The sequence below is a fragment of the Trachemys scripta genome, chromosome 4, assembly GCF_013100865.1.
Source record: "Trachemys scripta elegans isolate TJP31775 chromosome 4, CAS_Tse_1.0, whole genome shotgun sequence".
Taxonomy (NCBI): domain Eukaryota; kingdom Metazoa; phylum Chordata; order Testudines; family Emydidae; genus Trachemys; species Trachemys scripta.
Genome location: NC_048301.1, coordinates 64,305,465 through 64,377,553, shown reverse-complemented (window position 1 = coordinate 64,377,553; position 72,089 = coordinate 64,305,465). Strand labels below are relative to the sequence as shown.

The 72,089-nt window shown below is 44.0% G+C and overlaps 2 protein-coding genes across 6 annotated transcripts in view; one reads left to right on the top strand and one right to left on the bottom strand.

Moving 5' to 3' along the window:
* DPF3 (double PHD fingers 3) overlaps positions 1–5,311 on the bottom strand; it is a 197,312-nt gene extending 192,001 nt beyond the window's left edge. The window contains exon 1 of the mRNA XM_034769266.1: positions 5,222–5,311. Coding sequence (XP_034625157.1) covers positions 5,222–5,253 — 32 coding nt within the window. The 5' untranslated portion in view covers positions 5,254–5,311. The remainder of the gene's footprint in view (positions 1–5,221) is intronic.
* Positions 5,312–47,874: 42,563 nt separating this feature from the next.
* DCAF4 (DDB1 and CUL4 associated factor 4) lies at positions 47,875–68,945 on the top strand. Of its 5 annotated transcripts, none has more exons than XM_034769257.1 (14): positions 47,875–48,021; positions 49,407–49,524; positions 51,208–51,299; positions 52,219–52,376; positions 53,944–54,026; positions 54,792–54,894; positions 56,260–56,403; positions 57,136–57,185; positions 58,811–58,890; positions 60,973–61,068; positions 61,179–61,276; positions 62,025–62,201; positions 64,044–64,158; positions 65,672–68,945. In XM_034769257.1, exons 2-14 carry the CDS (start codon positions 49,415–49,417, stop codon positions 65,881–65,883), a joined length of 1,518 nt encoding a protein of 505 aa, XP_034625148.1. In that variant the 5' UTR covers positions 47,875–48,021; positions 49,407–49,414; the 3' UTR covers positions 65,884–68,945. The 5 variants fall into 5 exon arrangements, with proteins under 5 accessions (XP_034625148.1, XP_034625145.1, XP_034625146.1 ...); XM_034769254.1 differs by lacking the exon at positions 47,875–48,021 and adding an exon at positions 48,032–48,103; XM_034769255.1 differs by lacking the exon at positions 47,875–48,021 and adding an exon at positions 48,054–48,103 and having other exon boundaries at positions 49,360–49,524.
* Positions 68,946–72,089: the final 3,144 nt, after the last annotated feature.

The following is a 72,089-nucleotide window of genomic DNA, read 5'->3' as shown; positions in this document are numbered from 1 at the left end:
TTATCATTTAAGCCCATTTAACAGTTGTTGTGAATCTACTCCAGTAAGTGCACTCTGAAAATGAACCCCTAACTCTGACATTCTCTCACACCCAACAAGTCCAGGGCATTAGTTGCTCTTAACCACTCTACCTCCCATATCACCCATTGTTTTCAAATGCACAAACACCACAAGTAACAGGCTTTAAAAACCTTTTTTAGTGACAATTTTATGATGCCAGCTCCATCCATCCATACAACCTGACAGACTGTGAAAGACTGGAATGCCAGCAAAACAAATTACAAAGCACTACAACAAGTAATCATGCACAAGTCACTCATGCAACCAAATAAAATGCCATAACTATATCATTTATCAAGTCTCCCACATTAACCCAGCATATCCTTCAGTTTTCATATCATGGCTTTTTTTGTTTATCCTCTAACCCACTTTGTTTTTATTCCCATGATTCCTCATACACATCACAGCTACATTCATCTATCATGTTATGAGAAGGCCATAGCTGTGGTATGGTAGAAAGCATTGAAGTGATAATGGCAGCTGCAGCCTGAAACACGTCACACTTGGGCATGTTTCTGGTTTTAACTGACTTCAAACACTATAGAAGCCACACAAGATGCTTAGAGATTTTGATCAAGTGACGCAACCACCTTGTTAGCCTTCCCCAGCCCCATCCAAATCACCTTCACGTCACTTGTAAAAACTGAAGCATAAACTTTCCATCCAACCATCCAGCCTTTTTTATGGTTAACACCTGCTGAAAGGAGCACTGTGCACTATACTTTCATTTTAATATTTAAAACTAGCAACCAGATGGCTATGCAACAACATGCAAGAAATTGGTCCTCATCCACACCAAATCACAATTTGGGGTCGATTCAAGGAATGATAATGAGATACAGAGCCCTTCAGCTCAGTCACCAGTTGAATTCAATCCAAAGTCACAAGTGACCAAAAGTTATTGTCATCCAAGAGCTGTTCTGTGGCTTGTATGAAAGAGGTTTGTTATTCCAGATCAGTTTCTCACTAACAAGTTTCCAAATCACAAAATCCATTATAACAATATCCTCAGCCGGTGAATGAATTATCCCCAATAACAGAAACTGAACTACCCTATCATCCTAGTGGTGGGCTCTCTGGGTCTTGAGCTGGGCATTGGAAGGGGAGAGTTTGCACTGGCACTGCTCTTCTGAGTCCATGCTATCCAAAGGAAATCATTTCTCTTTGGGAGCTACAGATTGAGAATTACAGTGCGAGCAAGTCTCAAGCAAAAAAGGCAGTAGCTCAGTTAACATATGCACCAGTTAGCATGTTTAATTGATCATCTGAAATAAAAGTCCGCTGTTGGAGTAAAGATAGTGGAGGAAAAAAATCAGCTCTGTTTCTGGATAAGACTTTTTAAATTACAAGATCTTAATTACATTAAATACATTATGGCACCATATGTACATCAGAATGTGGAGAGAACACAAAGGAAAGGAAGTCAAGTTTCCTGAGCTCTAGCTGTAGCACAGACTTGCTGTGAACTTGGGAAGTTTCTTAAGCACTCTTTGCCTCAGTTTACCCTTCTGTATACCGGAGATAACAATACTTCACAGAGGTGTTGTGAGCTTAATTGTTAGTGTTTGTAGAGTGCATTGAGATAGCTGAATGACATTTTCAGTGATTCAAAGTATTATTCTACAGTATTTCTACCTTCCATACATCCATGCATCTCATATCTATTAGAATAAGATGTGTGCATTAAAAGCAGAGAATGAGATAGAAAAAAAACAATATAGATATATACACACAACAGAAGGCTGCTTACAAAAACCTGAATTTAAAACACACCACTATCCACTGATGGTTTCTGAATATGACTGTTTTGTCGAGCCAGGACAATGTGTTTATCCAGACACCTGCTGCCTTCTCTTTATGATCTGATGAACTCAGACCTGTAATATTTCTGCCAGTAGCACCATGTTGGCAAACAACAAGGTGTTAAATGGCAGTAACAATGGGCAGTCATGTCAGGTTGATTGGATCACAGAAGCAAATAGAGGAGAGGAGGACAGAGAAGAGATGGAGATATCCAAAGTGATCAAGCAATGGAAAAAGGAGAGCGAGATAGAGAAAGAGGCAATGGTAATGTAAAGAGTCACTGGTCATTAATAAGGGACCCAGCCGTGAGCTATGCAATGTCATGTATTTACGCCAGATATTCAGGTACACTGGAAAATATTATCCCATGAGAACTAGTATAGTATAAACAGAGCAATATAAGTGTCTATGTACTGGAGCTAAAAGAATATTATACATACATAAATAAATAAATAAAAACACACAGGGCATTTCACAATACCTGAGCTGGTATTTCAATCTATAGTATCTACATTGTCCCCCATCTCAGAGCGAAACCTTTGTATGGCCAGTTTCTGTAGGGGGCGTCTGTGGGGTTTTTTTTTTTTTTTTTTTCAGACACAATCAAAACGCAGACAGAGGAAATGCAAATGTCATTCAGCTCCTTTTCATTGTCAGGAAGGACACATGAGGATAATACACTGTGCAATGCATCCTCCCCCCCCCCCCATTATGTGTCTTAATGCTTTTATCCTAATTTATCCCTTGCATAATTTATTTACATGTGTATTGTTTCCTGATCAGCAACTTGTAAGAATAAATGGAAATTATAGAATGTTTTATTAAACAAGTTGTTACAAAAAAAAAAAAGACAGATGGTGTCAGCCAGCCAGTAACAGTCCTGTTTCCCCTACCCAGCGTTGGTACTTTAAAAGGCTCACAGAGAAAAGCAAACCCTGCACTTGAGGTCTATTGTTTCCTCTCTTCTCACCCCAGAGGGAGGGGGAGGAATAGGGGGCTAATTATAACAGACCTGCTCCTGCTCCCATTGACTTCAATTGAAACAGGACTGGGCTTCAAAAGAATTTAACTATAAGTACAAGCGAGGCAGGATTTAGAACGGAGATATAAATCACAGGTGTGAATGTTACATGTACCACAATTACAAAAAGTGCAAAGCTAACACAATACACAATAACGTCGTTCAGAAAGGGCTAGTCCATGTTCAAATCCCCTCCCTTCTTCTCCCAAGTCCTCGGCACTCCCACACGGGCTTACCACCCCCGTAACTCCATGTGGAGTTACTCCTCATTTGCACCCCTGTAAGCAAGAGTAGAATCAAGCTTCCCTTCGTTCTCCGCACACACACACACCATCCAGCGCCACGCGACACGAGACTGATCGGATGCCGAGGAAGCTCACCTCCAACACCAAACGAATGACTTTCCCGAAAGAAAAGCATCCCCAACCTCCCTTGTTATTAATATTTACATAGTCACATCAATATACACGGCATTTCACACAACACACTAGCAGGACAGAAGTTGGTCCAATAAAAGATATTACTTCCCCCCACCTTGTCTCTCTACACATATAACAAAAGATATTGTATAGTTACCTATATTGTTTTCATGCAGTTAAATTGGCAACACTGAATGATCTAACATATTTATGTTTTAAATTGAAAAATAAAATGATTTAAGCAGCGGAATGCGGGGGGGGAGAGCATGTTAATAAGTTGTTCTCACTGGGACAACTATAAAATATGCAGTCTGATTGGTGGAACATTGTATAATCCATATTTATTCACGGGGAGCGAGGGGGGTCTTATTTTTTTTCAAAAAGACATCTACTCCTTTGATAACACTGTTCTAACGGCACTTCCCCCTTCGCAACAGATTTTTACAATTTGCTAAATGAAAGAATATTTAATGTAAGAAAACGTTTGATGCCAAGATGGAGAAAGAGTGATGCAAATATGCCAGCTGTGTGCCCCCACCCAGCGTAAAGCTTTCCTTCCCTCCAGATTGCTGCACAGCACAGAGACAGCAGCAGGAATCCGTGGGAAAAACCTCCAAATATTTTTCCAACTCCAATCGGAGAGAGTTTAATTGAAAGGACGCAGTTCACAGTCTGAATTACATCTCTAAAAACTCAAACGGACAAAACCACCCACTCAGTGTGACTAGAAAGTCCAAATGAAGTGTCTCCACCAGCTACTCTGCTTTCTTGCATTATGAGCATCTTGCATTATTAGCAAGAGCTGCCCCCTAGCACAGAAGTCATTTTTAAAAGGTTGAGACAGCCCCTTCTCTCCCCACATACGGTGCCAAATCCCACTCTCCCTAATGCCTTGAGGGATTAACGGTGTGTGCTGCAGACCGTAAGGAAATAAGGGACCTGATCCAGAGAAAGATGATTGCCTCCTGAGTGCCCCTCCTAAATCTGCCTTAATTCAAGACCGGAGAACCCAGCACATTTCTGTAGCAGAGGCACCTGCCCCCATACTCTCTTCCTATACCTCCTAGCAAACAGTTGGACAAATTCTGCCCTCATTTACATCCGGGCGGATTTCGGTAATCAGTGTGTCCATCCCAAAATGGAAACACAATCAACTCTCGTTGCCACTTTTAAAAGCGAAAACCTCCCGTACGTAAAGAGCTCTCTAGACTTCCTGCCTAAAAATCAACCATCAGTGACCCCGAGTCATTCATTTCACGCAAGTCCGGCTCTCTCTTCCTCGCACACAAATCGAAGTGTAATTGCAATGCCCCTGCTGCCCGGCTAGGAAACGAGCGGTGCAGCCCCCTTCGCTGCCCAGCCAGCAAACGCTGTGGCTGATTCTTTCCCCCTCTTCAAGTCATCCCAACTCCAAGAAGGTTTGCAAAACAAAACTCCGAACTGCTGTCGGAGCGCGGCAAAACCGATAATTATGCCCCTGATTCTCAGGACCGATCCCTCTCCCTTGGACACTGGGTTGGTGGCGGGGGAAGCCAGCCCGGACGCCAGGCTCAGGACTCTGTCAAGTGCAAGCACCCCCTCAGGGGTCCTGCAGGATCTTGCCGTTTCCAAGATCTACGCAGCCCCAAGAGCTGCAAGAAGCCCCGCTGCCATCCTCCCCTTCAGAACTCAAATCTCTCTTCCTCCCGGCCAGCCAATTAATCACAACACAAATGTAACAATTTCTTCTTGTTAATTTCAGCACAAGACGTCTGTGTGTATTGCACAAAAAAAGAGGAGCTCAGAAAGGAAAGAGGGAGGGAGGAGAGATCAGCTGGGAGGCTGGAAGCACCGGGCTCAGGCAGGCAGCAGCATCGGAAAGGCGCCTTTTTTCATATTTAAACCACGCGGAATATGTACATTTTTGATTCCTACTTACGCTTTCAGGGGGTTGTGAATGACAGTCGCCATTTTGCTACAATGTAACAGAATATTGTGTCTCAGAGTTCTAAAGGTTCGCTTAGGGGAAGCGCCCAGCCAATCAGAGGATGGGATACCGGCCCGCTGCCCAATCCGGTGCTGTGAGCGGAGCCTGGGCTGTGCTAGTTATTAGGGGAGCTGTCAAAGCCCAGAGGTCACTCCCTTTCTGTGGAACTGGAAGCGAGCAGGTCTTAAAGGGGCAGTAACACATCCAAGGGACTGTCACCACACAGAACTAGATTGAGGGGGGCTAGGATGAGGAGCAGAAGACTCTTTGGAGTTATCTGGCTTTTAATGTCAAGAAATCGAGAGAAAGGAATGAGGGAAAATACATTGTCTTTTTGTATTGCTGTCACTGCCTTTCATTTCCCAAATGGCATGCCCCCTTATTCATGTGCAAAGGTTGGATGCATGCCATTTCATCAGGAAAATAAATGACATGCGTACTGATATTTGGTGCTGCAGCAGATTATTATTATTATCCCCAATTTGTTTCCCTTTACCTAAAGCCACTTTCGCCTTCAGGTTTCTTGGAACTGCCAGCGCTTACAGTGACTCCAGGGCAGCACCCTCTCCCCCTCCCCTAGGAATTTCTCAATGTCAGTCATCCAGCTCCTGCAGCCAGTGCACTGGTTACATAATGCACAGTGGCCAAACTGCCTGCCTGCCTGTTTTCTGTTTTTCCCACAAAGCAACTTCTGAAGTGATTGTCTTGTCTAGCATGTTGAGACCTGGGCCTCTGATCTTTGAGCATAGAGAAAGGGAGGGGGAAGGATTTTAACCTACATTTCATATGACGCCTACTTGCATGGTAGCAGAGTAACTTGGAGGCAAGAGTTCTGGAACAGATACAACTGTAGTTAAAAGTCCATTTCTGGGAGAGGCACCAACTCCAGGAAGTCAGAGTTTACATGTGACTAATTAAAAGAGTTTGCAAATGAATTATCCAGCATGAGCTAAGCCACCGGAGACGTGTCTAATTCTGATCTCACACCACTGTAAATCAGAAGTAACTCCACTGAAATCAGTGAAGTTACACCAGCGTTGATCTAGTACAGGGGTCGGCAACCTATGGCACGCGTGCCAAAGACGGCATGCAGGCCAACTTTTAATGGCACGCTGGAGCCTGCCGGGACTCCAGCGTGCCATTAAAAATCCTGCCCAGTCCGGCCCGCTCTCCTCTGCCCTCCGCTCCCCCGGCGGGGGCAGGGAGCAGAAGCATAGCCGTGCGCACGGGGTGGACAAATGACCCCACTCTCCCAGCACGGCAAGCCGTGGGGTCCACGCTCCTGGGCCGAAGCACAGCAAGCTGCCGGCCTCTCCCCCGCCTTCTCCCCTCTCATGGAGCTCTGCTGCCGCCGCGTGCACAGCGCTCTGGAGGTTGGGGCTGTGCGCTCCCACGGGGCAGTGTTTGGCTCCGCGGGAAGGGAAAGACGCTCCCTGCTCACCCGGAGCCCTGCCGCCACGCATGCAGAGCTCTGGGGGCCGAGGCTGCGCGCTCCCGCGGGGCAGCTTATCAGGCTATGCGTGGAGCCTCATGGTAAGGGGTCCGGTGCTGGGGGGGGTGGATAAGGGGTAGGCATGGGGGCAGTCAGGGGACAGAGTGGGTTGGATGGGGGGGGTCTCTGGAGGGGGCAATCAGGGAGCAGGGGGAGTTGGATGGGGCATGGGAGTCCCGGGGTCTGTCAGGGAGCAGGGGGTGGATAGGGGTCAGGGAGCAAGGAGGGTCCTGGGGGGGCAGTTAGGGTGGGGGGTCTCTGGAGGGGGTGGTCGGGGGACAAGGAGCTGGGGGGTTGGGAGTTCTTAGGGGGGCAGTCACTCAGCCCTCTCCCCTGAGCCCTGACCCCCCCACACGCACCCTGCCCTCTGCCCTGAGCTCCGCACACACCCCAGACTCCTGCCCTGAGCCCTGTACCTCCCTCATACACACCCAGCCCTCTGCTTGACTCCTTCATCCCACCCCCACAACCCTAGCCCTGACTCTGGCACCCCCACACATCCCCAGCCCCCCCACACCCCATGCACCCGCCACATCCCCACCCCCACCCAGAGCACCAAACAGGAGCTCCTTCACCCCCCCCACATTCCCATCTGCACCCCTCACATCAAATGGGAGCTGCCCAGGTAAGTGCCCCACACCCGAACCTCCTGCCCCAACCCTGAGCTCCCTCCCTCATTTTAGCTCCTGGCCCGACCCTTCACCCCCAGCCCTGTGCTCAGTGCACTGCCACCCTCAGCTCAGTGCAGAGAGAGGAAGAGAATGGCCAGAACCAGGGAGAAGGTAGGTACCCACTGTATGTGGGAAGGGCCAGGACCCCAGACTGGCAGCGGGCTGAGTGGATCCGGCAGCCAGGATCCCGGCTGGCAGGAGCCGGCGGATGGAACTCCTGAGCGGCAGTGAGCTGAGCCGCTCAGTCCACTGCTGGTCTGGGGTCCTGGCCACCGGCCCCACACAGCCCGCTGCTGGTCTGGGGTTCTGGCTGCCGGACCCTTGCCAGCTGGGGTCCTGGCCGCAGGCCTCGCTCAGCCCGCTGCTGGCCTAGGTGAACAGAACCCCACACCAGCAGCGGGCTGAGCGGGCCGGTGGTGTAAGATCAACATTTTAATTTCATTTTAAATGAAGCTTCTTAAACATTTTGAAAACCTTGTTTATTTTACAATACAACACTAGTTTAGTTATATAATATATAGACTTATAGAGAGAGACCTTCTAAAAAACATTAAAATGTATTACCGGCACGCGAAACCTTAAATTAGAGTGAATAAATGAAGACTCGGCACACCACTTCTGAAAGGTTGCCGACCCCTGATCTAGTATAAGCAAGATCAGACTCAGACCTAAGACGTTTCTTCCTGTCTGATATTAGTGCAGACTTTGCCTTACAACATTTCTCTCTCTCTCAAAAGTCTCCTTTCCATTCAGGCATCCTCTAACCCTAAATAAGGAAACAAAGGCGTGATTCTCCTCTCTTCACACCAATAAATATCTGGAGAAACTCAAGTGACGTCAATTCAATTATACTGGTGTAAAGCCAGTATAAGGGAGAGGAGAATAAGGATCATGGCCCTTTGATTTCAATCATTCAGAACCCAGACAGGTGGAAGTGTCAATGTTTTGTGATCTGTTTGAGGTTTGAGACAGCAGCACTGCTGGAACAGAGGGCTGAATTAAGAAAGGGGCCAAAGAGGCCAACACTTCTTATAATAGTATTTAATATAATAATGGCCCAGATCGCACTGGATGTGACTTAGGATCCTCATGTTTGACACTTCCCAGTTGGCCATAGAAAAAGTCAGCTGTAAACTGCAAAATTTTTGTAAACGCATGGGTGACATACTCCATGAGAGAAAGAGAAAAATGAACAGGATAACAAGTTCAGGTACCAATGACCTATGCTAGAGGGCATCAGAACTGCTTAGCTGTGTGTCATAGGCTTTATCTTGCTGACATTCTCCTTTAGCTTAAATGATAGGAGAATATTGGTTCCATCTCCACTGTCATAGAAAAATTCTTACTGGCCATGAACTGCCACACAGAAAGGTCACAATTATCACTAGGTGGGCATAGATTTATTTATATAACATTTATTTTTATAGACCGATGCATACCACTAAGTTCCCTCTGAGCCACACAGCCGCGCAGCAGCCTATTAAGTGCCGTGCAGGGCTGCGGTGGGAAGAGATGCCTCTCCCCCAGCCCTGGACCTGCTGTGGCCAGGGGATAGGTGCCCCTCCCCTGGCCCCAACCCAGCCCCAGCCCGGCCTGGACCTACCGCGGCCATGGGAGAGGTGCCTATCCCACAGCCCCAGCCCCGGAGCTGCCGCAGCGGGGAGAGGCGCCTCTCCCCCCCACAGCCCAGGTCCTGCTGCTGCAGGAAGAGAGAGCTGGTGGGAGTCCTCTCTCCTTGCTGTAGCCTTGGGGCAGCCTGCACCCAAAGACCCCACCCCAGAGCCTGCACCCCACAGTCACACATCACCTTCATATTGGTGCACATAACAAAATTCATTCTCATTAGAATCATAGAATATCAAGATTGGAAGGGACCTCAGGAGGTCATCTAGTCCAACCCCCTGCTCAAAGCAGGACCAATCCCCAGACAGATTTTTGCCCCAGATCCCTGAGTGGCCCCCTCAAGGATTGAACTCACAACCCTGGGTTTAGCAGGCCAATGCTCAAACCACTGAGCTGTGGGAAAAATTAAAGGGAACAGTGAGTACCACATGCATGAAGGTGATATCCATGTGGTAAACTGCAGCACCATGATACATTTTATAACCATGGGATAAATTGCAAAGCTATGTGCGTAAAGAACTTATTGTGTCTCTTTCACTGCCTGAGTTGTATTGTGCTCCCTAATCCATCTCCACAGAATTTATTGTAACATTCCCAGTCCCTGAGCAACTTCAGACAGCTGTTATTTTAGTTAAAATGTCTTTCAACCTTTCCAGATTACTGTACCCCTTTCAGGATTCTGATTTGCCTTGCGTACCCCCAAGTTATATCTCTTTTTAAAACTGCTTATAAAATCAGACATAAAAATACAAAAAAGTGTCACAGCACACTATGACTGAAAATTTGCTTACTTTCTCATTTTTACCATATAATTATAAAATGAATCTATTGGAATATAAATATTGTACTTACATTTCAGTGTATAGTATACTGAGCAGCATAAACAAGTCACTGTATGAAATTTTAGTTTGTACCAACTTCGCTAGTGCTTTTTATGTAGCCTGTTGTAAAACTGTGCAAATACCTAGATGAGTTAATGTACCCCGGAAGACCTGTTTTGTCTTTCTCTTCCCAAAACGGAGAATTTCCTCCCACAAAGTTATAACTTTGCTTCCAGACCTACATCCCACCCATTCTACAGATATGAGGAATGTATTGATCTATTTTGATTCTTCTATCCACCATAAAGAAAGTTTTAACCTAATTTTAATATATTTAATGTATTGGCCTGAGGCCCAGGATGGGAAACAGACAATTTTTCTCTATATAAAAGAAAATAAGCCCAATCTGTGCCCTACTGTGGTAGAAGTTGGAGATTTATGCCACTGGGAAGGGGAGACACCAACACTCTCTCTAAGCAATGGTAAGTCCTATGATAGTGTACTGTAAATGATGACATTTTTAAAGTATACAAAAGCTGGTTTAAGTATCTTTAGAAGTTTAATGAGTCTCTTTGGGCCCTGTACAGTTGGACTCATGGGCGCATTCCTGGGCTGTAGGCAATAAGCTCTCGGGAGGAAGTTGCAACATTTTAAACTATCTTGGTGCTCCCCTGATCCTTAGGCCATTCATATGCTAGGCCAGTCCCAGCTTCTAATTTATACTAGCTGTCATCAGTCCCAACCATCTGGGCTGTTACAGCAGCCCACCATCATCTGGGCATAAGAAAAACCCTTGATGCACCCTCTTTTCCCCTAACATTCCCCATATGCGAAGGGTATCCAAGCCGCAGCTCTTTTACAATTAATGTGCGGCTTGAGGAGCCCCCCATTCTCCACCTACCAGACTGGGGGGCGGGTGGCGCTCAGGGCTTCTTCCCTGCGGCAGGGTGGTGGGGTTCAGGGCTTCTGCCCCATGGGGCACACCTGCTGGTGCTCAGGGCTTCCCAGGAATGGGGCTGAAGCCCCAACAGGTGCACCCTGCGGGGATGAAGCCCCAAGATCTCCCTTCCTGCTGAGCTAGAGCCCCAAACCCCAGCAGGCGCAACCCACGGGGCTGAAGCCCCGAGACCCCCCCCTTCCCACTGGGGTGGAGCCCTGAGACCTGGCAGGCACCTCCTGCGGGGCTGAAGTCCCGAGCCTCAGCAGGCACAACACATGGGGTTGAAACCCTGAGATCCCCTCCCCACAGGGCAGAATCCCCTAGCCTCACCAACCTGCTGCAGGCTGAAGTCCCAAGTCCCGGCAGGTGTGCCCCGGCTCACGAACTTCTGAAGATTGTTGTATGCAGCTCAGAAGGGCAGTAAGTTTGGCCATCGCTGCCATATGCCAGTGGTCAGAAGAAGGGCGTGGCATGAGAGTAACTACAGTAGTGTTATGCCACTCAAGGATCTTTGTCTGCAGCTTGAGGGCAACTTTGCAATACCAGAGAAATGGAGAATCTGGCTCATAGTAACTAAGGCATGAAGCTTTCTTTACTGGCAGGATATGAAAATAGTACCAATAATTTTTTAACTCTAAATCATTTCTAAAATAGATTGTCCAGTAACATGTAATGTCAGAAAAATACATGATGGTATGGTGTGGGAGATTTTATAGACCCGTGTTTGAAATGACCTAAACAACTTACTGTTGGCTTCACCTCTTGTGAATAATGTGACCATCACAAACTCATGCTCATAAAACCTTTACATCACACTCTCATGGATTCCAATTTTATACCCAATAGCACACACACAATCTTCATCGTTAACTGATTACACATGAATGAAATTTTTGGGACCCATTCTCCTCTCAAGAACATTGTTTTTATACCAGTGTGACTCCACTGATCAGTTGCTACTGCTGATTTGCAGTGTCAGTGGAGAATAAAGACCAAAATATACACATTTTCTCATTTATTAACCAACCAAGTCCTGCATTCAGGGTTTTATGATCCCCACTTAAGAGTTGATGACATCATTCAAAGCCACCTAAATCACAGCAGGGAGATTGCTAGAAGATGGAAATGCTTTTAAAATATTTAGGGTTATAAAGTAGATTGGTATATGCTTCCCAGCAGTACTGGGAACATACAAATAAAAACCTAAACAAACTGCATTCAAACTTAAAAATGAGAGAAAAAAAATAATGAATCTATTCTTGTAGGGTAAAACTCATGCACGCTGCACAAGACCCTCAGCAAAACTTGGTGGTGATGCGGGGGTGGGAGGAGCACATTTGTTTTTTTAATAAAATCTAGTTCTACCCACGACAAAGCCTGAGCATTCATTCAAGTCCTATGTGGATGGAATGTGAAGGGCTTGCAGAGGTGAAACCCACCCCTTCAAATCAGGGCTGATGAGCAACATGTCCCCATCCCTGCAGCAGAAGAGCAGCTGTAGTTCCTCCATACCAGTTGTATAGGTGATGGGGACGTTGCAGCCACTGGACTATTGACTCCTGTGACTACTCCTCTGACCTACCCCATTTCAGACTTCTCTGCACTGGTCTCAATGGGGCCAGTGCAGTTCTCCTTTCTGTGTAGTGTAGGGGACGCATGGGCTCATGGTCACCCTGCACAGCCTGTATGCAGGACCTATGTTTTTCTGGGGGTGCCGGGCATCATGGGTGAGTTTCACCCTTTTGAAATAGATTCATTATTTTTCTCTCTTTTTTAAGTGTTAATGCAGTTTGCTGAGGTTTTTACTTATACACTCCCCAGCAAAGTTGGAAACATAAAGACAAACTGCTTGAGAACTGGAAAGTGAAGTCAACTAGAAACGGAAGTGAAACTGACCTGCCTGTTTAATTTTCCAGGCTGAAGAAAATGCAAAAGGAAAACTAATAGATAAAAATGGTAAAAAAGCTACTAGAGCTAGGGTTACCATATTTATCAAATAAAAAAAAGAGGACCCTCCAAGGGGCCTTGGCCCCGCCCATTTCCCACCCCAGCCCCGCCCCTTCCCCGCCCAAACCCCGTCCCTCCCACTCCCAGCCACGCGAAAAGGGCTACCTGAGCGCTACCGGCTTCACGGTTTGCCGGGCAGCCCCTAGACCTTGCGCCCCCGGCCGGCGCTTCCCCAGTGCAGCTGGAGCCCGGGAGGGGAAGCGCCCAGCCGGGGGCGCAGGGTCTGGAGGCTGCCCGGCAAACCGTGAAGCCGGTAGCGCTTGGGCTTCGAGCAGCCCCTATGCCTCCGGACCCTGCGCCCCCGGCCGGGCACTTCCCCTCCCGGGCTCCAGCTGCTCTCGTACGGAAGCCCGGATCTTAAACAGAGCCAAAGAGTCAGGGGAGGAGCAGAGCCGCCGTGGCCGGAGGCTCTGCTCCTCCCCTGACTCTTCGGCTCTTTTTAAGAGCCGAGCTGCCCGAGCGCTACCGGCTTCGGGCAGCCCCCATGCCTCCGGACCCTGCGCCGCCGGAGCCCAGGAGGGGAAGTGCCCGGCCGGCGGCTGGGGTCCGGAGGCAAGGGGGCTGCCTGAAGCCCATAGCGCTCGGGCAGCTCAACTCTTAAACAGAGCCGAAGAGTCAGGGGAAGAGCAGAACAGCCGCAGGAGGGGAAGTGCCCGGCCGGCATTTTCCCGGACATGTTCGGCTTTTTGGCAATTCCCCCCAGACGGGGGTTTGATTGCCGAAAAGCCGGACATGTCCGGGAAAAAACGGACGTATGGTAACCCTACTAGAGCTAAAACATTATTTCAGCTGTAACAATCTAAGGTGTGATCAGTAGCACACACCTATATTTGTAATATGTGGATTTGATATGGACAGTGTTTTGTAAGGACCTAAGCCTGTAAGTGTGCTCCATGCATGGAAGTTCTCAACTTTAGGTGCAGCTCTGTGTTTGCAAAACAGGGCCCCATGTCTACAGATATTCTGTAACTGATTTAGGATCTTAACCCCTTTTTATTTATTTAAAGCTCTGCAGACATCTTGCATGCACTGTTCCTTGTCAGTCCTCCTCCCCATTTTCTTTGATCTCCACCAGTAGTTCAGTAATTCAAAGTAAAGAGAGAAAGATATCAGAGTGTCAAAGTTCCAGACTCAACACCCTCTACAAACACATCACCCAAATCTTATATAGTCAGCAGAACAAGGGTAACTGCAGAGCTGCATGGATGAAGTATAATCAGCCCCAATGATTCATTCTTTACAACTTCAGGAGTCACATTCTCAAAAGGTGACCTGCAAATCTTTTCTTTAAAAAGCAAAATTCCCTCCACTGTAGCAACATGTGCTGAATGCCTGTAGGGTAGCAAGATTTATTCAACACACATGAGGCCTGATTCTAATCTCACATAGTTTTATGCCAATCTCACTCCACTTGTTCTCCAACTGAGTAACTCCTGATTTACATCCACCCCAGGAGGATCAGACTTAGGTCCCTTTCGTTTAAAAATGGGTTGTTCAAATAAAGCTGAGAAAGTGCTGCAAAGTTCACATCTGAATTCAGATCTCAGGCTGAAGTTTCCCAAAGCCTGGGGAGAGGAGGGATGTCTCAGATCTCCGGTTCTGGTTCAAGTCTATCTCCACTTTAATAATGCCCCTCTTAGCCTGGCCACTGGTGTATTCAGCATGCTCTGCTATAGTTGAGGTATTTTTATAAATGATTGGTAGGAACACCTTTACGAATAAGATATGCAAAGAGTCACATTGGGGAAAAATAAATTATTCCAAACTGCCTTATAAGAACACAGAAGCCTTGCAGTAGTAAATGGAATGGTGTAGTACTACCAGGTTATAATACCTTGTGCTTTCCATCTTCAGCATTAACTAATAAATCTTCATATCACCCCTCTGACATAGGTAAACAAGACCCTGTCTACGGCACAGCAATAACCAAATCAGGGGTCCACATTTGTTCTCTGACTGAGATATAAACATGATCAAATTTGTAGTATAGAGGGGGATTAACTGTGTTCTCATCTCCAGGCAAAAGATTTACACTGTCCAGGATCACAGTTAGGTTCTGACTTCCCTATAATTTTTAATTAGATTTTAATAAGGTCACGGGATAAACATGAGGCAACCAGGTCTCCTGCCACCATTGTAGCTGGAAAGATTGTATTTTTATCAGTAAATGTTGGTAAACATTCACTTCACTGAAAAAAATATTTCCATCAATAGTAATCAAAATATACAGATAGGGAAAGTAAGAAAAATGCTGTTTGAGAACTTATTAATGTTCAATTTAAGGATATGTACTTTAAATATTTTGACATGGGATGTTGACAATTTCTGTGTTAACAGTTATAAAGCTTTAACTTTTTGAATCTCAACACCTACTGTCATTAAATAATTATCATCTAACTCCCCTATTGTCTGACACCCCCTCCCATTATTTCCCATAATTGTGAAAATGTAAACCAATAAAAATAAAAATGCTTAGAAATAAACATCGATATTATCCACTGATATGATAAAAGATACACATTAAATTCTGACAAGTCTAATTATCATGGTGATGTAGTTGGAGCCTGAGACACTGCCTATATGCAGTTGTAACTCTTTTTAAACATGATAGTGGCCCAAGAGTATTATAACATGACTTCTGTTTGCCTGTGTGAATAGAAAAGTACATTTCATAACTATGTTAGGTAACCATGCTTTAACCCTGTTAGAGAGACAAGGTGGGTGAGGTGATATATTTTATTGAACCAGCTTCTGTTGGTGAGAGAGACAAGTTTTCGAGCCACACAGAACTCTTCTTCAGATCTGGGAAAGGTACTTTCAGAGTCACAGCAACATGGAAGGTAGAACAGATTTTTTAGCGTAAGTAGAGAGTACATATTGCAAGGGACCTTTCAAGGTAGAGTGACCCCCTTAACATCTCTGCAGTCATAGGATCCTGCTAAATTTACTGACCATCTCTGTGAAGCACTTTGAGATCTACTGCTGAAAAGCTCTATTTAAAACTGGGTATTATTATTATTTAATTTTTAAATAAGTTATTTAGTCCTTGTGTTTGTGAAGATAAACTCTGAGACCTGGCCTACACTTAAAACTTAGGTCAACATAGCTATGGCTCTCAAAGGTGTGAAAAACCCACACCCCTGAGTGCCACAGCTATGTCAACCTAACCCCCAGTGTAGATGCAGCTAGGTAAATATAAGAATGCTTCCATAAACCTAACCATTACTGCTCAAGGAGGTGAATTTCCTACCGCATTGGGAAAGAACCCTTCTGTTGCTCCAGTCTGCATCTATGCCACAGGGTTATGCTGGCATAGCTACGGCACTATAGCTATACAGCTATAGTCCCTGTAGCATAGACATGGTCTGAATGTGCAAGCAGGTTTAAACAATAGGTCTCAGAAGTATAAATTGGCCCTTTCATCTCAATGGGGTGTTAACTCTGAAATAAGCATCAACATCACTGCTGATCAAAGCATATAAGAAAGAAGAGTTATGATGAAGATGTTATGAAGACATGGTCAATTTGCTGAGACTGATATTTTATTTGTCACCATGAGTGGGTGGAAGTGATAGCAGTTGAAGCCTTGGATCGTGGGTAGAGCTTAAGAAAGCACCACCACATTTTTTTCCAGTCTGCCACTTGTTTATAATTTTTTTCCGTTAACACAAGCAAGGAAAAAAGACATGTTATAACGTGGTCCAAAATGTTTATTTTTGTAGTATATATAGGACTGAAATATTACTAAAAGCCTCACTTTCTGCTACAGCTAGTCTAAATTTCCCCCCAAAACTGTCCAATCAAAAAATATTTTTTTGTCAAAAACAAATGAAAAAGTGGGGGGTGAAGGACACCTGGACATTATTCATTTTTTTGCATTGCTTTTTATTGTCAGAGAGAGGAGGAAGAAGGATTAAAACTTTTTTTTATTTCCCCAAAAAGATATTCTGGAACATTTTTGAAAAAAAATGCTTTGTCTCAAATCCTGCTAAATTGAATCAACTTCCAACAATTTTCACAAAATTCTTTTTCTATTTTTTAACCAGCTGTAGCAGTTTAAATGTAGACACAGTCTAAGTTTGAGCCTTTCTAGCATTAAGGAAATTTGCAATGATGTTGTTAGACCAGTGCAAACCACTAATATAGACATGCTGGACTGGTGCAACACAGGACTTATCCTGGTAATTTACCAGGATACGGCCACATCTACATAACATGGATGATAGCAGCATACCTCCATAGCTATGTCAGCATAACCCCATAACATAGATATAGCCTACACCAACTGAAGGGCTTTTTCCATTGCTGTAGGAACTCCACCTCCCTGAGCGATGATAGCTAGGTTGACGGAAATATTCTTCTGTCAACCTAGCTGCGTCTACACCAGGGGTTAGGTTGGCATAGCGATGGTGCTCAGAGGTGCAAATTTTTCACACCCTGAGCAACATAGCTATGTCAACCTACGTTTTAAGTATAGACCAGGTGTAAATTATATTAGTTTAAGTCATAGTTGTGCAAGCCCTGATTTATACCTGTGGAGTGTGTCTACGATAGGGACTTGCACCTATGTGGCTACCTTGAATAAATTTCCCTAATGAAGACAAGACCCTTAGTGTCAAAACAGTATAAGAACTTTGATATTCTCAGCTACCAGTCATTTCCTCAGTTCATTATACCACACCGCCTCAGTAGAAGAGAGCTGAAAAATACCTGTCAAAGATTATTATGAAATTCTGAGTGAAGAAGGTGGCTGATGGGACACTGCTTGCTGCAGGGCACAGTACTATTTTTGCTACTAACCATGCTGCTTGTGAGGCTATGTGTATGACTCTCTTGTAGCATCCATGTAAGGCTGCCGGACAAGGGGCATACTAGGCATACATATAGGGCCTGATTCGCCTCTCACGCTGGTTTTACATCAGCAAAATGCCATTGATTTCAGTGGAGATACTAGTGCTCCTGATTTACACCAGTATCAATGAGAGGAGAATCAGATGTGTACAGTCCCAATACCACAGATAGTACCTTGGATCTATGAGGCTAGGCAGGCTCCAGCGGCTCCAGCCAAGATATTTGCTGGTATGACCAAGAATCACATATTCTTTCCTCTAGAACACCATAAGTGTCACTAGTATCAATACCAGGTGTGTAACCCAAGTCCCAAAGGGCTCACTCAAGCAAGACAGAAAGGAATTGTTATCACCCAGTATTTCAGGATGAAGTGATAGTCCAAGCACACCATCTTCACATAAGGCTCACAATCTCCATCACCCCAACATGCTGCACACAAAAAGTACACGCTCTCCATCTTCTTATTCCTTTCATAGGAACATAAGAATGGTTATACTGGGTCAGACCAAATGTCCATCCAGCCCAGCATCCTGTCTGCTGACAGCGGTCAATGCCAGGTGCCCCTGAGGGAGTGAACCTAACAGGTAATGATCAAGTGATCTCTCTCCTGTCATCCATCTCCACCCTCTGACAAACAGAGGCGAGGGACACCATTCCTTACTCATTCTGGCTAATAGCCATTAAGAGACTTTAACCTCCATGAATTTATCTAGTTCTCTTTTAAACTCTGTTATAGTTCTAGCCTTCATAACCTCCTCAGGCAAGGAATTCCACAGGTTGACTGTGTGCTGTGTGAAGAAGAACTTCCTTTTATTTGTTTTAAACCTGCTGCCCATTGATTTCATTTGGTGGCCCCTAGTTCTTATATTATGGGACAAGTAAATAATGGCTGCTTTCATCCTTTCCCATTTTGCTGAAGGACAGAGCCAGTCTGGGGGCATTTCAACCACTGTATTTGAAAGGGTGCACCAGCCATCTTCAAAACCAGAAAAGATGCCAACAAACTATTTTTGATTATACCTCAGAACACCTAAGATCTTTCGGGGCCTAAGCTCAGGGGTGTCAAAAGTTTAGGGGATTTTTAGTGGGCAAAAACATGCCATTTGGAGGGGTGAGACCAGGGATTGGTCAAGTGTTAACCCCTCACTTTTGTAATCATCATAGGTGGTGTAATAGGGTCAGAGAAGGGCAAAGGTATGTCCCCCACTCATGCACACCCTTTCCTCCCTCCTGGTGGATGACAATAGCACTTAGGCACTAGGACTCAAAGACGTTAGAACAATTTAGATGTAAATAAAAATATATATGAAGACAATACTGTGACTGCTTTTGTGCAAGCTGGAGCACTACAAAATAGTATGTTTTATCACACAGTTTTCCTGAGGGAGATTCTCCCCTCCTTAAAGGCTTTATCATCCTCTCTGCAAAATACCAACATTTGGATCCCAATGCTGCAGCTGCGACATGTGCCAGGCTTCTGGGAGTTCTATACACACAATGGATACAGGATCAAACCCTACAGTTGCATCTTGCCCACTCTTCGAACGTTTAGAAATGACAGCAAGAAATGAAACTGAGCTGTATGCTTTGCTGCCCTCACTGGGCCTACAGTAGCTTCCCACTATCTCCTAACCTTCAGGTCATTCTTCTTGAATACTTTTTATTAATAGCCTTTTCTCTCTCTATGTAATATTAATCCCTTCAGGCAACCATGATGACCCCTGGTTGCTCTCCCAGACAGATGCATTGGTCAAGTCCATTTTGAGAAGCGGGGGAAGGATAAAATCAAAAATACAGCCTGGGATTTACTGTACTTACATTTGCTGCAGGTGAAAGGCACTTGCTAATTAAGTCTGCACTGGGGTCAGACAAGCAGCCGACTCTCTCACTCTATTTATACACTTGGAATAATTCAACAGCTAGCGCTTTTCCGGGGTAAATAAATGTCCACCTCCTGAAATGGATTCCAACTTCTGGAGCACTGAGGTTACACACCAAGGGTCAGTATGCAAATTGCCATGCCAGAGCCATGCAGCTGTTTCCCTCAGTCACTCGTTCCCTACTTTTATAGGACATGAGAATTCCACTTGTATTCCAAATTCAGATGTAACCATGTTATATTCCAATGGATGCTGTCAGTATTCCGAACTGTGGTACTGGAGACACCTGGCTTTTCTCAGCAACGACAGTATTCAGAATGCTAGTGGAATAGGTGGTTATTGTATGGAATCCTAAAATTAACTTTTCTATTGAGCATGTAAATGAACTCTGACCTGCACGTCTGCACAAGCAGCAAAATGTTGTTTTCATGCTCTGCAAGGTGGTGAAAAGCAGGAGGGTGACAGATTAATGGCCCAATGAGGAAACCACCTGTAGTGAGTCCCCCCTTATTGGAAACACTTCTAAAGGCCCCTCCCTCAGCCTAGTGGGAGGGACCACTGGACCCAGGAACCAACTAAACTCTTGGGACAACTAATGAAAAAACAGGGAGTGGGGTGATGGTCAAAGGTTCAAAATCAGGGTGCCGGATAGGGACACCGAGCAGAGAACCCTGGACAGCGCCCACTGCTCCTCAAAGGTGTCAAGGGAGCCAGCGGACGCTGCCCAGTGGAACTCTGCCCGGAGACGTGAGACCAGGGAGGTACGGAAATAGGCCCCACAGTCGCAGAGCACCCCCTCGTCCAACATCCTCTCCCTGGTATTGTAGATGGTAAGTTTGGCTAAAGCAAGGAGGAAGTTGACGAGGAGGTCTCGCGACTTGGTGGAGCCACGGATAGGGTGTGTGTAAATGAACAGGTGTGGGGAAAAGTGCAGCCAGAACCTCAACAAGAGGTTCTGGAGAAGCCGGAACAGGGGCTGCAACCTGGCGCATTCGAGGTAGGCGTGCGCCAGGGTCTCCCTCACGCCGCAGAATGGGCAGGCCTCGGGAATGGGGTGAACCGCATCAGGTACACGCCCGTGCTCACGGCTCCGTGAAGGAGCCGCCAACCAATGTCCCCGGCGGGCCTTGGGCCTAAGGTAGAATAAAGGCTGGCCCACCGGGGCTCCTCACCCTCCACAGGCATTAAGCAGTCCCGCCATTTGGTGTCAGGGCGGGATGCGAGGGTGAGGAGATGCAACATGTGAAGCACAAGCGTGTACAGGTGGTCTCTGGGCGCGGTTCGGAACCGGACCGGCTGCAGGGCGTGCAGCCGGCTCGGAGTATGGGAGCGGGGAAGCCGGGGGGGGGTCTCGCAGAACAGGGGCCCGATAAAAAGATCCGGAGGCCAGAGTGGGCAGAGCTAGGGAGCTCTGGGCTCGCCCCTCAGGGGGTCAGGCGGCGACCCAGAAGTACAAAGGCTAGCCCTCAGAACCCAGTCAGGCCCCAGCTGCCGGAGAGACCAGACATCTCTAGCCTAGCTCAGGGCTGGGAAACCTCCGCAGCCCAGGGTGGCCGCCAGGAACCGCCGGGCCTGCCTTGGGCCCACTACCCAGAGGAGCTGCCGGGCCTGCCCTGGGCCCGCTACCCGGAGAAGCCGCCGGGCCTGCCGAATGATCTCTGGCCTGACGAATCCAGGATCTCCCCGAGGCCAACACCAGCCCCCAGGTAGGCCCAGAGGGGGAGTGTGGAAGTAGCCCTGGGGCAGCTGACCCCAGTCTGGCTGCAGCACTGCCAGCGCCTATGTCAGGCACCCCTTCTGCCGCTGCTAGGGCCCCGGGCTGGGACGCAGTGGAGTGGGAGGGCCTGCGTCCCCCCTGCCACCCAACCCATGGGTGGCAGTCTCCCCTTCTCCCAGGCCTGTTTAGGCGGAGGCCTACTATTATTGCTCAGCTTGACTCAGCGTTTGTTGCCCCGCCCTGACCTAGGGCTTGGGCCTAAATACTTTGCTTACTGTTGCTCAGCCCTGACTGAGGGTCTGGGCCCTGACATAACGTTGGTGCCCGCCCTGAGCCAGGGTCGGGCTGACTGTATCTTTTCAGGATTGCAAGGGCTGCCGGGGGAGACTCTGCAGCCAGACAGAGTACCCTAGCCCTAGTGGGTAGTGAGTCAGTGTGGCTCCCCGCCACCCCGGAGAGGGTCGAGCCCCGGCAAACACCTGTACACCACCATATATTTAAACAACTTTCCTAAGGTCTTTATTTTATTTATAGGCATTTCTAAGGCATATGGGAGAAACATAGGAACTATATTGTTTTCAAAAATAGGGGTTACGGGTATAAGGCCCCAATTGAGAAGAGATATTTACATACATGCCTATGGGTAGTCAGCAGGACTACTCACTTGCTTAAAGTTAGGTTTGTGCTCAAATACATTGCTGGACTAGCACCTAAGTGAGAAGAGGGGTGTTAGCCTTGGGTACCAGGCAGAGATGAGGTGAGACAGGACAGGAGAACAATTCAGGAAGTAGTGGTGTGTCACGACTGTGGAACAGCTGGGAGATAGGGTACTGGAGCAGGTTTAGTTCTACCAGTCCATTCCTGAAACTGGGTCATGATTTTAATCAAAAATTCAACTGATGCAGTAGAATAAGGCAGGACCCCTTGAGATCAAGGGCCCATGACTGTAGGAGACCTTGAAAAAAGCAGGCATGAGTTGATGTATTGTTTGATTGCTGCAAGATGGCCATTTACCACAGACACCAGATCCAAGGAGGACAAAGGGCATCCTTCTGGGTCCACAATGCCGCCCATAACTTCTCAAGTTATGCCACAATACATTCCAAAGGAAGAGGGTCAAGCAAATATGTGATTCTGATGACCACCATTCATGGCAGAAACTGAGGAGGAATATTTTTGCAGGGGGAGGGAGCAAAGTTTTGGTGGATCCAGGGTCCATGTAGCCTCAATCCCCTGTACAAGACTTCTAATCCAAAACAGAACTATTTCATCCCATGCAGACAGATTTGTTTCATCTTTAAATTCTTATTTTAACAAGTATTTGTTAACTCTTGGTCTAAATATATTACTGGGTACAGTCTTAAAACACACAAGGAAAAATATTTAAACTGGAGATGGGTCCAATTCACAAAGTTTGGATCTACATAAAGATCCAAAGTTTGGGAGTGTTTAGATCACGATTTTGGTTCAGTCCATTATAGAGATAGGAATCCGCATCAAAGATCACATTTGGATCCTAATTTTTGTCTTAAAGATTTGGGGTGTTGAGATCTAATTTACCTTTAAATAGATAGTTGATTAATAACAGTAAAGAATTACATATTACCAGAACAGTTTGTACACGACAGTGATAATTTTGCAATAACACAGAGTATCATCTTTATCTGTATGAGAGTTTACAAAGATTGGGAATATCAATGCTGAAGATAAACCAATATTTTCACATTTAGAAGCCTAAAGTTTGGCTCTAATATTTACTTAAGCAGCTAAATAAGAGGTCTGATTTTCAAAAGACACTGAGCACCCACAGCATCGTTTGAGCTCAGTGGGACTGTGGGTGTTCAGCACATTTGAAAAATCAGACCTCTTATTTCTTGACTGCCTAAATATAGATTTAGATAGCTAGCTTTAGGCTCCTAAACTTGAAATTTAAGCTATAAAAAGTGAAAGAACAAAAGCTTTGCGGGCCAGATTGTGATACCAAGTAAATCTAGAGAAAGGGCTCAGTCTTGAAGGTGCTGAGTTTCTGGATTCAGTGGAAGGTCAGAGTGCTCAGCACCTCCCAGGATCAAACCCTAACTTGCACTGAAACCAACAGAGCTATCTGCATTTACAGTGGTATACATGTAGATGGGTTTTAAAAACCCCACACATTAAATTAGTTGAGTTTTCAATTTCAATGCAGATTTCCATGTTTATATAAAATTCATCCCCAGAGAGAGAGGGGCATAGTGTACAGCCAGCACTGAGAGCTAGGAAATCCTGACTTCAGAAGAATTACTGCAAATTTACGTCAGTGTACCTGAGAGCAGAATTTGGCCCATATATGGTGTTTCTTCTTGAAAAAGTGACCTTAATAAAAACATACTGAAAAAGCAAACTGACTACACAAAGGCAGGACTTGCATGCATGAAGTTTTTTTGTGTCACTTTGTATATGAATTGGTTAATTTATCTGCTAGCTTCTCTGGATATACACATCATATATTGGTGTGGTGGAGTTAGAAGTTAACATGGATTATACACAGCAAATATCTATGTCCACAGAATCTCTAATGCCATAGACACCCCTTTTTAATTTCATCTTTCCTCTTTACTGTTCCACATTACCAAATATTATCTCAGATCAATTATAACTTTTGTTATAACTTCCTTGCCCTGAAGTTAGGAAAGTGAGGAGGCAATAACAACATGTCAAACAACCTTGGAATCAGCACTCAGCAGATTAATCACAGCCTAACCTGATGCTTCATCTCCCCCTAGTGGTTCTTGAAAGGCATTTTGAGCAATGCAAAACTAGGAAATGGAAAGAGTTTACCGCACCTCATGAGCCGGTACACCAGTTCTCACAAGCCTCCTGTGTTATGCAGGAGATACAAGTTAAGATAAGTGTCTGTCAGTCCACCTGACTGGATTCACTTCTCAGTGAAGAGCTGTTATGGATAGTACTTCTCCCCATAGAGTAAGCAGTTAGTGTTAAGGGGGCACTGTGCCACTTTTCATATGAGGCTTCATACAAAAGTGTTGACTGCCTAAAATTCCCCCTGCAATTTCAATTAGATACAGTATTCCTCATTTCCTCTAACTCATTGTGTAAACTGAAGCTGCCAAACTCCAGCTCAGGAAAGATAACAGTGGATGAAGGGATTCCTGTGTTCGTATGTATTTTTATATATGTAAGATATAAACACACACAGGGATTATAGGTGGCACAGGTGCTCCCTGACACCTATAAAACCCTATTTTTCTTTGCTTAGAGCGTTGCCAAACTTCAGTTGTTCAGGCTACAGTTCATTTCCCATGCAAGGTGTCTGCCTGAGGTTGAATTTTTTTTTTTTTAAGTTTCAGCAAAAATAGTTGTCATTTCCAAAAATGAGATAGGGAAAAAATAGGTTGGCTTCCCCTCATTAAAATAAATTTTACAACCGTTTTGTTGAGAAGCTCCAACTTCTTCATGCTTTGGAGCAAGGGCTTGAAATTTAGCAAACGCGTTGCCCTGGGGTCAGAGACAATGCACCTTTTGATCTTCCTGTTCAAAAGCACCACATTTGGCTAAGTTATAAGCCTTTGAAAAAAATCTCAGTTTGCACATGCCGAGTAGAGACTTGGTAGTGTCTGGCAACTAACACATCCAAAGAGTCCATCTGTAATGGGCATGGTCCTAGGGCCTATGGGGATGAGCAGGACTTTCTGTCCCTTCTCTGTTCCCAACAGCAAAGGATCACTGTGGTGCCAGATACCAGAACTGAGAGCAGGGCGACTGTCACTCCTGTGCTCTCAGTGTTCATCCTGCTAGTGTCCAGGCAATGTGAAAGAGGGGAAAAAGAATACCTTGCTTATATAGCACTTTTCATAACACGTGATCATGTAATCAAAGACCATCATAAAGCATATTCACAAGGGTGCTGAATTAAGATTGCACAGGCAATCTTAACTCTGGCATTTCCTAACTTCTGAGTACTTGACTTTGCAACCTAAATGTTTTAACATTTTTCTTTTTTATGTAATATATATTGTACATACACACAGAGTGTCATTTAATCTTTGAAGTCAGGTTGGTAACCTTGGGACTACCTTATCACTGCATCCAGAAGCATCAGTGGTTCTACTGCTAGGATTAAAAAAAAACAAAAAACATTAAAAGACAGTTGATACCTACCAGGAAAGTCTTGAAAAACATTTAGAACTATTTCTACATCAACATCACTATTAATTTTTTCTTCCCACTCTGGTTTACTTCAATAGAGACATTTGCTTGAACAAGTCTTTCACTTTTAATTGTTCATCTGCTCTTGATGTTTTCTCCCCAGCTGAAGTCATAATTCTGTTTGTGACATTTTAGTCATTTGTACTGCAGCAATTTGGATTTGAGAGAAGATTAAGATGACACTTCACGTGAGAAATAAGAAACAGGATCAGAGGAACACTTAAGCATAAAGTATTGTTTTCATGCCCAAGTTCTTAATCATGAAAAACACAGGGAGGAGGAAGAGGAGGAGGAGGACAAAAAACATTATATAAAAATAGTAGTTACAATTTTCCATGAAGCATCAGATGATCTTTAAGGATAGGTCAATTGTAGATGCCTTGGTTCATGTGAGATTTATTATGTAGGATTTATTAAACATACATTATAACTGATGCAGAATATGGGGGCATTTATTTGTCTGATGGGGGTTTCTTAAATTTCAAACAAGCCATTTTGCAGTATTTAAAACACTCTTCATAAGTGTGCAGCAAGTTTATACATCCCACTTCCCAAAAAACTAGTCAAAGGGATCAGTACTAGTCATGAAAAATTAAAACAAGTCTGGAGTTTCTAGATCAAACCATTTTCCAGTTATGACATTCCATTTGTCAGGGAGTTTGGTTTTGGTTTGGCAAAGTTAGAGGATGGGTCAAAATCAAGTTTATAATGGAAGGCATATTTCAGCTTTAACTATGGTAAAGACTTAACTTATGGTAAAACTATCTATCCATAATATCAAGTGGAGCTAATATTTTTTTTCAGACATCAAAACACGCTCATGCTCCCTTACTTCCCATCTCAAAAGGCAGAGGTTAAAAAATATACAATCAAAGCAATCATCCCCAAAGTTGCACAGAAATCCTTTAACAGCTCAAATGTCTACAGACAAATATTCTTTACAATTAGCTGGTTTCTGCTTAAGCATTCATAGTTCCAGGAATGGTCCTTGTATTAGGGTATAGAAACTGAACCAAGCTCTCAGTCATTGGTGTCAGGCATTAACGTAGCTGCTATTACTCACTTGGGAGTTTTGGAAATCTGGTAGGACATTACTGTTGTCACAGCCAATACAGAGCAAATTCCCACTTTTTCTCCCCCCCTCCCACCCATACACATTGCCTCTAGTAACAGATGGATAGGGGGGCAGAGTGGAATAGCTTGACAAAAAGCCAGCTGCAATATCTGATCCAGATCACTGTCAACGAGCAAAGAGATGTGAATAAAATGTGTAAAGAATAGTCTTCTATAGGCAAGCAGGTGGTATGGTGGCTTGGAATGAAATGTGAGGCAAAGGCCAGAAAAGTGAAACCCTATAATTTGCCCGGCAACATCATGGAGAATGGGGACATTAAAAGGACACTATCAAGTTGTTATAGCCAAAAATAACAGAGGGCCTAATTCTGCCCTCAGTTACACTTATATAGCTCCATTTCAAATTTGGCCCAGAATACTTTAAAAGTTGCATAGTCTATTATATTTTCTTATTTCATTTTTTTTTGTGTTTCTTTTTAAATTCAGTGGGCTTGATTTATCCCTGCAGGAGTAGGAAAGTGCAATTTGCATCCCCACTCTTGGAGCATTATCATTGCTTCAGTCAAAGGAGACCTGTTTTGAGACTCAGAGCTTGATGCAAATCTTACTGAAGTCAACAGGAGTTGTCTTTTCAGTTCTTTCAGGCCCTTCATTAGTGTATCTCCCTGATGCCCTTGCCTCCCCCATCTCCGGCCAGCCTTGTCCCTTTGTATGTGTTCTGCGCAGGCTGGCAAAACGGGGAGGGGAACCTTGTACTGCTGTGACCCCCTTCCATTCACCAACCAGACTTTCTGACACTGGGGGCTGGGTTCTGCCAGCTGAGCAAAGTGGACCGAATTATTCTAAAAAACTGAAACAGGCAAATGATATTTATAGTAGATCGTACGCAAACAAAGCTGCACACCAGCAAAATTTGATGTTTCTATTGAACCATGTGCGCCCTACTTTGTTAATTGGTTTGAAGTACGTGGATCTATGCTACAGCATTTAATTTCCAAGAGAAACGCTTGAACGAATGAGTTTGACAATCTCATTCCAGTTCCCAGTAGACAAGTTTTCAGCAAAACAGAAACCACTATTCCCTTTGTTCTAATTTACATTCTTGGTGGCTGTTTCAAGAGAGGCCCCGAGGTCTAAATAGGCACTGGTGATTGAACTGTCATCTCATCCTTAAAAGTGGCCTCTCTCATTCAGAGTTGAGACACATGGGAAGAAAGAATGTTTGAAGGAACTTGCGTAGCTTTATGCACTCTACAGTGATGAGATTTTATGTGATAAGGGCAATAAGAACCTGAACAGAATAGAAATCTGGGCCAAAATCTGTTCACTCATTTACTTCAATGGGATTTCTTGGGTGAGTGAAGAGGATAAAAGTTGTCTTCAAGTGGGTACAGAAAGGGCTTCCGTCTGTGGCCTCTTCAAGTATATCTACACTACAGCTGGGAGCAGGATGGATAAAACTGGGGAGGAGAATTGAATAGTATTTAAATTGTACAACTGAATTGTATTTAAATTAGATTTTTTATTATTTAAATTATAAGAAGTTTTTCTTTTAAAAATAAACTCAGATTTCATTTTAAACAAGTTTAATACAAAATATGGTAAGGCCTAAACTTTTATTATAATCTCTTAAAACATTTAAATAAAATAAATATGCTGAATCCATAAGCCTCTATCAAAAACCGAGTTAAAGGCTGCTTTTCTATATAAAAAATCAGAGGAAAAAACATCTCATTTGTGAGGTCAAGCTTTACAAATATAGCACAATAGATCATGTACTGCATTAAGGACTTGTTTTGTTTAATAAATAAATTTAATATGCTGTTCTGTGTGTTTAATTAAATTCCAGTTACCATCCTAATGCATCTTGACATAAATCATGAGCAAAAATTATCTACTAAATAAGCAAAATAACACTAAAAATGTACAATTAATAAGAATCTGACCATATTAAGGTATATAATTGCTTAAATAAATGTATATGTTTATAGCAGGGGTTGGCAATGTTTGGCACGCGGCTCGCCAGGGTAAGCACCCTGGCGGGCCGGGCCAGTTTATTTACCTGCTGATGTGGCAGGTTCGGGCGATCGCGGCCTCCACTGGCTGCGATTCGCCGTCCCAGGCCAATGGGGGAAGCGGCGCGGGATGTGCTGGCCTCGGCTTCCCGCCACCCCCATTGGCCCGGGACGGCGAACCGCGGCCAGTGGGGGCCGCAATCGCCCGAACCTGCCGCATCAGCAGGTAAATAAACTGGCCCAGCCCGCCAGGGTGCTTACCCTGGCGAGCCATGTGCCAAATGTTACCGACCCCTGGTTTATAGCATACCCTCTAGGTAGCAAAAAGATGTACCAAATTTTGTGTAAAGGCTCTCTTTAGTTGTAAGTCAACAAGTTTTAATGGTTACAATCAATCAATGAGAATGCACCTCTCTTTAGAAAATAAAAGAACAAATGGAAAAGTTGATTAAAATCAATGATATAAATCGAGGCTTTCCACTTGATTTAAATCATGATCCAGCCAGGGTAGACAGACTTGCACTGTGTGGCCAGCATGGGATTTGTATATGCCATCACAAGCCAATCCCCTGAAACAAATCTACCTCGAAGAAGAAAAATTAATAAAATCTAAAAAACGAAAAACACAAACCCTACTTCTAGCAGAGTTTTTACCCCAAAAAGGGAGAAATACCAGAGACTCTATGGAGTCCACTCTTGCTCTTGATTTTATGCAAAAGGTGCTCAGATACTGCCTCCTCGGAGGCCAGGAGCCTAGCTTGACATTGTAATTTAACGCAGGATACATCTACACTGCCAAAAAACACCCAAAAACCTGAAAGTGAGTCTCATAGCCTGGACTCTGGCCCAAGCAGGAACACCTACACTTATTTTCAGCCACATTATGGAAGTCAAGGTCAATTGACCAGCGTTCTGAGACTCACTCGCAGATTTTGGAGATGGGGGTGGGAGGGTTTGTGCACTGTAGATGTACCCAGTGTTAAATTACACCAAGCTCTGCTACTGGTATCAGAGGAGGCAGTATTAGCAGTTGTATGTGTAACAAATAGCCTAAGGATGTGTGATCATGTCTCCTAGTGGCTGGCCCCAAAGAGAATAAGAGCTTGCTACTTACAGTTGAAGGAGTTTAGCTCAAGAGGTAAAGGCCTGTGTTTTTCATGCTGAGTGTGGGTTCTAGCTCTGCTGCTGATCTGTAGTGAATTATTAAATATGCACAGCATGGTACAACAGAAATGCAGCTCTTTGCTAATGCTTGCTGAATGAATATGACTACAACTCTAAGCACTACCCAGGGACACTTGAGAGTTAAAAGGATGCTATCAGCTTTGCTAGCCCCCAACTGTCGCCTTCTTTAAAAGTCCTAGGCTACAGTGGCCCAAGAACAGGGCTTAATGAGCTGCTGTGAGCAAAATCAGCCCCACTCTGCTACACCTGCAATAGGTGTCAGGCTTGGAGGGAGGGGTTACCAGGGGGAGAGCCCGGCACGGATGGATGCTGGCTGGGTGGGAGCACAGACCTCAAGCTCTCACGTCACAAGAGAAGCCTGGCTGGGGTCAAGAATGACTGGAGAGACTGCTACCTGCCAGAGCCACCCTCAGGGAAGAGAGGCTTCATGCCAGACAATTGTATCAATTTGCCTTCTTGTTGCTGGTACAGACTGCTGCAGGTGATAGCCAAATAAAAACCTTTGTCTTATACACCCACCCAAGCACGGACCCAGCAGTGACCACAAGCCCAGCAGTGATTCTATTGCAAAGGGATTTTTTTGGTTGGGGTTTGTCCCCTATAAATTATTAGGAATAATTTGTACTCTTGGTGCTCCTGTTTCAGGCTGTCTACAGACATCTCTTCTCTGTTTAAGTCTGGCTCATGTTGAAGCTTTCCTTCACAATCCAAAGGGCTAAAACCTTAACTTTAACACACACACACACACACACTTTAAATTTTTGAACATAAATTACCAGCCTCCAAAAAAAAACTACCAAGCCACCATGCACTGGCCCAATTCAATCCCTGCTCTTGGGAAGAGCCACAGATTCAGGAGAGTTGTTTTTTTTAACTGGTGGAGTCCCTGATAGCCCCAACTGGTCTTAGAATGGGTAAAGATTTCAAAAACCCTCAATGGTATTCTTCAATGCATGTCTTTAATTGTTTCTCTTATTGAAGAGCACACCATAGAATCATAGAATCCTAGGGTTAGAAGGAACTGCAAGGGTCATCTAGCCTAACCCCCTGCCAAGATGCGTTGTCTCTTAAACCAGCCCGGCATCCAGATTAGCAGTACTTACATGTACTGGTACAGACATGCTCCATAAAAGCCATTTTTAATATAGAGAAAGGTATCCTCTCTACATGTAAAGCTGAACTACAGTAGCAAGTCAATAGTTATGATTGTAATGGATATTTTATTTTAAAGTCCTCTTTTCAGTCACAGATTACTTTGGCTGAACTTTTTTATACTTGGTGCCAAGCCAAAATGGCAGTTGTGCATGCAAAACTCTTAACACTAAGTCAGAAGCTTGGAGGTAACACAAGATGCTGTCCTGAGGACATCCCCACTATGGTCCAGACCAGGACTCTGGAACAGCTTAGAAACTGCCCAGCGCTTCCAGATTTTAAACTAAACCCAGTCCTAATCAGTGATGCATGACTACTAATATAGTGCAAACATGATCAATAAAGTCTAAAGTCTCAGTTCTTTAAGTTAAGGAGATACCATGAATGCAAAAAAAAAAAAAAAAAAAAAAAAAAACTTATTTTTTACTCAAAAATATGTTCTGTGGGTGGGTTTTGGATTTAAAAAACACCTTTGGGCAACTCATTTGTTGTGAAGCTTCAGATTTAGAATGGACAATATCTGATCTTAAGTGAAGAAATTTGGTTATGAAATTAAGTTAATTTGCTTTCAAAGAGAAAATTAGCAGCAAACTTAACAATGGAGTGGCTAGCTACTGCTGCATGATATATGACCTTTAGGTACAGGGCATACATTTCCCTTTTACTTGGAAAACAGTTATCTGATTAGTCTCATCTGCATGGGATTCCACATGACTTTACAGAAGAAAGAGCTAGCGTTCTCTTTTAGAACTACAGATCATCCTAGCTAGCTTACAAGTGCCCCCTGCACCCACTGAAAAGAGTTTGTCTTTTAACTCTAGGTGAGTAGTGACACTGTTCAAAACAATAACCCTCTAACCTACTTGTCACCTGACCATTGGGCTAAACATTTTTAAATTAATGGTATACCAAACGACAAGAGTGATATTTCAGATGTATTCTTCCCGCAATTCACTTACACATAATGGATGTCACAGAAAGTCTCAATTAAAGTGCCAATAGCTGGGTCCCTGAAGGCACAGCTGCATAGAGGTTTCTGGAGGCCTGGGGCAAAATCTGAAACTGAGGCTGTGACCCTGGCAGACCAGGGGACAGCTCATGCCAAGACTCCTGAACATTGACAAATACATAGCTAGAGCCAGTCTGGCTCACCTGTGTGTTAGTACTGTTAAAATAGGCATCAGTTATAAATAGTTATAAAAATGTGTTTAGACTTTAAGGCATGCAGCAATTTACAAGCATTTAATCATCTCACTTATACCTGTATCCCATGTTATAGGGTAATATTTAAGTGTTTGCTCTGTAATTGTAAATCAGACATGAGAGAAGCAGTAACAAGTGTGAAATGCTAGTTTCCAACAGGAAGTATTCTCTGCCCAACAAAAGAAGGCCCATCAACACCAGACGAACCATTGTGGAACATCAGAAGACAGAAGGTCTTGTGGATTGTGTCCCCGCCTCACGTCACCCCCCATGAAGAAGAGGTGTGCAACTGAATTCCTCCCAACAGCTGAACTTGCAACTAGAAGCAGAAGGGGGCAGGACAGAGAGAAATAAAAAGCCCTAACAAGGAGGAAATGTGATGGTTTTTTTTTTTCTACGTGGGCTATAAGGGGCAAGGATTACTAAGCATAAGCAAAAGATCCCCAGTGCTTGTCCTGCCTTAGTCCTAAAGGACATATAGAGCTTGCTTATCAGAGAAGCTTCTATTAGATTGGAACTCATTTGTTCATATATATGTTTACCTGCTTTAACCTTATACATAACTTATTTCCTTTTCCTAGTTAATAAAATCTTTAGATAGTTTATTATAGGATTGTCTACAGCCATTGCCTTTGGTGTGAAATCTATGGTGTAACTGACCTACTGTAAGTGACTGGTCCTTTGGTACTGGGAGTAACCTGAACAGTGTTGTGATTTTTGGTATAAGGGACCATCTGTCACAAAGACAAACCTGCCTGGGTGGCAAGATGGTCCCCTTGGGTACTCTGGTCTATCTGTGACTCCACATTAAGACTGTTGTAGTTCTTGAGGAGTTTACACTTGATAATTGGTTAGTGAAATCTAAGTCTAGACCTCACAGCTAATTTGGGGTCTTTGCCCTGCCTTTTAACACTCTGCCCGGAGGTTGGTACTCAGGCTCGTGAGCCACTGTAGGACAGCTTAACAGAGGCTCTCTCTGCCCCTTTTCCAGAAAAGTCACCCTGGAGATGAAAGAATATAAAAAGAATGCTATTGAAAACTTTAAAGCTGATTTAGTAGCACAAAAGAAATCACATCACGTTATCTTTACAAAAACAAAGAGAACGTCAGATGAGTTATAATTTTGGCTCCTTGCAAGATCATACTCTACTGACAGCATCATAAGGCCAATACATGCTATTTACCCATAATAGATTGGAGGCTTTGGGGGAAAAGAAAAAAAGCAGCAACAGGGCTAATTTGCTAAAGGATCACTCCTCTTTGGAAACCAAAAGCAGCATAGAGACAAAAATCCTTAGAGCAATGCAGATTGGTGGGAAAATATTCTGCAGTCCTTTTTAGCAAGTCTTGTTTAACACTTAATTAAAATCACTTTTCAAATAGTCACTCTCTCAGCTTGTTTAAAACGGGGAGCTTCTTCAACAGAATCATCTTCCATCAAATCTATCGGGTAGCATTTTGATAGTTGAAACGTTTGAGATACTGTACTTGGCATCATTTGTTGTCAGGTTCCTAATAAGTGAAGTTATGCTGTTGATTTTTTCAGCTGTTTCAGATCTCCTTGTAATTTTGCATATAAGCACATCTAGAGCAATGTAAAAAACATCAGCCCAAAAGTAAATTATGAATGACGTCAGACCAAGTCACTTCATGATTTGTGCGCACTTCTGGAAATGTTGTTGCCATGCCTCATGAAAATTCAGTTCCTGGTGTCCTCAGTCTCCTCTATGAGCCTTGCTGCCCAGATGGACTATGTCTCTCCTGATGCGCAGCCTACAGAGGAGAATGGGAGCATGAACTATCCAGACTGCAACTCCCATGAGGCATCACAGCAGCATTTCACATTTTGGCTAAAAAAAAATTTGTTTGTTTGTTTTCAGATTTCCACCAAAATAAAAAAAAAAATTTTCAACAAACCTTTTTTAAGCCAGGTCTACTCAGCATTTTATAGGATTGCCTTGATCCTGCATGGACAGATCCTTATGCCCATGCCAAGTGCCAATGAATACAGTGAGACTCCAGCCAGGCATAAGGGTTTGCCCACATGGATCCAATTGCAGAATGAGGGTCTTAAATGGTCAGCTCTTCAGGTCAGGAACAAAGCAGTCATTTGTTTGACTCAGAGCATCTAGAGTGCTGTAGTACATAAACAATAACATCCATTTGTCATCTCAGTTTTGCTGAACTTCCTTGCTCTTGCATGATGGGAACTATTTTATATACCTCTGTCATATTCTAATATGATCTTTTATCCCCAAATTAAATACTGTTTTCTTAGTTTCTCCTCATATGGAAGTTCTTCTTGCCCCAAATCACACACATGTACAGTATACTGCATTGAATCACTTGTTTATTTTCTCTCTCATGTCATTTTGACCACAGGTAACAAAACCTTAATTCAGTATTCAAGGTGAGGATGTTCCACCAGTTGACACAATTGCATTATACCTTCCCCCTCTCCTTTATCTTGTTCTGTGTCCTTTATAAAATCAGCTGTGTTTTATAGAGAAAGTGAGTACATGGCTATTAGTCAATTTACACTCAGTTGTTACCTAGGAAGAAAAATCAATTACATCTTGTCAGGTAATTAATCCAGTTTATACCCCATGGTCTGGTAGCCTCTGGAATCTCTTAGCCATTTCATACAGCGTACGCCATCTGTCATCCTTCCTGATCCCCCACAAGGTCATAGCACAGAGTATGCCATTTAGATCCTACAGCCAGTTACCTTAGCAGTTCTTTCCTGGGGACTTGGATAGATTTCCAGTTCCTAATTAGAAAGTACTTTCTTGTGAGGAATGATAACCCAACCAACTCTAAGTCATTTTTAATAGTTCTTACTTACTCCTTTAATTTCCATCCAATCAAGTCCAAAGCCAAAGTTTTTTGGAACCTATATACCAGGAAGTTATGTAGCTACCAGTATTTTAAATATGAAAGACTGGAACTGTCTCTCCGCTCCACAACATAGGTATCCAGTTTCAGTATCTTTTCTACTCCTGAAGACCTTCTCACCAGACTCTACTAGGAATAGGGGCAATATATTCATTCTTTGTAGAGGTTTATTAGTTTAAAAGTTTGATTAATCTACTAGTTCCTTCCAAACCAGTTTACTGCTCCCAAACAGGTCTGTGGCTTGGTCTACACTATATACTTACTTCGGTATCACTATACAAACCTTAACCCCCTGTGTAGACAGCGTTATGTTGGTGGGAGAGCTTCTCCCGCCAACATAGCTACCACCTCTTGCGGAGGTGGACTTATCAAGCCAATGGGAGAGCTCTCTCCAGTCAGCTTAAAGCATCTTCACCACACGTGCTACAGAGGCACAGCTGTGCTAATGTAAATTTGTAGTGTAGACCCAGAGGCGGATTTACAGTAAAACACTGGTTGCCCTGGCACTGGGCCCCCCAATGACAGGGCAGCTGCAGGGGCAGAAGCTTGGTCCTGCCAGCTCCTGGGGCTCCTGCTGCAGGCTCTGCGCCCACGGGCAGCCAACCTCCCCGCTCCCCACACCCTTCCCCACCTCCTCCCCCAAGGGTCCCGTGTTCCCACTCCTCCCTCTCCGAGTGCTGCCCCCGTCGCCAAACAGCTGTCTGCTGGTGCTCAGGTCACTCCGGGAGGGAGGGGGAGGAGCGGGGCCACAGCGCACTCGGGGAGGAGGCAGAGAAGAGGCAGAGGCGGGGCCTTGGAGAATCGGGGCAGGGCGGAGCAAAGGCAGGGCCCCCCTACTCCCCCTACACATACCCCCCCCAGCCTCCTGCCCTGAGCTGCTCAGGGCAGGGGGCTGGGAGCACCCCCAGGACCCCAGCCCACACCCCCAGCCCTGACTCCTGCACCCCCCCACACATTCCCACCTGCACCCCTTGCACCAAATGGGAGTTGCCCCAGGTAAGCGCTCCCCACCCCAACCTCCTGCCCCAACCCTGAGCCCCCTCCTGCATCCTAACTCCTGGCCAGACCCTGCACCCCAACCCCCAGCCTGCTCGCGCACCCTAACTCCCTCCTAGACCCTGCACCCCCAGCCCTGAATCCTGCAACCCCCTCACACACTCAGAGCCATGACTCCTGCATCCCCTTACGCACCCCCAGCTACCTGCCCTCATTGACTCCTGCACCCCCGCACACACTTCCAGCTCTGACTCCTGCATCCCTCCCAAGGCCCCTGCCCATCCTGACTCCTGCATCCCACCCCCCACATCCTCACCTGCACCCCTTGCACCAAACGGGAGCTGCCCCAGGTAAGCGCTCCACACCCCAACCCCTGCTCCAGCCCTGAGCCCCCTCCCACACCCCAACTCCAAGCCTGCTCCTGCACCTTAACTTCCTCCCAGACCCTGCACCCCCAGCCCTGAGCACCCTCCTGCACCCTAAGCCCTGGCCAGACCCCACACCCCAATGGTTTTTTTTATTTTTTTTTAATAAAGCGCTCTTATCCAAAGCACTTTACAATAGTTAGCTAATGGTACAAACAATACACCTCTACCCCGATATAACGCAACCCGATATAATACTAATTCAGCTATAACACGGTAAAGCAGTGCTTCAGGGGGGCGGGGCTGCGCACTCCAGCGAATCAAAGCAAGTTCGATATAACGAGGTTTCACCTATAACACGGTAAGATGTTTTGGCTCCCGAGGACAGCGTTATATTGGGGTAGAAGTGTATTTGGAAAAATCATTAAGTGGTCCACCGAGACCCTCAGCAATTTTCAAGTGGTCTGTGGAAAAATAAGTTAGACTACAAAAACAATCAAGGTATCTCACTTTATTTTCATTTACTTCCTATTACTTATAGGAGGAGGATGAAGAAAAAAAATGAAAAACAGAGGTGATGGGAGATAAGAGAGAATGTTCTTTTTCTTGGCTGGGTCCCAAGGAGGGGCCCCAAAAATGAAGCTGAGCACAGGGCCCCACTAACTCTAAATCCGCCACTGTGTAGACCTGCCCTGAGTCTTTCTCCCCCACACCCTGATTATTTCACAGCTTTTGATGGGCAAGGAACATCCCATGTACAATTTTTAAGTAAGTTTTACAGTTTCATAGACGCAGGACCCAACCTTGCAATCTCATCCTCATGGGCAGACTCTGGCCCCTGGAGCCTGACATTGTTTGTTTAATTCCCTCTCACATTCTCCCACATCCCAACAAATAAGCCAAACCACCCACATGTAGCCTCTTCATATGCTGATACAGTCTATAAAGAACCACCTACTTTCCCACGTTAACCCTCCCGGCTCTGACCCCTTTTCCTTCAGCATGTACTCCTGAAAGGTCTCAAACAAAAAACACTCTCGGTATTTTAAGTGACTGGAAAGCTCCGACAACTAGTCTTTTTTGTCTTAGCAGGAGAAAATTTGAGAATTGTGTTGTATTAATGTAGATGGACTAAACGAGCTAAAGGTGTTAACATAACCCAGTCACTGTCCAACATCAAACTGTTGGAAACAAAGACTGGGGATTGGTATACAGAGACCTCAGCCTCCTTAACACCATGGCAAATACACCATTAAACATCATTTAACCTTTTCTGAAAGATACAGAGAAGAATGAAAAACAGCCTAAGCATTCGAAATTTAAAGTGTTAAATAGGGCTTTGATTTTAAACAGCAGCCCTTGTTCCCTTTTTCTTTAGCTGCAGACAGTTTTTAGAAGGAAAAACTCCCTGTTTGACAGTCTCCTAGATTGCATTAAAGATGGTAATAACGGTCCTTTTGAGGAAAAGAGAAGTTAGTTGAAATGGGCTGGAGTCATTGCTGCTGCTAAGTCCCCCTTATTTGACTGTCTTTTAGTATCAAAGATGCTAATAACTGTTCATCCCTGATGGTGTTTGGGATTTAGCTGGGGCCAGCAGGGTGGTGATGTTATCTGGGTCCCTCTCTCTGGTCAGGACATCCCTCAGTACTAGGACAAAGAAGAGGGGGTCCCAGGAGACAGTGAGGGTGGCAGCCAGGATAGTGAAGCTCACTCCAGTAGTCTCCATCTATTCTTTCACTCTGTTCTTTTTGCTCTTTCCCCACAAAAATATTTATTTTAAGGAACTAAAAAGGGGGTGATGGGTGGAATAGCCCATCCCCTCATTATTTTGTTCAACAATTAGGCCCAATTTTGGCTCATTAACTTCTGGCTCCACATTTCTTGCTTTTAGCAAGTACAATCTCAACACAGTCCTTGAATCATATCAACTTGGTCTTTTTGTTTAGACTAATCTAGTTATTATGTCTCCTTATCAGACCTTTTCCCATCAACATTTGTTATTATAGGTTATTGTAAGGTCTTATGAACTTTTATATAGTTTTTACAGTTGAACTCATAATTTGGGTAAATGTGTAGGTCCAGTTGTCACAACAGTGGCCTGCATACTTCATAAAACCTTGCACCTCCCTTTTTCTTCAGACACAGAGCACTCAGATACAGGAGATTCAACAACATAAATCTCCAGCCAACAGAAGGGGAGGCTGTCCTGTGTCCAAAGTTAGATATTGTTATGGCAGGAATAACTAGATACCACTCTTCCACACAATCTTACAAATCTGTTTTCTTCACATGCGAACAGGGTTTGAAGAAATGCTATATTATTGTCAGTTTTGTCACACAATTTCTTTGGGGAAGAGCTGTTACAAATAGCAACAGAGTTCGTACTCTGTGTTCATATCTCTAGAACTATAGTTAATTCTTGATACAGAGTTGTTTCCTGGGAACCAAGCACTGGTTTGGGGCTAAGAGTCCTGAAAGAGGGATTTTGCAACCCCTTCTGTTCAAAGAATGTTGTATATATTGTAAATAAACAAGTTGCCTAAGAAGATAACCAGACTCCGTGCCATTGATTTCTACTCCAACAGGAAATCAACCTCCAAGGCCATGCCGTCTGCTACTGCTCAGTAGAGGGGAAATATTTTCCAGCTGCATGAAGATTCAACTTCACACCTGAGGGAGACTAATAAGGAGCTGAAGTAGCTGACAATAGTTTTACATCTAGGGCAAAATGTTTCCTCCGGGATACCGGCCAGTTTTCCACTTTTCATCAGGCCTTTCATGAATATGTTGCAGGATAAACTTCCAGCAATCACTGCATTAAGAATCTGTAAACTGATACAATGATTCAGCAGAAGGGGGGGAAGAAAAGAAAAAAAAACAGTGGCAGCCAGCAAGTCTTGTCCTCAAGGGATATTATTTATAACAAGATACCAACCATCTACAGATCATGGCACACTTTTTTGTAGTGATGATGTTTCCCCATAGCCTCTCCATGAGCACATCATCCCAGTATTTCACACTGTATTGGCTCCCCATTGAATCCAGAGTCCAACTCAAATTCTCTGTCCTGACATTCTCAGCTCTCCATGGGATCACGTCTGCTTCCATGACCTTCCACAACAGCTTCCTTCCACCAGAGCAATGACACTATCAATCAATAGGACAGGTTTGGGAGGAGACAGAATTTTCACTGGAGTTGGACTAAGACTATGGAACAAGATATAAGAATGACTGTTGACTTCAGCATCTTTAGAACTAAATACAAGCCATTTTCAAAGCACCTACGTCACTTTAGAAACTCAGGGTATGTCTTCACCAGCAATGTTAAAGCGCTGCCGTGGCTGTGTAGTCGCGGCACCAGCGCTGGGAGAGAGCTCTCCCAGAGCTGTAAAAAAGCCACCTCCACGAGGGGAGGAGCTACCAGCACTGGTGCACTGTCTACACTGCTGAAACTTGCAGTGATCGGGGGGTGTTTTTTCACACCCCTTAGCGAGAAAGTTGCAGCGCTGTAAAGTGGCAGTGTAGACAAGGCCCTAGTTCCATTTTCAGACGTGACTAAGGCACTTAAGAATCTAAGTCCCATTGACTTTCAATGGGCTTCTAAATGCCAATGTTACTTTTCAAAATGGGACTTAAGTGTTTTTGAAAATTTTACCCTAAAGTTTTTACTATTTTTATACTCCTGCTGGCTCTGCAGAATCAACCAATGAGCTTGATTCCATTTCTCCTTATGCATCCTCAACAGAACTGTGTATTAAGCCCAAATCAGTTACACCTGACTAATCTCACACGCAATAGGACTGCAAAGGGGAAGCAGAGGGCAAAGTTTTACTTACAGACCATCTCTCGCTGCTTACAATGAATGACAAGGAAAGAAGCTGGACTGACTGAGTCTAATTTGAATTGTGAATTAATAAGGCTAGTGTATATTATATATATATATATATATATATATATATATATATATTATATATATATATATATACACACACACACACACATTATTGAACACATTTGATATGAAAAATATTGAGAGTCAATAAGTATAGAACCCACAATGCAATTATCAAGGAATCACTTCTCAGGGTACGTCTTCACTTACCGGAGGGTCCGGCGGCAGGCAATCGATGTTCTGGGATCGATTTATCACGTCTGGTTTAGACGCAATAAATCGATCCCAGATCGATCCCGGAAGTGCTCGCCGTCGACGCCGGTACTCCAGCTCGGCGAGAGGAGTACGTGGTATCGACGGGGGAGCCTCCCTGCCGCGTCTGGACCCGCGGTAAGTTCGGACTAAGGTACTTCGAATTCAGCTACGTTATTAACGTACTTTATTTGCGTACTTTAGTCCGAAGTGGGGGCTTAGTGGGGACCAGGCCTCAGAATGGAGCAGCACTGCAATGTTGCATTAACAGTCAGCAGCATTGCATACACCAGGGCTTACTTTACAAACTGTTATAACACATAAAAGACTTTACTGTGAAAGTTCATTTTACTTGCAATCTTTTTGGTGTATTTGGGGACCTCCTTCCTTCAGTGGAGATGAAGTTGATATCACAGGACACAGATCAGGCTTCTTCTAACACCTTCAGCAGAACTTCTCTAAGCATCCTCAGCATCCTCTGGGACTTAAATACAAATAAATACACATTAAAATAAAACTATTAAATTGATTACAGTATTATAGAATTGCAATACGGGCACAAAGCAGGTTACAAGAATACTCCAAAAGGAACACGCTGCAGATCGTGCAGTGTGTTTTTGTAAGTGCACTACTGCCCTCCACTGGATGGAATCAGATCTGTTTCAGTGTTTATAGACTGATTCCCCGGGATGTCTAGGGAAGCTGCACCTCTAACTTGACAGGCAGAAGCCTATGTACTGGAAGTACAAATTCTTAGATGCCACACGAATGCAACAAGTGGATGGTCATGATTGTTAGCATATGCTGTCATGATCCAGCTATTGATGTTTTGTGGCAATTCCTGCCTTCACAAGCTAATGCAGGAGGATATAAACCAGAATTCAATAACTAGGGTCCTACCAAATTCACGGCCATGAAAAGCGTGTCACAGACTGTGAAATCTGGTCTCCCCTCATAAAATCTGGTCTTTGTGTGCTTTTACCCTATACAGATTTCACGGGAGACAAACGTTTCTCAAATTGGGGGTCCTGACACAAGAGGGTTTTGCAGGGGGGGGAAGGTGTTGCAAGGTTATTTTAGGGGGGTTGTGGTAATGCCACCCTTATTTAAGCACTGCCTTCAGATCTGGGCAGCTGGAGAGCGGTGGCTGGGCGCCCAGCTCTGAAGGCAACGCCATGCCAGCACCAGTGCAGAAGTAAGGGTATATATATGGAGATATACCTATCTCCTAGAACTGGAAGGGATCCTGAAGGTTCATCGAGTCCAGCCCCCTGCCTTCACTAGCAGGACCAAGTACTGATTTTTTGCCCCAGATCCATAAGTGGCCCCCTCAAGGATTCTACTCACAACCCTGGGTTTAGCAGGCCAATGCTCAAACCACTGAGCTATCCCTTCTCCCTTGGGCGGTGGTTATAATAGACCAGTGGGGGGGACTTGGAGCTCTGGCTGCAGGGGTAGGGGGACAGGCAGAAGGGGCAGAGCCGGGGGTAGCCGCCCCAAAGGGGGGCTCCATCCACTGCCCATGATGCCACCCTTACTTCTGAGCTGCTGCCTTCAGAGCTGGGTGGCTGGAGAGTGGTGGCAATTGACTGAGGGCCCAGCTCTGCAGGCAGCAGCGCAGAAGTAAGGGTTGCAATACCATACCATGCCTTCAGTGCTGGGCCCCTGGCCAGCAGCCACCACCCTCCAGCTGCCCAGCTCTGAAGGCAGTGCCACGACCTGTAGCAGCACAAAAGTAAGGGTAGCAGTACCTCAACCCTCCCTACAATAACCTTCTGACCCCTCCCCCACCACATACACACAACTCCTTCTTGGATCAGGACCCCTACAATTACGACATCATGAAATTTCAGATTTAAATAGCTGAAATCATCAAATTTATGATTTTTAAAATCTTATGACCATGAAATTGACCAAAATGGATGGTGAATTTGGTAGGGCCCTATCAATAACAGTGCTGCCTCATGGGACTTCAAATAAATAGATCAGCAGAGGAACTGAAGTAAAAATCTTACTAACAACTTTAATATTAAAAAAAATTAAAAGGCCAATAACACGATTACCACAACAAAACTGCTGCCCCGAAGGCAAGAGTTCAAGTAATTTAAACATACTGGGCCAAATTCATCCCAGGTGTAACTGCATTGACTTCAATACGGTTACATCAAGGATGAATTTGGCCCACTGGATCAACTCCTGCTCTTACTTACACCCATGCAACCCCTTTTAAGTTTTGGGTGCAATGGATGCCCAAAATATGCCCCATAATCTGCTCCAACACAAACTAACCCACACACAGGCAAATCCATCCTGAATTTGTGTCACTCCATTGGTTACACAAGTTTAAACAAAACCTTTTTTAAGCCAGCTCTATCTACTCAGCACTTCATCTGGGCCACGGAATCACCAATGGAAAAAACAGACAGAATAAAATGAACGATACATAGCCCATTGACCTAAGCATTTTTCAGGCAATGCACCTCTCCTTCAGATAGTTACTTTATTGAGAACATTGTTCACGGAGACATACACAGCTCATTTTCACGAGGATCCCCAGGACACTTAAGTAAGACAGACTTACATCAACAGGCTCCGGTGCCATACAAACAATATCACACAGGAGTCAACCTAAAACAGTGACACTATTGGGCCATCATCACTTCAGGTGGTTTCGCACTGGTGAGGCTTTTAATAGGGGCCTGCCTCTTCTCCCACTCACACTAACGAAATTCAGGATTAACTTGTTGAAATTAATGGAGCTCTCTGGTCTAAAACTAATCCAAGAGGACAATCAGACCCATTGAAACAAAAACTGCTTAAAAATCAGGCAATGTTGGTCCTACTTCAAAAAAAAACCCCACAAAAAAACAAAAAACTGGCAGCCTATCACAGCCACTTGGGAATTTTCCAACCATCTGCATCTCCACAGGCCTTGCTCTGAGTCACTTTTAGTGCTAGATACTTAAAGGTTAAAGCACAAGTCACTGAACCAAGAGTTGAATCCTGGAAGAACACCCCCTTAGAACCGCTGTCATGCCACACGCGCCGCCCAAGCAGCACATTTTCCGTTGTTTAACAAGTCTGTGAAGGCTAAGCAAGAAAAAGACGATCAAAAAGTTCAACAGAACAAGTAAATGGATTTCCTGGTTTCTCCAACATTTGAGTTTTCTGAATTAAACTTTTGGGAATGGCAAAAATCTAGTTTTGGCATTTTGCAAGGGGGACCCTAACTCAGCATTTCCCAGTTTTCTTAAGTGTGGGATTTGTGTTTTATTGAAACCTTGACAATATTTCAGAGAGGCCCAGGTGGAGACCTTACCTGACCATTTCCTGTTTTCTAACATTCAGTTTGGGACTGGGAGGTTGGACCCTCCACACCCTGGATAAAGAGGGGAAGGCAAAAAAAGCCAGCTGTGCAGAAACAAACAACTACAGGCTAAGAAAGTTTTTGTTTGTTTTAAGCAAGAGGCTATATGAAGAAGCCACCAGTTACATTTACTTCCTCCTGTTGTTCGGCTGCTGCTACCGTAGCACCCTGCTGACTGACTGCTGTCCTTGGCTCTTCCTGACACCTTACCCACCTGAGGATTGCCTCTCATTGCCCACCTGCCTGCCAGTGCCCTAGCTTTCAATTGTCTGTTTCCTACTAGTGGCCTCTCACTGACTTGTCCCTCCGTTGCTCACCTTCTGATAACCCTGTGTTGTCCAACCACCTCAAGCCAAGTAATGAAAGAGTTATTTCAAAATTTCAAAGAGCCACAGGCAGGAGGGGAAGGGCAGTTTAAGGTTGCCATTCCCCACCCCCGCTCTGCCTTAAATTCTTAAGAAACTGAGCAGTCTATAAAGGCAACTCCCCACTCATGTTCCCTGTGCCAAACCAGATTGTAAGCAGTTGAAGCTAGGCCTGGGGAGTGAAGCAGTGGATAACTAAGAGCCCTGCTTTTAAAAACCCCCATCAATAAAAGGGCTCACTCACTGCAGGAGCACCTCCACATGGCCAGACATGGCATAGCAGCTGTCTCCCCATATGGTGTCACTCCATTCTGCAGTGGTCTCTCTTCCTGAAACTTGGCCTTCCAGCAAGATCACACTTTAGAGTCCATCCCTTCCAGGACACAGAGAACCCAACCCAGCTACAGTCCAATGACTTTATAGCAGCTCTTCCCTCTATCGCTGGGATCTGTGGTCCTTACACCCCTTATCCAGGAGGCTTCACCCCACTTGCCACAGCCGGTAGGAGAACCCAAGCCCTCCCTCTACTCTGGGTTCCAGCCCAGAGACCCTATAGCTAGCCACTAAGGACTTCTTCATACTTCTGTTAGTCTTAAAGGTGCCGCAGGACCCTCTGTTGCTTTTTACAGATTCAGACTAACACGGCTACCCCTCTGATACTTCTTCAGACTCCTTACTGACTAGACCTAGACCAGGGATCAGTAACCTTTGGCACACGGCCCCCCAGGGAAAGCCCATTATTTTATGCCCAAATAAATCTGTTAGTCTTTAAGGTTCCACCGGACTCCTTGTTGTTTTTGTGGATACAGACTAACACAGTTACCCCCTGATACTTTCTTTCCACAGGAACACCCATTTTTCCTTCCCTCCAACCAGCCCTTAGGATCTCAGCCTCCCTCCTTTAACATGACCCCAGCAATCCCAAGAACATAACCTAGCACCCAAATCTCTCCCTTCTTCTCTCCCCAACCCCCATACTCCTCAGGAAATCCACCCCACCCCTAAAATTCCCCCAAATCAATTAAAGTCAGTGGCTAAAGCCCCACAATCCTTCTAAAATCTATTACAGTAGGGGCACTCTACATCTTTTTGTGGGGCTCCTGCCACCATTCATTCTCTCTCCTGGATGCCCCAGTGCCTCCTATATCAGCTACTGTATGGTTGGTTGGTTGGCCCCCAATCCCCTCTCCACCTTGAGATTACATGGCTCCACCCCTCTGCTCTCCCTGTTCTTAAAGGAGCAGGAGCTCAGAGGCTGCTTTGCTCTTCACTCCTCTCTTTCTGAAAAATAGTTCGCAGGGAACATATTTCCAGTTAGTAATAAAATATTTTTTTCTTCATAACATGCTTATTCTCAAGGCCAATTCTTAAGAGTCCCAAGGACCTCACGCTGGCCACCCCTTCTCTACCCAGTCCCTATGCTTCCTGGCATCTGCTGGCCATTTATCTCTGCCACCTGCCTCTACAACTTGCCCACCATTGTCCAAACCTCCTGCTGCTTATAATTGCCTCTTGACACCTCTCTCCTTACCTCCTGTCCTGCCCCCCTTCCGCCTGCCTTTTACTGCCCACCTCGGACTGTCCTGTACCCTTGCCGCCTTTTCACCTTCAATTACTATGTTACGGTCCTACAGCCGTCCTGCCCAGACTTTATTTGCAATTCTTCTATTTTATTCCAGCAGTGAACTTCTCCAATATGTCTTTTAATAGCATTTAATTCAGGAAAGCAAGAAAGGACTAGAGAATGACCCTCCTGGAACAATCTGTCCTGACGGAAGTGTGTGGTTTCCTTCTTATCCACGATAAATTGTTAAAGAAAATGAGGTTCTAAGCTTTTAATTAATTTTGGGGAGAGTTATGAAAGGGGGGAGAGAATGTGACATTTAATTACATTTACATTTCAAAGTGGGTTTTCCTTTAATCTACTTACTTGTATCTACTGCTCTCTTGTGTATTTTAGACAAGGAATTTCAGAGGGCATAGAAGCCCTGACAGCTTGCATAGCTTCCAGATCTCTGCTTTTTGCTCAGAGTCCTCAATTCCTTTGTATAGGAGGATTGCTCATTTTTTAAAACAACATCTGTGGTTTGCCTTACTGGTGCTGGAGGGGTACATGTGAACTTTTATGTCTCCATGGAAAGACTGGTGTCACTTCCAAATCTCTCAGTAGATGCTGGGCTTCCGTGAGAAAACACCCATTTCTTTCCCTGTATTTACCTGTCTGTTTCTCTCACAAACATTTCCCCAATTCCATCAGAGAACACTAGCCTCATTTCAGGTGTATTTATGACAAAAATGTTACTGGAATCCACTAGAGAGCTTCAGTAAACAATATTCTGCATTTCTATCCAAGGATCAAGGATCTCAAAGTGACTTTGACCTCACAATACCCTTGTGAAGTGGGTATTATCCCCATTTCACAAGGTCAAAACAGACATTGAGTGTAAGTGACTGGCACAAGGTAACACAGCAAGTCAGCAGAAGAGCAGAGAATAGAACTTAATTCTCCCCATAAAGCCCCAATTTAAATTCCTCATGCAGTTGAATAAACTCCCAAATGAAAAGGAATTAGAGGCACATACCTCACTTACAATGAAAGATTAACATAACTTTTAACATTAATAAACTATATACAGTGTATAGCTTTTGTGGGAGAAATTGTAGCTTTAGGCTGTAGGAGCTGCTGAGGTCTCTGGGGCCTAAGAGCAGGGACACAGACTTACTGTTTATCTGTAACAGCAAGATTAACTGCTGGTAAATAAAATAATCTAACAGTCATGCTGTACATGACACACTTGGTAGGTTTTTGCCACTGGAATTACAGTAGAATTTGTATATTTCAGGTGGCTTTTATATGCTTAGTTACTAGGTCTTCTGATATATTTTGAGCTGCTCCCTTTCCTTATAAAATAGGCAAACCACACCAATACCTAGGTAGCATGTATTATTGTTTCTTACATAACACTGTATTATAAAAACACTAAATGCATGTTAAACTATTTATACATATTATACTGCTCATAAATATTTATTATTGTGGCTCCCAGTCCCAGAAGCAGGAATAGTCAGTGTAAACAAATAACATTGCAGAAGAAGTTGTTCTACTAACTCAGTTTATCCTTTTAACTGAAGCTAGCAAACCTACGAACCAGTCGTATTTGCGTGTTTACAGGAAATCATTCATACTCTGTATCAGGCTCACATCCAAGGCCTTATCTCGAACCCCCTGGGAAGGGATTTGTCGGGGACAGGCAGCATGAGCTGACCCGTGACTGTCTAGGAGGCATTGATTGACATCAGGGTGTTCCGGGATCGGCTGTAACGTCAGCAGCTGCGGGGTCTGTTTAACAGCCCGGGGGAAACAAGCTGGGGTCTCAGTTACACAGGGGCAGGTGCTCACAAAACCCGCCCTAACCTCACTGCCGGTGCCGGGCCCCCTCAGCCGCGGGCAAACAAATGAGCGGGCTATGGCGACCCGCCCCAGGCTGCGGCGCGACTAGCAGTCACAGGCGATGCCACCCGGCGCCCCCAACCATTGCAACTGCGCACGCGCGGCCCAGACTCCCCACCCCATTCCTGGGCACACCGGCCCGCGGCGTTCTTCTACCGTCGACCGTCACGTGACATGACATGACCCACCCACCCCAGCGAGTGATCACCTGAGGTCTGACCCTTTGCTCTCTTGGCCGTATTGGCGAACAGTATGTCATATGATAGATACTGTTAAGAACCAATCAGAAGCCTACAACAATGACAGTTGAACCAGTGAGCGGGCTGGGAGCGGTAAGTGGGCGGAGCCGAGTGCAGGAGGCGGGGCTGTTTTCACGTGTGGCGAGTGGCGACCGGGAGCAGCAGGCCCAGAGAGGTGGGTTTCGGGCGGGGGTTACCGTACGGGGGCCGGGCTCTCCCAGCCCGTGCGGGCCTCGCTCCTGCATGATTCCGCCGGGCAGTAACCCATGGGGGGGGACCCCGGGCAGGGGCACGTGGGCAGGGCCCTGACTTCTTTGGGGCTAAGGGGGGAGATTCTCAGTTAAGCAGGGACCTGGTCCTCAGCTGTGCACGTCATGAAGGTATAGGAGGGGGATTCTCAGAGGGAGGTTGGTGAAATGCAGATTAAAAAAAGCACTGCCAATCACCAGGCTACTCTGTGTTCAGGAAATCCAGCAAGTAATGTACCCTGACTCATGTTACTGGGGGGGGGGGTGTATTCATAAAACCCGGTAATGACCATATTGTTGAAGGTGTCTATGCATCACCTAGCATAATGGGACACTGCTCCTGATCTGAACTGTTGGGTGTTATGTGTATTGTTACTGTGATGTAAATCATGCTGCAAGAGGCCATACTGTCATCATGCTGCAGGAATCTTAGTCTCTGTCATCGTGCTGCAAGAGTAAAATACTGAAAAACAAAATAGGTATTATATTCATGGGGATATCCAGAATTTATCATTTAAAATATATTCAGTATAACCAAAGCATTGACAAATAGGTTAGCCAAAAGTTAACTAAAACTCAGGCAAATAAGACTTTTTGGTAAAACTGATATTTCTCCTTCCATCAATCTGATATTATCTTAATTCCTTGCAGAAAGAGACTAGACACCCTAAAAAGCACGTGATGTTATAATCTGAAGCACTGCACTTAACTCACTGCAATTTTTAGTTTGACAGGGAAGAATATTATTGCTGCCAACATACTGTCTCCGTAGAGCCAAATTCAGCCCTGGTGTTAGGAAGAGTATTTCCATTGATTTACAGTTGTTTACACCAGGCTTGAATTTGGTCCATAGAAATTCTAGGTACCTGGGCATTCATACATAGAAATTAGATGAAAACATATATTAAGAAATGTTATTGCTCTCCTGTGGGCCAAATAAGGATTATTGCATACTATATTGTCTCCAGTAATTAGTCCAATCTCATTTTAAATTATTCAAGCTGTTGTTCTTTCTCTACTTATATTACAAGTATGTGGCCTTTATATTCTCTCTGTGTTCATCCTAAAATAAGTTTCTTCCTTCACTGTCTCTTTAGTTTTGACCAGCAGTGTGTCAAGACAAATTTGAAATATGAGGAAAATTATGTAGTAAGAGAATACCCTGTGTGTTGAACCCTTGCAGACAATTGGAACTGAAATTGTGGTTGTGTATGTATCTGTGTGCTTTAGTGTGAGGAATGAAGAGAAACAATTGGAGAAGTAAAGAAAAGGAGGGGTGGAGCAATCGCAGACAAACCCACCATCCCAACCACTACAGAAGACCCAACCATTGTAGCTTTACTGAAAGGCAAGTGTACACCGCTTAATACTTTATCTGTGGGCTTTAAGACAGTTCACAAAGGTAGTATGGGGGAAGGAAGGTTGGGATTTTGGGGGTGGTGGTTTTTTTTTGTATTTCTTAATTTGTTTTGTTAATGTTTACTGTAAAATAGGTATGTATTTTCTATTTTTTACAGACTGGGAAACTGAGATAAAGTTTATAGGGATTCTGTTATCTTGAAATCTAGCCCATTTTTACAATAAAAAGTTGTTTACATATTACACCTGCCTTTGTGAGTCTTTCTGATAACTTTTTGTGTCATTAAATTTTTTTCTCTCCCTTGTTGCTATGAGATACTCACTCACACAAATAGCAGGGGAAACTGACTAAGGCTCTAATTCTGCAAACATTATGAACCATTGATTTTATTGGGACCACTCACATGGAAAGTTTTATAATATATATCTCACAGAACTGGAAGGAACCTTGAAAGCTCATTGAGTCCAGTCCCCTGCCTTCACTAGCCGGACCAAGTACTGTCCCTGACAGTGTTGTGTTGTTTTTTTGCCCCAGATCCCTAAATGGCCCCCTCAAGGATTGAACTCACAACCCTGGGTTTAGCAGGCCAAAGCTCTAACCACTGAGCTATCCCTCCCCCTGTGTTTGCAGGATTGGACCCTCATTCTGACTATACAGGGGAAACAGGTTTTAAAAAGGGTTTCAGATTTAAGGGATTTTTTTGTGTGTTAATTGTTGTCCTTTAAGTAACTAATTCAATCCCACACAGCAAGACAGTGGTGGAGCCAGTATTAGAATTAAGAAGTTCCTTGGTTCTAATCCTGTTCTCAGAACACTAAATCATGCAGCCTCTAAGCCAGCTTGACCTTCTGCTTTCAGAATGACAGGCTATAAGATCCATTACAGAACTTAGTATGAACAGAAACATTGAGAATTAACAACACATTATGCATGTAATTTTAAATAGAATCTTAAGAAAATAACCCAGGGAAATTCAACCTAAAGGACCTCGTCAACTTAAAATAGCTTACTGCTGTTTTGAAAGTCTTTTACCTACTGTTATTGCACAAAATAGCTAAGCTCACTGTAATTGAAATAAAGAAGTAATTTTCTCTGATCTCTTCAGTTCTTTTACTTTGTGCATTTCAAAACACTTTGGGTGAAATCCTGGCCCCACTGAAGACAGAACTCACATTGACTTCAGCAGTACCAAGGTTTCACCCATAGTGTCAGTTTCACTGTAGAGATAGTGTGTTTTCCCCTGTTATTTGTGTGGATCTTTTACATAACAACATGGAGGCAGGGAGAGAGCAAATCACAAAAATTGACAAGAAAACTCAGGGCAGTTGTACAATATTAAAAAAAAAAAAAAAAAAAAACATTAAAAGTAGTTTCAGGTAAAATTGACTAGATTTTAAGATGATGATGACCTTTTAAACCTTTTGTTTATATAATACCTTGAAGATGAAAATAAAGTATTACTATTGTCACATTGTATGTTCATTCTGTGTACATATCCCGTGTATACACAATATACTTAACAGCCTTGCCAAATTCTACTCACCTAGGGAAAATCATTGTTTTTAACAAAGCAAAATAGCTTTTTCATTAGAATAATCTTAATCTTACATCTGGGCTGGTAAATTTTCAAGACAATTTTGCAAGCCGGACATAACAGTGCATTATTGTTAGGTGTGAACAAGAGGAACCATGGAACTCACTGAATGCAGACACCAGCAACAGCGGATCCTCTTCTGAAGTATGTCCTAGCTCTCCAGTGCCTGGTAAGGGACCCACTGTGTGCAGGGGCCAAAAATCAGCACCTAAACATTGGGTGCATGAAGATAGAAGATCCTGTCATAGTTTACTTTGCCTCTCTAATATCTGTAGCCATCGGTGGCAGAAATCTTCTAAAAGTTACGTTATTGAAAGAGTTATGTTAAATAGACAAAGAAAATATAACAATACAACACACCCCTGTGGGATGTGTTGATCCCAGAGCTCAGGCTCCAGTCTGAGTCCAGAAGTCTACACAGCAGTGAAACAGCCCTATAGCCAGAGCCCTGTAAGTCCATGTCAGCTGGCACAGACCAGCTGCAGGTTTTTCTTTGCTGTGTAGACGTACCCTGAGTGAGCCAGCGCAGTCCACAATTGAAATGTCTCATGGATTGTAGGTATCTAAGCCTTTGATTTGGGAAGTGTAATTAGGAAAAGGTGTTTGTCCTGGGGAAAGGGATTGCTGCTTTTATGTTTGGTTGATGATCAGTTGTCCATTGTTCTTGGTGTTTGGGGCATCCTAGAAAAAAAATTTTTTGTCAACAGTGTGTCTTTTGTGACTTATTTATGTTCAAGAAGAGTGGGCCATGTCTTTGTCTGGAGCACCTTTCCCTGTATTTCCCCACTTCTATTTGCTGAATTCAATCTCCATTACAGCTGGTCTCCCTCTCCATATCCCTGTAATAACATTTCCTCTACAGATAATAGGAGCATGATCTGGCTTTTGCTGAGGTGGCCATTAATGTAATCAATACCTCTCCCCATTTGTGACCTGCCAGTCTGGAAGCAGAAGTTTCTGTGTCCTTTTTGACTTGGAATCCCCAAAGTGGCTGTCTCTTGGCTGCTACTATGGTATTGGGTGAGGTCAAAGGGCAATAGAAAAGGTTTGCTCTCAATCTGATTTTGTTTGGTATTTACTCTTTATAGAACTACCAGGATTTTACTATGACCCTGAAAAGAACCGCTATTTCCGCCTGCTCCCTGGACATAATAACTACAACCCTCTCACCAAAGAGAGTCTCCAGTACAAAGAGATGGAGTACAAGAGACTGAAGCTCTTAGAAGAGGAGGAAATGCAAAAGAAGGTGGGTTCTGTCTCTGAAATTTCATTTAAACTTTACTGTGCTGTGACCCAAGACACTAGGATGGGCTACAGGTTATAAAACCCTCCAGTTTCAGCTTTGGCATAATCGCCTCTAATGCTTGATGTTCAAGGTCAAATATTCAAACATTTGTTCATACCACCCAAAAAAACTATGTTAAGATGGAGTTATGGTTGAGACTACATAATCAGTAATTTAGGGTAAAATACATTACAGGGGTGATGTAATTATCTCAAAACCAAGTAGATAAAGTCAGGAAATTCACAATTAAGGTTAAACTTAAAACCTTAACTCTGCCCTGTCACAGAGTCTTCAAACAGTTCATTGATAAAACTCACTAAAATCTTGTGCATATGCTTTTTTATTTTTTATTTTTAAGGATTAATAGTCCTTTTTTACATTGTGTCCTTTAGCATCTGCTGGAAAAAAAACTTCTATGAAGAATAAAAAAAAAATTATGATTAATCCTTAACATTTATTCAAATGTAGCTTAAGGACAAGATTTTAGTAAGTTATGGGAAGTTTGATGTTTCTATGGTTCTGTTACTGAGATCATAGGGCAAAAAAAAAAAAAGTCTGACACAAGGTTCTAAACTTCTTACAGAGTCCATTTTTAATTTAATTTTAATTCTTTAACTGATTTATTTTTAAGTTTTCCGAACAAATGAATTCTCTGAGAGAGAGTAAATACTATCGTTTGGGGCCAGGATATGCTTCCTTCTCTATGGAGTCAGACCGATGTCTCCATTAAAAAAGTGACTACCTCAGTGGACTAGTTTTCACAGGCACTGTGCACTTGCAGGTCCCATTAATCTCAATGGGAACTGTGGGTGCTCAGCGCCTCTGAAAGTCAGGCTCCAACTACCTGTTTGATTAAAAAGTGACTTTCAATCTACGTTAAGACTACAAAATGGATTGTAAAAATCTGGTATGCTTTGCCTTGCCCCAGCTCCATGTACTATTCCGTCTTTTGCTTTCATGAGCACTGAAAGTATTCAGCCCAACTGTAAAATGACAAATGGAAAAGCTTGATTATTGCAACATTAAAGTTGCACAGTTAAAATAAAAAAGGAAATGCCAAAGCTAAAGTTTCTATGGCAGCATTAGGTGGCCATATTGTATTTCAGAGTTTTTGATTTAAGATAAGAATTTGAGACATTATTTTGTAGTGAAAATGGTACATGGATTTCGAACTGCAAGATGAGACAGTCACATAGTATTAAGCAAAAATTGGATAATTATGTGGAATTCAGTAGACTGAAGGGCACTCAGTTAGTTTTGTGTTTGGAAGCAGCCAGACACTATTCTGGAGGTCAAGAGGGAATTTATCCATTGATAATTCGTTTTCCCCCTCAGAGTGGATATTTTGACCTTTTTTTTTTTTTTTCAAGGTGGGAAGTGCTTTGTTCTCCTTTGAAAAACAGCTTTTAAATGCAAGGGCTTAGGGATAAATTGTTCCCCAAATATCCGAGACATGACGGGACCATGGGCTGCTTTTGATCCTATGCAAACACATAATTGCACACTTTCATTTGTTCTTTTTTAATAGAAAACATCCAGAGCTGGATTGAACTCATCACTTGTCTTACGCAAGAGGCAGTTAGGGTTACTCAGCTCCACCAATTATTGCAGGTAGGATAATTTCAAACCCTTTTTTCACCCTATAAAGTCCGACTGCTAATGTTTCTTTGCCATTAATCTGTAGCGTACCCTGTTGTTCCAGTAAGGGACAGAGCTGGGGAAGCATCAGTAATAGATACAAAAGTATACCCTGCCTTTTTGATAAGACAGCCCATTGTTTTCTGTGCAGCTTTTCCATTACATTTTATACAGCACATGCCTACACAATGGCTCATCAAGTCTCCCCTAAAATGACAAGAATTAAGATGCAAAAAAAATTCTCTGATCATCGGGTTTTGAATAGTTTGAGTGCGAAATTTCCCATCCTTAACATAAATACATACTCACCTGCACTTTATAAGCATATTGTAGAGTTTTCCCTTATGTAAATATACTTTAATGGACCTAGTCTACAGGAAATTTCTCTTTTCCTTAACTTCCATGGCTTCAGTGGTGCAAGTGAGAGTGCTACTGTAGACAGTGTGTCAGCAGATGCCAGCAACCTGCCTTCTGCAGTAGAAGCTGATTGGGAAATTGCATTGGTGGGACAAGGCTGGTGTACGTACAGATGGGGTCCCCGAAGATTATATATGGTGACCTTTTCTGAGTCTTGGGATCTGAAGGTTGCTCGTGCTATACATTGTTGGGGCTGCAACCTGCCAGCTGTTTACCTGCTGCCTAACCTGCTGAGATAAAGAAGCATCTCAATGCTTTTTACCCAGAATTCCTTTCATTGGCATTAAATATCAGCATAGTTAAACATGTTTTCCTTTATAGATTGGTCCACGAATTAAAGGTGAACTGCATGCAGAGGAGGAAGGTAGAGATTCGGAGCCCAGATTCCTCAGTTACTGGAACCAACAATTTTAAACTAATAGTGGTATGTTATGGGCACTTCAGTTTTTAAGGCTAGAGAGCACTTGGCTATAGTTATTTTCTTGTGAGCTCTGGGATTTGTAATAACCCAACATATAGGTTATGTACACTGGGAAATGCTTTTCTTTGTAGCAGATTGTATTGGCAGTTTCTCCTCCCATAAAGAAGGTATTCCAGATTTGGGGAGCTCTGGGGCCAGCTAAGCATGAATATGGTATCTTTTCCCTGTGACCATTCTCCTTTAAGCAGTCTGCACTGACTGTTTTCCACTCTTTTGCTGGAATGAATAAATCCTTGGGTCAAATATTGCTCTGAATTACATATTTATATTGTGGTAGTGCCCAAAATGTGCTGGGTGCTTTCTTAACACCTAGCCTGAAGAGTTTATAATCTGCAAAAACAGAACCAGATGAAGGGTGGGAGGAAAGGTCATGAAAATAATTGGCAAGCTCTGCTGGTGAGAGAGGAGGACAGGTAGGTGGGTAATGGAGTATAACAAAAGAGGGAGGAGAAAGGGAAAGCATCAGATTGATGGAGTGAATGGGGGTGGAAGAGTCAAGTCGGTGATTAGAGCAGAGTTTATAGTCCAGAAAGTCTGTGCAGATGTTAAGAGCGACATCATGAGTCTCTTGATCTGAAGGGGGTTTTTGTGGGTTGGGGGAGAACTTCTGATAGCAGAGGCTACCTGGGAAGCTCACCCACACTGAGTCCTGGCTATGTAGATGGGAGTGAGGAGAAGCGGACTGAGAAGCCCTGAACTTACCCCTACTCCATGGCTCCTGCTATGACTGGTGCTGTGGTGTGAAGCGGCTTTCAAGGGCAGGCATCTTACAGAGGCTGCCTTGGAAGCTCCCTGCTGATCCGGTCCATGTAAGTGAAAGCTGTTGAAGCCAATGGGGGTACTGAAAATTTCCACTGGTTTAAACGAGAGCAAAATCTGGAACTCAGGACCAGCACTTTGATTGCAACGGCACCAATCTGATCCAGTAGGGGAAGGAGGCTTTCAAATGACAGAAAAGTCTACATTTACACTGAATGAAAATTCTTTATACAGGCCTCATTTATGTGCTGGAGCCTGTACTTACTGATTATGCTTCCTCATGACAGCAAGATCTGTCCACAGTGTCATGCCAGAACTCAGCCAATAGGAGACAGCATTCATTATTGTCATGTGTTGAAGTGGAAATAGCGTATCTTAAATGTTTTTCTAGTGAATCTCTCTAGAATGCAGATGGCCACATACATGCAGTGTCTGTGGTGCAGGTGATGGTGGGAAAGCAAAGTTAATGGATTTCTCATTGTGGACCCAAGCAGACAACCTAAAGCCAGGTCTAGTTTAATTGCCCATAGTGATGCACTTCTTTTGCAGGCAGACACAGCTTGTGAGCGGATATTCACTGTGAATGATGTAGAACATGGAGGGTGTAAATATGGTATCATCAACCTCAGTGGCTTAGGGAAGGACTCTCTCACGGTGGAGATGTATGACAACCTGTACTTCACAAACCGCAAGGTATGGTTCTTCCACTGGCTCCTCATCCAGGAGGATTTCCTTCCGTTCTGGAACTCTCAAAATGGTTGTACAATGGGCTGTGTGAGTAGAAATGAGGAAGTGGGGAGGGAAGGACAGGGTGAAGGAAGAGAGAATGGAAGAATCCAGCAATAAGGGATTGAGTAAATTTAGAATCCACAGAGACCTAAGCTCTGATACTCCTGAATTGCTTTTGGAGAATGGTGTTGCAAAGCAGTCAGTCCAGCACCTTTCATGAGCAGTATATTTCCACAGAATTACTCTTGGCAGCACTTGAAAAGAGAGGCCTAGAGGGATTAATTCTACTGCTGATTTGTTTGCTCTGTTTTGTCTTAAGAAAGAAAGAAAAAAAAAAAAAAAAAAAAAAAAGCCTCTCTTTGAATGGGACGATCTTTTAGGCCAAAATACGACAACCTGTAGGTGCCCAGTTCCACGGAGAAAAACTGTCTTAGTTAAGAGGTGTGCTGAATGGGCCCATCCAGGTTTGGGGAGACTTTTTTGGGTGCTGACCTTTTTCAGCTTCATGCAAGTACTAGCAAGAGGCTCTTTATTGGGCTAGTCATCACTAGTAATTTTCTAGGTTGTTCTTGGCATTCTCCAGTATACTAAGGGTGTGTGCTCAGTTTTTCAGACTTATGTGGAATGTTTGAAAATGCACTTCTCTGAATTAAACAGGAGACAGCAAGTATTGGTCTGTCTTGCTTTTGTTTGTAGGTGAATTCTGTGTGCTGGGCATCGCTGACTCATCAAGATTCCCATGTTTTATATCCTTTTTTAAAATAAATAAATAAAGCTTCAGGCTTGCTTCCACTAGACGGCAAATTGCTTCACAAAACAGAACATAAGAATGGCCATACTGGGTCAGACAAAAGGTCCATCTAGCCCAGTATCCTGTCTTCTGACAGTGGCCAATGCCAGGTGCTTCAGAGGGAGTGAACAGAACAGGTAATCATCAAGTGATCTGTCCCCTGTTGCCCATTCCCAGCTTCTGGCAAACAGAGGCTCAGGACACCATCCCTGCCCATCCTGGCTAATAGACATTGATGGACCTATCTTCCAGGAACTATCTAGTTCTTTTTTGAACCCTGTTATAGTCTTGGCCTTCACAACATCCTCCGTCAAAGAGTTCTACAGGTTGACTGACAGCCACTTAACAACAAGAAATCTCAAGTACCTGCCTCAAAAGGGCTTAATGGGTCACTGGAAAATAACAAAAGAAGCCCTAAAGCTGAAAGAAAGTATGTTAAGTCATAAGTACACATGGCAGCATTCAGATATATAGTAAGGCAAAAGACAAGGATCTCACAACCTAACCCTCAGAGTTAACACAATGAATAAATTACATCAAATCACTTTTGGGTATAGGGAGGAAATAGCAGGAATGACAAAGTAATGGGCTGGGGTAGGAAAACTCTCAGAAGAGCTCTTTAAAGTGTTTTTCTCTTGTGAACCTATCAGGGTGTCAGGTTTGGGATTGGCAATGGGGAATGTCTGATTAGAGATTAATGGCAGAATGCTACACAAAAGATGCACATCTGTACTGACGGAGGCTTGAGTGGAAGGTGCAGGGACACAAATGGGAGAATGTGAAAGGGGCATGGAAGTGAGGTTGTTGGCAGGCAAAGGGTGTGTGCTGGAGTATTAGCAAACAGGGGGAGATGTAGGCAAGTGTTGGATTCTGAAGGCCCTTGAAAGGGAGAACAAGGAGTTCATGAAAATTATTCAGACAATGGCAAGAAGCCAGTGGATAGCGTGAGGGAGCAGAGTGTCATGGTCATACTACCAGGAGAGGAATTGGACTTTTCAGAGTGGTGTTTCAGACCTGCACTGGAACAGGCCTGGAGTTTTCACTCTCGCCTATCTATTGATCATAATTCCATCACACTGATCTGGAAAAATAAGTTTAAATTCTGCGCATACCTGTTACTACCTCCAGAGAGCAATGTGATACAACCCCATTTTTAATTTTTTTTATGCACTGGGAAAGACAGACCCAAAGTAGTTTGGAAAACGTTATTTTTTATGTCTTCACTCTCCAAAGTTCTATATGTGGATGATATTTTACGATCGGAAAAATCAGGAAAGATTTTATTATTCCTCCCACTCTCCTTCCTTGTTGGGTAACATTAAATATTAAAACTAGAATCCTAGAATTACAGATCTTGTCCTCTAATTCCTATGAGAGAAGGGGAATGAACACCTCATGGGTGTGATGAGGCTTAATTCATTAGTGACTGTAAATAACTTTAAAGGTCATCCGAGAGGCAGTGTTGAAGGACAGAATATTGTGTACCATGCTTCAGAGGCATCTTCCCTCCCCCCGAGTAATTTTATGCAACATGTGCCACTTCTGGGAGAAATCTTGGTTTTCTTTAACAGGCTCCAGCAAGTTGTGCCTCATGGGGATTGCAGAAACTCCAGGCTGTGCCAGTCTGCTTCCAGCATCCTTATTCAGCAACTCTAACCCAGGTAGAATACCTTTCTGTTCTGGTTAGAAGTTGTAGTCTGAAGAGGGCCTAAATGAGGGATGACTTCTGTATTTTCATTCTCTAATACTTTGAGTGGTTTTGTAAGCATCACAAGAATGAATATTAACACTGTGTGATGAAGCCCAAGAACTGCTTTGGATAGTAATAACTTTAGGAACTAGTTAACAAGGATCACTTATGGCACCAGTTGTTAACTGTATGGTACTTGGCAGAAAATGTACTTGCCTATATAGTAAATATTTATCTGGAACTTTTCCTATGTAAGCTATTTGGCCTCCCTTAATACATAGAACCTGGATAGATAGATAGCCCAACAGGTGCTCACTCAAACTATCTGGTCCTTTCAAATGGAGTGAACCAGTGCACAATTGTTCTCCCAGATATGACCTTTGCCCACAGTAGTTGTTCACATACATTTATTGATGGGACTATTTGAGATGTCAGTCCTCTTGTAGGTCCCTCTGCTCCTCTTCCAGTACTGATCTCCCATCCCCAGCCTATGGCAAGCACTGTGTATAGTGTCCAGTCATATGAAAACATATGAATATTAAAGAGAGAAGGTTAAAATAAATTGGCTTTAATTTGGTGGGTGTGGCTACATTCCCCTATGTTGTATTCATGCTGTTCCTTTTCATAAGGGTGGAATCTCCCTTAGTTGACTTAAGTCCTCACTATGCTGCTCTCTCCAGGTCTCTTTGTAGTATCATTCTCAAATTTTGCTACACCTCTAATTTTTGTGTCCTGTGCAAGTTTGGCCACAGTTAAATTTACATCACAGAAGTGTCTGTCTTCGTCAGACATGTAAAGCACTTTGATGGGGTGAGAATACATGAGTTATTTCCAGAGGCTTTTTAAAAACAGTCACATAGCATTAGTGCTAACAGGAAGGGTTGCTGTTTGAAGACTGCAGGATGCTTTACCAGTTGACAAAAGTAGTTCTAGGGCAGTGATCCCCAAACTTTTTCCATTATGCCCCCCCTTACCCATAATGGAACCTGTCCATGTGCGTGCACACACTCCGAACTGTGGTCAGGAGCCATGGTCAGTTGCTGAGGCTGGAGCTGTGGCCAGGAACGGGGCTGCAGCCGGCACCTGAGCTGCAGCTGGGGTAGAGGGCGGGGCCAGAGCCAAACAAGGGGCAGAGTGGGGCTGGGTGGTGCTCCCTCCCTGCCTCCTGTGGGGGCTGGCCCAAGCCCCGCTGTGTCCCCCTGAATGTTCCTCCACAGTTTGGGGACCACTGTTTTAAGATCTTTGGAAAATCACAGCTTTCAGATACATAAGACATCTGCAGTGTCATCTCTAACCCTAAACTGAGGGCTTGGCCTTAACATACTTGTGTGAAGTGAATAAAAACTGCACACTTAGGAACGGTCAGTGGATTTAGTTTTGAACTGGGTTGGGAGCTGAGGGAACAATGCAAATCTCGTGTGTTGCTATATAATTAAACTTTGCTAATTCAGCAGACAGGAGGGCCAGTGTAGCATGTTCAAAGCTGTGTTTGTCCAAACAAGAGCTTTCCTCACTTCTCCCCCATTCCTTCCCCCCACATGAACATAATTTTAGTGCCTAATGTGCTACTTTTTGAAAATCCTTATGAATTCTCAGTCAAGGGGAGAGGCAGGGGCATAGACAGGCTTTGGGCTGTTGGGGAAGCCGAAATGGTGTCCTTATTCCAATGCAGTTGTATTAAAGCACTGTGTATACCCAGTTTTTATAAACCTTGCGAATGTGGGTGCATTGTGTAGCTATTTCTTTCAGTCTTCCCTCCCTTCCCCCAGAATCATGCCTATGACTACAGAGTAGTTCTCCATGGCAGTGTTCTTTGGCAATCACTCAAGCATCAGGTAGAGAAATCTTCTGTTTCCAGAAGAACAGGGTGGGTAGCAATAGGCCTGTAACTGGGTGGTTTAGTGCAGTGGAAGCAGAAAACCTGAATGTTGTAAGAGGTACGGAGGCCTGGTGAAATTTTCTAGGGGCACAATTAACTTGAAGCTTCCTCCCACATCTCCTTGTGGTGCCTGGGGGCTTCACAGTTTGTTCTCGTCCCTATTGCCACTCTTAGGAGATCAGCCTGGAATGCTGTGCAGCTTCAAGATTTCTACTGCCTGGTCCTGTGCTTGGTGCCTGAACCCCCAGGCTGATAACTGCTTCAGCACAGGTAAGCAGGAATGTATTTGTACTACTTCTCAAGGGGAAAGATCACCACCATCATAGCCTCCAAGCTGTATTGCCCAAATGATGGCCATGTATTTGTTTTATCTTTCTCAGGGCTGATGCGACGAGTCCTTGTGACCAATGCAATGACTGGTCATCGGCAGACATTTGGAACAAGCAGTGATGTACTGGCACAACAGTTTGCTACCCAGGTAGAAAGGGACATGGGCCTTTGATTTCTTAGAGAGATGTATGCATTGCTGATTTTGTGGAACCAGCAGCCCTATACTCACTGTGACTACTTTTTGTGGTGGCTTCAGTAGCTGCTCAGTAATGAAGTTGACACTTGATGATGTGGCTGACCATGGAAAAGCAACAAAAATAAGCTACACTGATTTCAAGCTCCATTGGAATTGTGGGGTGGGATGGAGGGGGCGGGATCAATTTTGCTAAATAGAAAAGGGTTAAAAAGAAAGTGAAACAACAAATGCAAGGAAGTATAATACGGCTTTGAAGTCATAGTGCCTGTTATCTGAGTATCTTAAAGCACTTCACACACACTAAGTATCTATATTGTTTGCATTTTACAGATGGGGAAAGTAAGGCAGAGAGAGGTTAAATGACTTGCTCAGAGTCAAAGTTAGTGGCAAAGATGTAACTAGAACTTAAGACTCTCAACTTCTGTTCCCCTGATCAGACCAAGCTTCCATTGCTTTTTTACTGCTAAATGTTTGAAAGCAGAAGGAAAGTCCTAAGTTGGTTGCAATGTTTTGCAACGTGACTATGCAATTCTGTTCTTGTGATACTCCATGTACAGTGATAATATTCTGGCACTACAATGAAGGGCTATCTTAGTACTTGAACCCTTCCTACGAAAGTGGCCACAACTGACTAGAGAAACCTGTCTGATACTGTTAAATGTTACAAGACTCATCTCCCTGCATGTTCTGGTTTGTCTAGACTCCAGTGCTGTACAATGGCTGCCGTTCAGGGGAGGTTTTCAGCATTGACATTCGTCAGCGCAGCCGGAGGGGCCACAGCTGGAAAGCTGTCCGTCTCTTCCATGACTCAGCAGTCACATCTGTGCGCCTTCTCCAAGCTGAGTACTATCTTATGGCAGCAGACATGGCTGGAAAGGTAGAGTTTCTTTTTATGGAAAGCTAGATAGTGTCTCATATGTTCTGTTGGCCATGAAAGACCTGAAAGAGGATGTCTCTGTCTTTAGAGAGTTTGTTAGTTCTTCTTTGTCCCCTGACCAATCTCTCAAAGCTTTCCCAGCTCACTGATTGGTCAGAAGGAAGTTGTGACTGGTTTGCAGATGTCTGTATTCTCTGATCTTTACTCCTGGTTCTGAGATACTTAGAGTTTGGCTATGTCTACACTAGCACTTTTGTTGATATAACCTGTGTCTGGGGTGTGAAAAAAACACATCAGGAGGAGGGAGAGCTCAGTGGTTTGAGCATTGGTCTGCTAAACCCAGGGTTGTGAGTTCAATCCTTGAGGGGACCAATTAGGGATCAGGGGCAAAATCTGTCTGGGGATTGGTCCTGCTTTGAGCAGGGGGTTGGACTAGATGACCTCCTCAGGTCCTTTCCAATCCTGATATTCTATAATTCTAAGCGCTGGTTTGGACAGTGCTGTGTCAGCGGGAGACGCTCTCTTGCCGACATAGCTATCATCGCTTGTTGGAAGTGGTTTAATTATGTCCACAGGAGAGCTCTCTTCCATTGGCATAGAGCAGCTATATGAGTGATTTTACAGCGGCTCAGTTGCACAGGTAAAGCTGTGCTGCTATAAGCTCACTAGTGTAGACATGGCCTTTGTCTTCTCCAACTGGTGTATGAGCACGAAGCACTGGAACAGCCACAACACGCTCACTCAAGAACTTGGAATTCTACTGGGATTCCCTGACTCAGATGGAGATGCTACTTGCTAGTCAGTGGGTCATTATAAGAAGTCTGATGTAGATCCTCCTGAGCAACTCCACCAGAGAGGATTCAAGAGCTGGGAGATCCACTAAAAAAGATATTTTGATAATGAATTAAAGGCGAATAGGGGCAAATAGAGAATAAAGGAGAGGAGAATGTGGAGTTTATGGAGGAGGTAAAACAGGGAGGACAGGCAGAGAAGACAGATAAGGAGAGAGAAAGGCAGAAAAATACAGAAGTTCATTTTTCCTTTGGCTTCTAACAAGTTGCCAGGGCAGCGTATGGTACCACAAAAGTTATATTCCATTGCCCCAACTAGCTAGTTCTTGCATCATTCCCTAGAAAAGGGATTAGTAATGCTTAGCACTTCACATTTAGGTCAACATCGGTATGGAACTCCGAGGTGTGAAAAATCCACACCCCGAGCACCATCGCTATGCTGACTTAATCCCTGGTGCAGACGCAGCTAGGTTGACAGAAGAATGCTTCCATCGACATAGTGACTGATGCTCCAGAGATGGAGTTCCTACAGCAGTGGAAAAATCTCTTCCATTGCTGTAGTCTGCATCATGGTTACAGCAGCATAGGTAGGTAAGGCATAGCTGTGCTGCTATAGTGCCCCCAGTGTAGACATGGCCTAATCAGTTACTCCCCACCACAGCCTTGTGAGTTAAGCAAATAAGCAGTATTATCTCCTTTTTACAGATGGGTAAACAGAGATGGGGGATGGAGTGGTGGTGGTAGAGTGACTTCCCCAAGGCCACCCAACTAGTCTGTGGCAGAGCAAAATTAAAACTCAGTCCTTTGCTCAATCCACTAGACAAGTTGCCTGCAATAAAACAAATGGAACGAGCCTTTCTATAAGTGGTTTTCCACAGCCAGTATCCTAAACGGTGTCTAGATGGTAATTCCAAAACTGAAGGAATTCACTTAGGAGTTTGTAAAACTTTGGGTGTCTACTCCTTTCTCTCCCTATCACCAGCAACGACTGTCAAAAATTTCCCCTGCTTTACTAAAATGGCCTTTCTTCTATTACCATTTCCACTTACAGATAAAGCTATGGGACCTGAGAGCAGTGAAGTGTGTGAAACAGTATGATGGCCATCATAACGAATATGCTACTCTCCCTCTGCAAATAAATGAGGAGGAAGGGCTTGTTACAGCAGGTGTGTCAGCTTTTCCATAGTGCATGTATGTTTGGTTCTCTACACCCAGGTATGTGGGGCATTTGTAGAGATAGGCTATTGGAAATTACGTGGGCATTCATTCCTTTCTGGCTTTGGAAACAGCATAATAAACCACAAGTGTGTAACTCAAAACAAAAATGATTTGGATGCATTTTAATTATGAGGATGGTCCTCTGGGTTTCAAAAGAGATGCTCCAGCCAGTAGGATTTCTCAGTCAGAAGTTAGGAAAGACATTGAAAGACAAAATGAAAGAGAGAGAGTGGCAAGTGTCTGATTTAGAAGTAAAAGAAAACAGTACTAAACCTTTTCATGAGTCCATAAAAAGGGTAACTAATTTACATAGAAGGATAGATGTCCTGGAAAGTCATATTAAATAACAGGAGTATATTGGGTCTTTTCTTTGATATCCAAAGGAGACAGTAGGATGAAGGAGAATGTGATGGGATGTGTACCCCACACAGGTTCTGAAGGGATTCGTGTGGGCCTGAGAAGTCAGTTAAGATACTTGTCAGCATCTGCAAGAGAGCCAGGCTTAACTGATAATGAAGCCCCACTGAGGAAGGGCCTGGGTTGTGTTTATAATGCTAGGAAGTTTGTGGCAGAAAGAGGGTGCAGGGAGAGAGCCAGCAGTCACTCTCTGGGGGGATAGGGGAGGTAGGAAGCATCTAGGGAGGCAGCAAAGAATCTGAGAGAGTAGGCCTTGGCTGCCAGCTTACAGGGTCCCTGGGTTTGAGCCCAGAGTAGAGGGAGGGCCTGGGTTCCCCTACCAGCCACCAAGAAAGGTAGGGCTGAAACCACCTGTGGTAAGGGGTGTAAGGACAAGAGCCCAGAGACGGAAGGAAGACTACAATAAGGTAATTGGACTACAGTTTGGTTGTACTCTGTCACCCCAAAAGGGGCAGATATAAATATTGTGACCTGGTGGGAGGGCTGAGTTATGGGAAGACGCACCACTGTGGTGACAGAGTGCATGTCGCTAGGGGGTGTCACACCAAAAGACAGTTGATACACCATGCCTGGCCACCAGGAGGTGCTGCTGCAGTGAAGGGAACCCCTTTACAGGGGCTATAGAAACACCAAGATATTCCTGAATTTGTTTGCTTTTTCTAGCATTTGCCATAAGCAGCACAATTATGGTAAGAGCTTTTTTTTTTTTTTTCATTATGATTGATAATAAAGAACCTAGCAGTGGGGATACTGCTTTGGATAGTGACGTACTAAGCTCTATGTTGCCTGATTTTTTGAGATCTTGCCTACAGTTATTTTTATCCATCCCACCCTATGTAGAGTAAAATATTTGAGTCATGTTTTTCCTTTTTGGAGGAGCTCAGGATTTTTTTCATGCATGGATGGAGATGGGCAATGGTTCTTTTGTTATAGTGTATTAAATACCTTTTTCCTCTTCTGGGACCAGAATTTTTCAAAGGTGGTTATGATCATTTGTGTGGAAGCATTTCCTTGTCCTGATTTGCAGTGCTTTTTCCTCTCCAGTTGGTCAGGATTGTTACACAAGAATTTGGAGTCTCCAAGATGCCCATCTGCTCAGAATGATTCCCTCTCCACACCCATCCTCCAGGGACTCCATCCCCAGTGTGGTGTTCTCTTCGAGACTCGGAGGCAGACGAGGAGTTCCTGGCCTCCTCATGGCAGTCAAGCAGGATCTCTACCACTTCTCTTACAACTCAGATAATCCATGTCCCTAGACCGGGTATACGGATCTTCCAGCCCCCCTGCGTGACTCAAGAGACAACTGTTAGGTGTGGCCTCTTATTGTCACCATTGCATTGACTCAAGCTGTGGTGCTGCCCTGCCTGCTCTGTCTGTGGAGTTTTGAACTTCGCCCAGCAGGCTCAGCAACTTTCTACTGTATCTGCTCTAAAACTACCAGGCAGTTGTAAATAAAAGTAACGAACTGTTCCTACAGAGTACATGTTTTTTTAATTCAGCTGAGAGTTTGGAAAGAAGGATCATTTGTGGGATCTGACTTTCAGCCAGTAGCTGAAACTCATTGGCAAAAGTTGAATAGGAAAAGCTAACTGTTCCACTGACTCTCCAATAAGGGGGAGACATGAAAAGGAAATGAGAGGAGAGCACCCCAGACAGCCCAATAAGTAAGGCTGCTCTATAATACCAGACAGAGACTGGTTAAAACTGGAACAGTCAGGCTTCCAGGAACACAAGCAACCTCAGAGATTACAGTGAACGTATTTAATATAAGGAGTTCTTTTCATCTCACAGGGCTCCATACTCACTGACATTGTGTAGCGTCTTTCTAGGCCTAGTCACTTTGCCTCTGAGCCCCCCCTCTTTCTACTCCCCATCCCCTTTGATGCTCTCTGCATTCTCCCAACACAGCATGCTGTCCCCCCTTTTCTATGCCATTGTATCTTTGTCTTCAAACGTCTTATTCATACCACCACTTATTGCTGAAATACAAAACTCTGTCCCTGCTAGAACAGTGAAACATTAAGGAGAGTGCTTCCTTTACTGGAAAAAAGTCACTCAGCGGGAAAGTTGTGTCTGGACAAATGCCAGTGAATAATATATGTACAGTTTTTTATGCTAAAACGGACTCAAATTAACTTTACAGAACAAATAAGTAGGCTAATTCCTTCAGTTACTAATTCTTGGTCTGTTTGTGGCTGTTCGTTGAGAATATTTGCAGTTTGCAATTCATGTTTTGTTTGGTTATATACTTAAATCATTGAGATTTTTTTTTGTTTTTCAGTTGGATTGAGTAAATGATTTCCATATCCAGTACAACTTGGTACGAATAGTGACTGTTACCATGTACTGTTCAATTGAGAATTGGTTTTTGGAGTATTTGAAGTTTAAAATGTCTTTTGTAGAGGCATTTCTGCTAGTAGCCCCTGAGCTGCTTGAACGTTTGTCGAAAGCAAAATAAACAGGGGGTTAGGAACTCCATTGAATCAAAATTCATTCTTGAATTTAAAGCAGTACATTTAGAACCCCCTCCCCCACTGTTCTCCCAGCTGTAGTCAAGACCCTCACCCTAGATAGGATAATGATCCTGGATTATTTGTGTACCATTGATGTGGGAACACCAGCTAAAACAAGTGTGGCAGGAAGGCATCTTGTTTTTTTTCTAGTGCTTTCTTCACTCCCCTTCAGCAAAGCCCATTAAATGCAAGAAGCTCAGCTGCTGTGCCTGCTGTTTCCATGAGCTAAGCATTCATAATGAGCCCCCGCACACACATTCATCCCCACCCCCGCCAAAGTCCCTCCAGCTAAGGCTTCTAATTAAGCTTGTGATGGGGGTACAAAAGAAGAGCTGGGAGTGCAGGCCGTGGCCAAGGGCACTGGAATAACCTCTTTTGAGCAGCCAGTAGGTAAGGCAGCTAGAAAAAAAAAGGTCCTAATGTCCTCCTCCTGCATTCTCAAAATAACCTACTTTCTCTACCCTGATGTCCCAGCAGAAGGACTGTGGTCTAGCAGGAAATGCCAGACTGGACCTGGTTCAGTCTCCGTCGGTCAGTAAGGCATGCTTGTTTACTCGCTCCTATGTAAAGCCCTGCAAATCCGCAGATAATCCGCAGACCATTTTTGTGGATCGCAGATGGATGCAGATTCAAATTTTGTATCTGCGCAGGGCTCTACTCATACGGAGGAAGATGGGGAAATTTTTAAGCTCTGCTTCTCAAACACCTGTTTGCCCAAGGACTAAGCCTATTAGCCCTCATGAAAAATACTTGCACTGCCAGGCTTTCAAAACCACACACATTTAACTTCAAGTGGCTCTCTTCATTTGCCTAATGGAAGTCTAGTGATCAGCTCAAGCTCAACATGGCTAAAACGGAGCTCTAAATCTTCCCTTCCCACTATTCCCTTTCTCAATTCCTGTGGATATCACTGTCACCCTGCCTGTCATTCTGGCCTGTAGGTAGCCTCTCTCTAGGTTCTCATATCCAGCCTACATCTAAATTCTGCAGATTCCTTCCACACATCTCCTCTCAAGTACAGCCTTTTCTATCCATCCACAGAGCTAAAACTCTTGTCCAGGCTTTCATATTGCATCTTTATTACTGAAACATTCTTCTCCCTGGCTTGACCAATGCAGTCTTGCCCCTCTCATTACCATTCAATATGCTGCTGCAAAGATACTTTTCCTAGCCTGTCGCTTTGACCTTGTTACCCCTCTCTTTGCATCCCTACACTTGCTCCCCCTTCCCTATTGCATTCTATTTTATATAGGTTCTGAGACTGCATCAAACACAAGCTGCTTGTCTTCACTTTAAAAGCCCTTCATTTTCTATGCCCGCCCCTACCAATCATCTCTCATTGCTATTGAGCTGTTAGTGCTCACCTCTGATTGGCCCATCATCATGCCACTCTCCATTGCCCACTCAACTTTTCAAACAAGCACTTTTATGCTTTCTCCCATGCTGCCTCTCACGCTCTGGAGGGGCTTCCTGTAAACAGCCTCAAAGCTACTTCATGATGGTCTTACAAACCCTCCTTTGCCAGGATGCCTGCAAAAAACTTGACAGTAGTTAGGCTGCTGATGTGCTGAGAGACCACAGCCTATGGTGCTGGCCGTCGTCCCAGTGTTTCCTTGTGCTCCCTTGTCTGGCTGTATATGTGCATTATCTTTTGTCTTGTATTGTACTTAGATTGTAAGCTCTTTGGGGCAGCAGCTGTCTTTGTGTTGTGTGTTTGTACAGCACCTAGCCCAACGTGCAAGACTGGGGCTCCTAGGTGCTATGGTAATATTAATAAATCAAGGCTTTCTCCAGCCACAATTAAACCCACCATCTGCACTTACCTTTTTGCTGGCTGTGGCTACTGCTATCCCCACTGCTTTCCCCTCCTATAGCTGGCCCCTACATTCTTCTATCTGCCTCCTCTATGCTTCAAAAGATCACTCTGCTCCTTCCCCCCGCCCCCTCCCCCAGAAACAGCAGTGGCTCCAGCTGCTCCCTCCCTGTTAAAGGACCAGCAGCAATTGTTTGCTTCCTGTGTCCCTATACCCTCAAAAGAAAGCGTAACTCCACGTTTTTGCGGTGGGGTCCTTCCCAACTGCTTGCTATCTAATGCCAGTATAGGGACATGGTCCTAGCAACAAGTGCAGTTTCCCAGAAAGTGAGGGGAAGAAGTTGGGCCTTGTCCAGGGGCAAGCCATGGCTGGACAGCACTTAGCTGACATCTGTTGGGGCTTGGGACTACACTGATGTAGGAATCAAGCAGAAATTCTGAGAAGAGCCCCTCTAGGTTTACTGAAGTAAAGAACCTTACAGACACCCAGTTGTTCTCCTCATAGTTATAGCTTCATTTCAGCAGAGAATGAGTCTGTTTGTTACCTTAGTGAAACATGTTACTATATGTGCCATGAGGTACTGAAAGCAGCATACGATCCTCTTATTAGTCACTTATCTCTGCCCTGAGTGAGATTTCTCTTTTAGCACTGAGCTCCTTAAGTCACAAAGGGAACATTGAAAAATGGCAGCCCCAAACCTAAAAGTTACAGGAATGACGAGGTGGGTAGAATCATAGAATATCAGAGTTGGAAGGGACCTCAAGAGGTCATCTAGTCCAACCCCCTGCTCAAAGCAGGACCAATTCCCAGCTAAATCATCCCAGCCAGGGCTTTGTCAAGCCGGGCCTTAAAAACCTCCAAGGAAGGAGACTCCACCACCTCCCTAGGTAACGCATTCCAGTGTTTCACCACCCTCCTAGTGAAATAGTTTTCTCCTATTTACTCCTACTGAGTGCAACTGCTGCAGTATTTCTCCTTGGCTGTTTTTCTTTCACTCCCTGCCTACAACCCCAGAACCATGGAGAAAAGTCCTGGCTGCACAAAATGCAATGACAAAACTCTGATTAACATCAGTGGTCTGCTATTATATTCATGACTATGAACTGTAGGCCCAATCCTGTAAAATGCTGAGTGCCCTCATCTCCTGCTGAAAGGGGGGCAGGATAGCTCAGTGGTTTTGAGCATTGGCCTGCTAAACCCAGGGTTGTGAGTTCAATCCTTGAGGGGGCCATTTAGGGAACTGGGGTAAAAATCTGTTTGGGGATTGGTCCTGCTTTGAGCAGGGGGTTAGACTAGATGACCTCCTGAGGTCCCTTCCAACCCTGATATTTTATGAAAATTTATTTGTGCCCTAGGAATGAATCCAACATCAGTTTAAGCTTCCTGGCCTTTCATATTAGTTCATTGCTCCACATACAGGTCTTGCAAAGTAAGGACAATTGCAGTGGCTAGTTTGAATACCACTGTTTAAAGATTTACTAATGAAAATGAATTTTTAAAAACAAAACTTCATAACATGGCCCTTTGAGTAAATGGTGTTCTTGTTTAGCAGTGGCAGGTGCCATTTCAAGCTGAGTCCTGCGAACACTTGTGTATGTGCATCACTTCAATCTGACTACTCACGGGCTTGAAGTCAATGAGCCTACTCTCATGCCTAAAGTTAAGCACCCACATCAGTGTTTGCAGGATCCAGACTTATCTGCTAACAGCACAATTTACTTTCTCTAGATCGCCTTTTCCAGCCATAGATTTCAAAGCACTTCACAAAATTATTATCCTCACGTTACAGAGAGGTTAAGTGATGTTTTCAGGGTGTGGGCAAGTCAGTGAGAGGCAGAGTCTGATAGACCTCAGGTGTCCTGACTTTCTGTGTTCCAACCAGTAGACCACAGCTGTCCACGCTATCTGTCACTGTTGTATCATCACTGTAGCTGTGAACAATTGTGATGTTTTTCTGACAGCCACCCTCTAGGTACTACTGCTTCCCATTAAGAAATCCAGTCTGCCACTGTAGAACTGCTTTTCAGAGTAGAAATGGAAGAATTTAACACCCATTTGGAAGTATTAGAAATCAGGGTTCAAAGCCTCCCAAAGGAAATTTCTACAATTAAAAGACGGGGGGGCCAGATGGGACTTATTTAACTCCAATAAAACTCTGATTTCTAAAGGAAGCTGAATTCTACAAGCTCAGCTTTGCAACAGCAGAGCTTTCGGATACATTTTTATTTATTCAATATGTAAACTACATTAATTAGTGACAATCTGTAATTCAGTGCAGTGATCAAATGATTTATTACACTGGAGAGGATATTGTTACACCATATACTTGGATTTTTGTAAGGGAATTGTTCATATTGGTAGTGGTCATTTCAATGGATGGTAGAAGTGAGAAAACTAAATACACTTCATTGCTTAGTTGCAATAACTGATCTTGCTCTTTGGCAGCTGCCACATTGTTAACTTACATTAACTTCCTGTCACAGTGAATTGTTGATTTGCAAGACTTGACTACAGTAATTTTCCCATTTTCTGGCATTGCTGGGATCTCTCAGCTGAAGTCTTTCCACTGTGAAGAACTTGAATAGTCCCAAAATGCAATTATGTGGCTTATGCTTGGTGACTAACAAAATAGACAAGTCAGGATAGTTTTCTGTAATAAGCAGAGATGTTTGGGGAAAGATCGTAATTTTTATATGCATATGCATGGTATGATTCCCTCTCATTCTGTAATAAAATCTCTGATTCTTTTGCTATTGCTGAAAAATGTGAAATGGATTGAAACGAATAGTCTATTTGATTTTGGCAACAAGCAGGAAAGCAAGACCCCTCCCCTTACTTTAGTGTGTTTTTTTTTAAATGTAAAAAATACAATTGGCATTGCCCTGCTCTACCCAATAGTACCTTTCACAGGCAGCTGTTTTACATCTTCATTTCATTTAAAAACTGATGCTTTCAATCACTTTTAGCTCCACCTGCTGTAACTTTGTGCTAGTTACTCTCAGCAACCTGCATTTCTTAAGCCCTTAGCAGTAGCACTTCGGCATCAATGGGTATGGCCCTGCACAAACTGATGAGCAAAGGTTAAGGACCTTTTGTGGAAAATTACCAACTATATATATTTCAGAGGTGGCCAAA

What these genes read in the sequence shown, in the direction of transcription:
- DCAF4 (XM_034769257.1), top strand. Translation starts at nt 49,415, where the DNA reads ATGAAGAGAAACAATTGGAGAAGTAAAGAAAAGGAGGGGTGGAGCAAT. An exon ending in CATCAAGATTCCCATGTTTT is followed by an intron (nt 57,186 to 58,810) that starts ATATCCTTTTTT and finishes AGGCTCCAGCAA; the next exon opens with GTTGTGCCTCATGGGGATTG. An exon ending in CACAACAGTTTGCTACCCAG is followed by an intron (nt 61,277 to 62,024) that starts GTAGAAAGGGAC and finishes TGGTTTGTCTAG; the next exon opens with ACTCCAGTGCTGTACAATGG.